The sequence below is a fragment of the Eutrema salsugineum genome, unplaced genomic scaffold (genome assembly GCF_000478725.1).
Source record: "Eutrema salsugineum unplaced genomic scaffold, Eutsalg1_0 scaffold_7, whole genome shotgun sequence".
Taxonomy (NCBI): domain Eukaryota; kingdom Viridiplantae; phylum Streptophyta; class Magnoliopsida; order Brassicales; family Brassicaceae; genus Eutrema; species Eutrema salsugineum.
Window position 1 is genome coordinate 4,274,928 of NW_006256486.1, and position 68,960 is coordinate 4,343,887.

Genomic DNA, 68,960 nt, shown 5'->3' on the forward strand with positions numbered 1-68,960 from the left:
CATTAAAAAAGTAATGACATTTTCGTAATTAGGTTTTTTTTAACAAAGGCAAAAAGGGTGTTTTGGGTATGCTAAATTAGTTTTGTAAAAAAAATAAAAGTGTGCCAAACAAATAATATAGATACTTTCTAAGGTTAGTGTAGTAATCCTCCATATTTTAATACAAAAGATACATTCATCTATTTCTACTCAAAAAATGGTCAACATCACGTTCTCAAACGGCCAATAAGAGACACACCGCACACGTGGTAAGTCAAATATTGGTGATCTCTGTACACCAAAGATTCAAGGTACAACGTGACAAGCTCTAACTCGTGAAGGCATCAACTATCATCAAAACACACACGAACACAAAAAAAAAGACACTGACAATGGTTGTTCAGACAAATTTGTACTTATTTGATTCGCTACATTCCTCTCTCTCACCAAACTGAGACACAATCTCTAATTCTCTACATTTGGCAAAAACAAATATTGACAAAATCTCTTTCTCTCTCTACATATATATACCATAACTCACATCACAATTCTGAACAAAGAACATTTCTTGGGAGACAGAAGTTAACTTAAAACTAATATTTGATCGAGAGAAATGAAGAAGTTTGGTGGGTCTTTGTTTGGCGTAAGCCTATTACTGACCGTTCTTGTCGTGGCACCCACCCAGTGGCGGATCTAGAATTTTTTTGTACTAGGGGCTTATATAACATGCACATACTGCACCCACCGCAGCCACGGGTATTATAATTATGGAAGTGCCCTTGGCAATACCTTTTTGTTCGTTGAGGATCGACGGTCAGGGAAGTTGCCGGCTGCTCAACGTGTAAAATGGCGTAGCCATTCTGGTCTCAAGGATGGTCTTGCACTCTTGCTCAAGGCGTAAGTTCATCTTGGATGCACATTGCATCTTTAACACCATCTTCGCATACAACGGCTGCTCATCCTCTTTCACTTCTTGCATCTGTATCACTTCTATCACTTCCCCAAATTTCCTCTCGAAGTAAAACCTAACTTGCTCTTCCAAAATTGGATATCCTTTAAGGAAAATCAGAAAAACCGGGATCGCCTTTTCCTTTTCTCCTCCAATCCGTGTCCTCCTTTTCTGTCTCTAAGGCGGTCTTTCCTGTTTCTTCTGTAACAGGAGGAGGAGGAGTAGTAGAAATCCTTTCTTGTTGAACACTCAATCTGTTAACGGTTTCTTGTTGCACACCTAATCTGATTTTCATCATTTCCTCAATGACTTTCTCTCTCTCTGAAGCCAAAAGTGTCTCCTTGTTGTAACTCTCTGCTCTCACAAATATATCTTCGAAAGCTCTGTTACCGATATCGTTCAAATTCTTTCTCAACACACTAAGAGAAAAGTCTCGCGGTTTTGGTAAAGGAATCTGAGAGTAAGCCTGCCTCCTGTCATGAGCACGATGATCAAAGGTATAATAGAATGATCATAATTTTTTGTTGTTGGAAACCAAGAACGCTAAGTAATCTTGGTTGTATCGATGAGTGCGTCTAGTAACGAGATCAGAAACGCGATTAAGTTGTGGGCGTAAGCGATTTGGTCGAGCAAGAAGAGAAAACCAATCACTTGAGACGATTTACAAGCACTGATAACCTACCAACACACACACACACACAAAAACAGCTAAAAATTTCATAGCAAGAACATATCAACCACCAGATCGAGCTGACTTGAATTCTACAGAAAATTAAAGAAAAATTGTGGATCAAAGATCAAAAGGAGCAGACCTGGGGCTTGGCAGACCATTTCATGGACTTGAAAGTGGCTAATCCCGTCCTTGGCTCAATCAGTGCTAGCGCAGATGAAGGATTAACCTCAACATTTCAAAATTTCAAATATACAAAAAGATCACCGATTACTCTTTTATTTTATACTTTATAAATTTTATTTTTGAATATTTAATTCAGATTCATACCCTCCCAAGAAAAACAGATATTTCTCTGACTGATTATTATTATTGATTATATTTATTTTAAAATACCAAATAATAAGTCAAAGCAAAATCTTTTGTGTATCCCTCAAGTTGTGGACAAGCCAAACTAACAGGGCTACACTCTCACACTGTTTAAATTCAAACCTTAAGCACCACAGACAAAAAAAAAAACAGAAGAATCTTCTTCTTTTTTTTTCCCCTTCACATCACTTCCAAATTGACGCCACAGTAAATGGGTGCACCAAATATTGTTCTCTTTTCGATCTTCGTATTGGGATTTGTATTTTCATATGTGTCATGTACTGAATTTGAAGCTGGAGGAGAAAATGGTTGGATCGTACCACAATCTAGTAACCATGGAGATATGTTTAACCAATGGGCTTCCAAGAACCGGTTTAAAGTTGGCGACACTATCCGTGAGAATTCTTTTTTTACTTTTTACTATGTTCTTTGTCAATCATTATGATCGTGGTAAATGCAGATTTTGAATTTACGTTTTTTGATTTGGTGTAAGGTTTCAAGTACAAGAAAGACTCTGTTTTGGTGGTATCAGAGGAAGAGTACAAGAAATGCCAGACGACCAAACCAGAATTCTACTCGAATCACCATGACACGGTTTTCAAATTAAACCGGTCCGGTTTGTTTTTACTTCATAAGCGGCGTCGCAGGCCATTGTGAAAAGGGTCAGAAAATGGTCGTTAAAGTCATGGAGGTCGAATCTCCGCCGCAATATCCTCCACCTTCGTCGTCTCTTCCGGCTTCCACTCACAAGGCCAAGAAAAACCACGCCGTGAGAAAAAAGACTCGGTTCATTGGTGCCGGTTTAGTTGCAGTTTCGATCCTGGTTTTGATGGTTTTTTAGTCTAGTGTTGTCTTGGTTAGAGAATGGATAACAATACGGTCCCTACAGACTCAGTAATGAAGGTTGAGCCGTGGATTTTTAGTTTATTTTCTTTTGATAGGTTGATTTGATTTGGTTTTATTTTTACTTAACAATTTCTAAATAATTGAACTCATGTCTTATTTAAAAATTTTCTACCAAAATCTAATATTCGTGGACAATACATTTCTTTACATTATTTGTAACACCCCGACCCGCCAGGTCGGTTGTTACTAAAAATCAATTTCCGATTTACTTAAATTAAACCATCTTTCTTAATTAAGTCCACTTTTAATATCTTTTTAATCTCTTTTAAACCTTTTGCGAGCCCATTAAGCCCAACCTAAACTAAGTTAACCTAAATATAAATACCTCTCTAATCTTTCATTCTCTATTTTCGAAAACCCTAGCCATATTCTCCTCTTCTCTTCTCTTTCTCTCAGCCACGCCATCCTCCTTCTCTCTTCCTCACCGTGGCTCTCTCCCTCTATCTCTCTCTCTTTCTCTTCCTCTCTCCCTTGGCCGCTGCTCTCTCCTCCTCCATCAGCTACGCTCCCTCTTTCTTCTCTCTTAAACCCTAGCCGCCGCCGCCTCCTTCCATGACGTTTTCCCGACGAACCGTGTGGATCCACGAGACGAGCTACATATCAATCTGTAGCCCCGAGTGTCAGCTTTCCAAGGAGGCCGAGTTCATCCAGATCGAAGTTCTATGCCAGGAGATATCGTCGTTTTGATATGATATGTCCAGATCTGCTTTGTTGCAAAGGTGAGGATTAGATCTAGGGTCTTCTTTTTATTCATTTGTCTTCTGCTGGTGTGTGAGGTCTAGATCTGATGAGCATAGGCTGTTTCCTTGTGCATCTAGCTAGATCCATGTGTAAATCTAATGAAATGATATAGGATCTCATTAGAGGAAGAACCAACATATTTGATTGTTCACCCTGATGTGTGGTTAGTGATTGGTAGTGTAGCTAGATCAGGTGTTCATCTCGGTGGTGATGTGCCGAGGTATGGACTTGTTTGCTGGGCTATTGCTGTCTGTGTGACCAAAGCGGTAGTTCAACGGTGGGGGAAGGTACGCCGATCCTTCCGGAGTCTATATGACTGGAAGCCTGTCTGTGTGATCTGGCAATGTTGAACCTGTCTGTGTGACCTGGCGATGTAGAGCCTGTCTGTGTGAGCTGGCAGTGCCTGTCTGTGTGACCTGGCAAGGTTGGAGACATCACAATTGCTTGCTAGTTGTTTGTGCATTGCTAGGATGCTTGTTGTTGCTTGTTAGATTTATTCTTGACATGCTGGTTGGAAATAAATGAGTGGAAAGGGAGCCTGGTCTGCTTCTCACTGAGTAATCCCCATTACTCACCCCTCCTCTTCCCTTGTCTTATCAGGTGTAGGTGAAAGATCAGCTTAAGTCTATGTTGTTGATTGCTACCTGGGCGTTTTCGATCCTGGCAGACCTGAGGCTCACCAACTGGACCAAACCAGGCGTCTGACCGAATGCGGTTAGATGGCCAACCTAACATGCCATATTTCTCCGGTTTTCTTAGGAAGCCTGGGATAGGGATGTTACAAATGGTATCAGAGCCCAGGGAGATCTCCTAGTTCTGTCCTAGGAGGTCGCGCCTGTGTTTACAAAAAGAAAAATATATTTTTGTGAAAACATTTTTACTAAAAAAAAAAAAATTTTAAAAATGTTTTCAAACCTAGAACAACCAACAACTTATAGACGGCTGGTTTTATAGTTTCCTCTATCCTCTTTCTTGTTTGTTGTTAGGGGCTCAGGTTCAGGACGCGAGAAACCGCATGAAAGAGGGCTATGTCTTTAACCATGTGGTAGTTTAAGTCTGCCTTTGGAGTTGCAACAAAATTGCCTTTAGGCAAGACTGGTTATTGGTGTGGTTCAGACTGTACCAGGGTGGTTGTTCTGGAATTACCACACCGTGCGATGCCAGTCCTGACTATGCAATCTTTGGTTCTATAGCAGCCTTCAACATGTATGATTAGGTTCAGATCTGGTCTACATAGTTAAGGTATTAAAAGGCAGGCGTCGCAAGAGTCCATAGAAATTGTAAGACTGTAAATAGTCCGGCGAGTTCGATCTCGGAATGACGAGGAACCTAGCTGTGTTATCCAAAGAGAACGGATGTGCTTGAATACCTTTGGAGAATTCACACTCTTATCCGGATTCAGAGGATTTCACGGTGGCCTTAGTGTGTATCGAATCCTGCTCAACAATATCAACCAATAGCCTTCTTTTTCCTTCTCTTCCTTCCTTTTACCTTAGACTTTTGTTCAAGACCCGAGAGCCTGTGCGCAAGAAGTTTACTCCTTTTCCTCAAGTGAAGTTTAGCAAAGAGGTGGTCGTCATTTCGTCTGGTAGTGAAGCAGAAGAAAGTCCTCCCTCTGATTGTTTCCTTTTTATATTTAAAAAAAAAAATTTTCAAAGGAATAGAACTCTATTTGTTTGGATTATTGATTACTTTAGGTTTCTTATGAATTAGTTAGATTATATGCAAAAGTTGTTTTCATTTTCCCTCTCAAAAAAAAAAAAAAAATGTTCTACTCCTCCTTGTCACATTAATCAAATGTTTTTTTTGGATTTTACTCAAAATGTTTTATTGCATCATACCTTAAACTCTTATTCTTTCACATTTCTGTCTATCACTCTGCGTTCTAAACCTTTAGCCTTCAACTCCTTCTTGGCGCCATGAGTTACATGATTTCCTTCTTGTTCTTTCCTCTTAGCCATCATTCCTCCTAGTGCCATGGTTCATTTCTAATTCCCCTTCTGATTTTATTTCTAGTCCCACTTCTGATTTTATTTTTTTTTGCTCTTCCTTCTAAACTCATTTCTATTTCCTTCTTATTTAATTTCTGATTTCCTTCTTGTCTTTTTCTTCTTAACCTCTTCCTTTCTAGTGCCATAGTTCCTTGTGGTTCCATTCCTAATCTCCTTCCGAATTTTATTCCTGCTTTTCCTTTTGATTCTATTTTCGATTTTCCTTCTGGATCCATTTCATTTCTTGCTTCCATTTCCTAATCTCATTCCTGACTTCTTTCTCCTTCTGCGACCAAGCTCCTCTCCTCCCTTGTGCTTTATTTCTCTTGGTCTTTAGCTTTCGAATTTCCTTTCAGGAACTTCTCCCTAGGATTCGGGGACGAATCCCCTTGAAGGGGGGAAGATTGTAACACTCCGACCCGCCGGGTCGGTTGTTACTAAAAATCAATTTCCGGTTTACTTAAATTAAACCATCTTTCTTAATTAAGCCCACTTTTAATATCTTTTTAATCTCTTTTAACCTTTTGCGAGCCCATTAAGCCCAACCTAAACTAAGTTAACCTAAATATAAATACCTCTCTAATCTTTCATTCTCTATTTTCGAAAACCCTTGCCACATTCTCCTCTTCTCTTCTCTTTCTCTCAGCCACGCCATCCTCCTTCTCTCTTCCTCACCGTGGCTCTCTCCCTCTATCTCTCTCTCTTTCTCTTCCTCTCTCCCTTGGCCGCTGCTCTCTCCTCCTCCATCAGCTACGCTCCCTCTTTCTTCTCTCTTAAACCCTAGCCGCCGCCGCCTCCTTCCATGACGTTTTCCCGACGAACCGTGTGGATCCACGAGACGAGCTACATATCAATCTGTAGCCCCGAGTGTCAGCTTTCCAAGGAGGCCGAGTTCATCCAGATCGAAGTTCTATGCCAGGAGATATCGTCGTTTTGATATGATATGTCCAGATCTGCTTTGTTGCTAAGGTGAGGATTAGATCTAGGGTCTTCTTTTTATTCATTTGTCTTCTGCTGGTGTGTGAGGTCTAGATCTGATGAGCATAGGCTGTTTCCTTGTGCATCTAGCTAGATCCATGTGTAAATCTAATGAAATGATATAGGATCTCATTAGAGGAAGAACCAACATATTTGATTGTTCACCCTGATGTGTGGTTAGTGATTGGTAGTGTAGCTAGATCAGGTGTTCATCTCGGTGGTGATGTGCCGAGGTATGGACTTGTTTGCTGGGCTATTGCTGTCTGTGTGACCAAAGCGGTAGTTCAACGGTGGGGGAAGGTACGCCGATCCTTCCGGAGTCTATATGACTGGAAGCCTGTCTGTGTGATCTGGCAATGTTGAACCTGTCTGTGTGACCTGGTGCCTGTCTTTGTGACCTGGCGATGTAGAGCCTGTCTGTGTGAGCTGGCAGTGCCTGTCTGTGTGACCTGGCAAGGTTGGAGACATCACAATTGCTTGCTAGTTGTTTGTGCATCGCTAGGATGCTTGTGTGTTGCTTGTTAGATTTATTCTTGACATGCTGGTTGGAAATAAATGAGTGGAAAAGGAGCCTGGTCTGCTTCTCACTGAGTAATCCCCATTACTCACCCCTCCTCTTCCCTTGTCTTATCAGGTGTAGGTGAAAGATCAGCTTAAGTCTATGTTGTTGATTGCTACCTGGGCGTTTTCGATCCTGGCAGACCTGAGGCTCACCAACTGGACCAAACCAGGCGTCTGACCGAATGCGGTTAGATGGCCAACCTAACATGCCCTATTTCTCCGGTTTTCTTAGGAAGCCTGGGATAGGGATGTTACATTATTAATCATAAAACGCATATAAAACGTAACTTTCATCTTTAGAATTTTAAGCCAAAGCACTAGATATAAACACAATAAACCATCATTCATCTTGCGTCGTTACTTCAAATGTTTATGTTCTATTGATAATGAGATTTTTTGTAGTTCAACAGGGATTTATTGTTGGACCAATTTTTAATGCAGCCCAATAACTCATTAATATGTGAGTACATTTTAAAGTTGCTAGTTTAAGAAAAATTGAAGTGATATAAATATAGATATAATTATTTTTTGTATTAAAAGTGTGAAAGAGAACCAAAATATCCTATGTGCGCGCATCGCCTAGTCGGGCCAGGCTCAGTCTTGGGTTTCGGGTAAATGTGGGCTTTCGCCCTATAAAAGATGTTTTTTTTGGGCCAAATTTTGTTAACATTTCTGATCTAAAACATAATGATTTTTAGTCCAGATTTGAATTGAATTCATGATTTAAATCAGTCAACATTCAATTCTTGAAATCTTGCCAATTGAATTGACAGACTTCAATGAGTCAATAGTCAATGGTCAATGGCTATAATTTTGCCAAGAATTTCACTAAGAATCTCACCCAATTAACGCGTCATTAATACACAAATTAATTTTGGATTCCTCTCCAAGCTCTCCTCACACAAGCTAGCTATATATACGAGCCTCTCCACACTCATTTCTATCATCCCATTTTCACATCTCTCTCAGACATCCTTCAATCTCTTTCTTGCTTTAATCTTTTTTATAAAGTAAGTCTGAGAGTTTCGTTCATTCTGTAATCGAGTACTGCAATCATTTTTGAGGACTGTGACTGTTATTACACATATTTTGATCAAATCCTCTTTAACAAAACCCTTTCCAATAAAAACCCATGTTTCCTAAGGGTTTTAGGGTTTTTATTGGGAAGGATGTTGTTATGGAGGATCTGATCACAATGCGTGTAACAACAGTCCTAAAAAATGACAGTCCTCAAAAATTATCGCAGTACTCGATTATAGAATGAACGAACTGATCGTTCCACAATATACTCTCGGACTTAGTTTGTAAAGAAGACTAAACCAAGAGAGAGATTAAGTGATGTGTGAGAGAGATGAGAGAAATGAGTGTGGAGAGGCTCGTATATATTGCATGTGAGAAGAGAGTTTGGAAAGGAATCCACAATTAATTTGCGTGTTAATGACACGTTAATTGGAAGAGATTCTTGCCGAGATTGTAGCCATTGACTGTTGACTTATTGAAGTCTGTCAATTCAATTAGTGAGATTTCAGGGATTAAATGTTAACTGATTTAAGTCATTAATTCAATTCGAATTTGAATTGAAAATCATTATGTTTTGAACCAGAAATATTAGTCAAAACGTGGCCAAAAAAAACACTTTTTGTGGACCAAAGACCTACATTCACCAAGACCCAAGCATGGCCCAGCTCAGCTCGGCGGCAACGTGTGTGGGATCATTTGGTTCTCCTTCACACTTTTAATACAAGACATAATTATGTTTATATTTATACCTCTCCAACTTTTTTCAAACTAGCAATACGAGATTTTTTTATATATTCTCATAATATTAATGAGCTATTGGACTTTATTTTTTTTGTACTTAGCAGTATTTAATAAGTCATTGGGCTACAAACCCATGGGCTAACTTTTGCGTCACTCTATCTATACTATTAAAATAGAAATGTGTTTTGTGTCTAAACAGAATTTTTATTTGGTTTCCTATTATTTTGTTTTGGATAACTATTATGTTGCCAAACAATTATGATTTTAATTTATATTTACTAAATAAGTTAATTTAATATAATATTAATAAAATAATAATTTTTTAATTTTAATTTTAATATAAATTCAAAAATTTAGTTTTAATTTAGATGTTATAGATTTTCTTAAATATAAGTTATATTATCAAAAATTATAAAATAAATTATTATTATATCTTTATAAAAATAATAACCCAAATATGAATTTAGATCTAATTTAAATATTTAAATTTAAATAATATTTTCAATAAAATAAATAAAAATAATATATTATTATATTTTTATTAAATAATTTTAAAATTTTAAATATATACAAATAATATGAACGGACATGTTAAATATTTTAATAATTTTGGTTTTTTCAGATTAGTATAAATGAGCATGTTATAATAATATTTTTAAATTATGATATTTTAAAAATCAATATGAATATACAGGTTAGAATAATATTTTTTTAATCTCGGACATATATAATACTAGAAAAGATAAATCAATAGAAACAAATTATATTTAAACAGAAATTTTTTATATCAATTATTCAAATATTTATATATGAACAAAAACAAAAATAAAAATTATATTACATAAATAAAAAATAGTTTCCGTACGGACGCAGGAGGTAAAATCTAGTTACAATATTAAAGATTTAAAATTGATCTTTCGCCCAATTTTATTATAATTTTCTTATAATCCAGCATCTTTTGTAGTCCCATAAATGATCAAAAACAAAAGAAAAAAATTGCTAGTTAGATGCTAAGGGCTAACCAAATCATTTTCGTGTGTAATATTCTTTGGAGCAGTAATAAATTTTGATGTTAATCTAAAACTTAAAACGTTTGAGAAAAAAAATTCAAAACTTAAAACGTTGAAAGTGTATTTTTGTTATTATTTGTTTGTATTATTTATTAACTTTTGTTAAATATATTTTTGTTATTTAATTTTTTGGATTAAGTCATGTTCATCTAGATGTTTCAAATTGAACCAGTTGAATGAATTTCAAATTTCTTCATAAATTATAAGTCATCCAGATGATTTATCTTGATGATCCATTAAGATGAGTTGATTAATGTAATTAAACGAACATCATTTGACTGCTTTATCTAGAAAATCCATCCAGATGAACAAACGAACAGGCTTTAACATTTAAATTCTTTATATTGTTTTTGTTGATAAAAAGAAAGTAATCGATGAAGGGACGACTAAATGGAAATAATGTAATCGATGTCGTTTCTTCTTGGGAATAATAAAACGAACAACAAAACGTATCGGTCGCTATTTTCATCCGTTACTAGCTATGAAATGAACCTGACAAACGGCTATACATATCAAACACATATGGTTCTCAACTCAGATCACTACAATGATAAGCTCTATTAATGTAAGTTTATTATTTTTCAAACTCAAAGATGCAAATTATAACACAGTTTGTTTGGTTGAAAAATATTTTACATTTTTTAAAAAAATACAACATTATCAAATAATGCATCAATATTGTTGGAGTATAATCGCCCATCCAAGTTCACACATTATTATTAAACAAAACGACAATATAAATACTATAGCATGAACAGCGGCAGAACATATAGATATAATCAATTGAAAGACAAACGAAAAAAGATTGCAAGATGTGAATAGCACGAACGGAAACTTGTCTGTTGACATCTTAACAAAAATCAACCAAAAAATTATTCTTGAACATTTTTTATGTTTATTTTGATACAAAAGATACAATCATCTATTTCTACTCAGATAGATGGTCAACATCACGTTCATCAAAGGGCCAATAAGAGATACACGTGGTAAGTCAATATCGGTTATTCGGTTCGGCTTCTGTACACAAAAGTCTAAAGGTACAACGTGAGAAGCTCTAACAAAACGTGAAGGCCACAACTATTATCAAAACACACACGAATGTCACGAACACAAATAGAGACAAAGACAAAGATTGTTCAGACAAGTTTGTACCTATTTGATCCTCTACATTCCTCTCTCTCACCAAACTCAACAGACACAATCTCTCTCTCTCTCCCTCTACATATATAGAGTATAACTCACATCACAATTCTGAACAAAGAATATTTCTTGGGAGAGAAACTAAAACTAATATCTGATCGAGAGTAATGAAGAAGTTTGGTGGGTCTTTGTTCGGCGTAAGCCTATTACTGACAGTTCTTCTCGCGACAGCCACCGCGGCAGCAGAGTACTATAATTACGGAAATGCCCTTGACAAGACCTTCTTGTTCTTTGAGGCTCAACGGTCAGGGAAGTTGCCGGCTACTCAACGTGTAAAATGGCGTAGCCATTCTGGTCTCAAGGATGGTCTTGCTCAAGGCGTAAGTCCATGCATATACACACTAACATATCAATTCTTATCTTAGACCGATTTATACAAGCTATATATGTCCAAAAATGATGATTCCCGTTAAATATCATCCAAATTATCAGTTGCAAAATCAAAATTAGCACATGTTCATGATGTATAGCCTACTTGTTTGTATTTGTGTAGTCATTGTGTCACTACCTAGATTCACACATTAAATACGGGTTATAGACCAAAAGAATAGCACTTAAGTTTATAACCTTAGATATATGTCACTGTATTACTTTTTTTTTTATTAAAGCAAGGATAATTTTCATATATATAAAGATTTGCTACATTTTGTAAGAAAAATCGAAGCGCTAATTACAATTACACTTTTTCAGTTTATCATTTTATATAATGATATTGAGGTTTGTATATATCTATGAACAGGTGAGCTTGGAAGGAGGGTATTATGATGCAGGAGACCATGTGAAATTCGGTTTACCAATGGCTTTTGCAGTGACAATGCTATCGTGGGCCGCGGTCGATAACCGAAAAGAGCTATCCGGTTCGAACCAGATGCAACAAACATTGTCGTCAATCAAATGGGGTACTGATTACTTCATCAAGGCTCATCCTCAGCCTAATGTTCTATGGGGTCAAGTTGGAGATGGAGAATCAGACCATTACTGTTGGATGCGAGCCGAAGACATGACCACTTCAAGAACAGCTTATAAGCTTGACCAGTACCATCCTGGTTCAGACTTAGCAGGTGAAACCGCTGCTGCATTAGCCGCTGCTTCTTTGGCTTTCAAGCCATTTAACTCCTCTTACTCTGCTATCCTCTTATCTCATGCCAAAGAGGTTTGTTTTTCTTCTTCCTCTTTTATTGTTTTTCAAATTTTAGGGTCTATGGTTTTGGCCTTTGGGAGTATTTGGTTCGATTTCGGTTTGGTTTGGTTCGGTTTTTTCCTTCCTCTTTTTTTTTTTTCTTTATTTAAGGCTCAATGCCTCAATGGTTTCCAAAATAAATTGGTTAATTTTGGTCAATAGTACCGAGTAGGTTTACATACAACTTTTAGTTCACTTTTGGTTAATGAATCCGGTTCAGTTTATATCTCCACGTCTAGTTTTGTGTGATGAATCCGGTTTGGTTTAGATTCTGAACATTTGAAACTTGGTTAATGATTGTGTTTTTCAGCTCTTCTCATTTGCTGACAAGTACAGAGGATTATACACTGATTCAATCCCAAATGCAAAAGCTTTCTACATGTCATCTGGTTACTCGGTATAAGATCTCTCCATTTTGGTTCTCTGAGAATCTCTAACTCTCTTCTTTCATTGAATCTTTTCTCAATACAAAATTGTCTCTAATGTATAATATTTTCTTGAAGGATGAGCTTCTTTGGGCTGCGGCTTGGCTACACCGCGCAACTGGTGATCAGTATTACTTGAAATACGCTGTAGACAATGCTGGTTACATGGGTGGAACTGGCTGGGGAATGAAAGAATTCTCTTGGGATAACAAATATGCCGGTGTTCAAATCCTTCTAAGCAAGGTATAATAAACTTATAACTTGGTTTGTTGAAGAATGTTTTTCTGCTGTTTCCTAAACTAATCTTGATTCTTGTTTGTGTATAGATCTTGTTAGAAGGGAAAGGTGGTGTGTATACTTCGACATTGAAGCAGTATCAGATGAAAGCTAATTACTTCACTTGTGCTTGTCTTAAAAAGAATGGTGGCTACAACATTCAAACAACTCCTGGTAATTGAGTTAATTAGTACACATCTAAACCAAAATCTAATTACTTGAAATTGGGTTAGTGTTAACATTGTGTTGATTTTGTTTAATGGTGGAAACTTCAGGTGGTTTGATGTATGTTCGAGAGTGGAACAATCTACAATATGCATCAGCTGCTGCGTTTCTTCTTGCAGTTTATTCTGATTATCTCTCTGCAGCAAACACTAAACTCAACTGTCCTGATGGTTGGGTTCCACCTCAAGCACTTCTTGACTTTGCTAGATCTCAGGTAACCAAATCTTTCAAGAAACCAAAAACCATTTTCTTGTTGATTCAAATGAAGTAACAGAGTCTTTTTTTTGTTCCCTTGCAGGCTGATTACATTCTTGGAAAGAATAGTCAAGGAATGAGTTACTTAGTTGGATATGGACCAAAATATCCAATCCGAGTTCACCATAGAGGCGCTTCGATCGCTTCAATCTTTGTTCAACGTTCTTCTGTGAATTGTGTTCAAGGATTTGATTCTTGGTATAGAAGATCTCAAGCTGATCCTAATGTTATCCATGGTGCTCTTGTTGGTGGACCAGATCACAATGATTACTATTCTGATGACCGGACAAACTACGAACAATCAGAACCAACTTTGTCTGGAACAGCTCCACTCGTTGGTCTATTTTCTAAACTCTCTGGGAAATTAGGTAACTGGAGGATAAACCTTGTGCTTGTGCTCAAACTACTCTTAGTTCATGAATCATCATCAAGTAATGTGATGAACTTTTGTAGGATCTTATGGAGGAGGATATTCTAAGCCTTACCAAACAACAAAACCACCAGGTACATTAAATGTCATTTACTTACAGCTGTTTCTCTGTCTGCAACTTCTCTGCAGTGTCTGATCCTCATTTTCTGAAATTTTCACAGCTTCATCTTACAAAGCAACACCAACAACATACAGTCCGAAACAATCAGGTGCACCGATCGAGTTTCTTCATTCGATAACTGCAAATTGGATGGCCTGGAACACGAGGTACTATAGACACAAAGTGATCATCAAGAACAACTCTCAGAAACCAATATCGGATCTCAAGCTTAAGATTGAAGATCTCTCAGGACCAATATGGGGTCTAAACCCAACAGGGCAAAAGAATACTTACCAGCTTCCTCAGTGGCAAAAGACTTTGAGAGCAGGACAAGCTTATGACTTTGTCTATGTACAAGGAGGTCCTCAAGCTAAAGTCTCCGTATTAAGTTACAATTAATCCTCCTTTTAACTTTCCGCTTTCTTTTTGTTTAAGCTTTTGAGGTTTTGAGTGAAAGCTTGTGAAAGTAGCCAAACCAAATTGAGACTAAATCCGGGAAATGTAAATTTGTGTCCATTGGGAGATGCGGCTATTACTTGGGTAACAACGAAGATGCAATATGATTTAACACCACCAAAAGCACTCAAAACTGAGCTTTACTTTAACATTCAGACAAAAATTTAAGGTTCAGAGACATAGCTTAACTAGAACAAAAAAAAAAAAAAACAGAAACAATAAGAAGATGCGAAGTAGTATCACAAGCTAAGAGCATAATAAGAAGAGCCTTTTCTTCTACAGAAGCTTCTACTCGTCGTTAAAGGTAGTCTTCTTGCCTGCCAAAATATATCAAGAATTAGTGAGTTGGTTACTTTTCCTTAACAAGATTCAAGAACCAAAATCAATGACAAAGTAACGTACCTGAGGGAGTGAAACTAGGTCGGTTTCCACCAAACCGACCACCACCGTCTCTTCCTCTACCACCACGACGGCCACCACCGTCTCTTCCTCTACCTCCTCTCCTTCCACCACTGAATCCACCACTCCTTCCACCACTGAATCCGCCACTCCTTCCACCACTTCTTCCACCACCGAATCCACCACTGTTTTCCCTCGGTTTAGCCTCATCAACAACAAGATTCCATCCTCCCATGTCAGTAAGTTCAAACGCCTTCTCCGCAGTTTCTTGAAATTGAATGTAAGCAATTCTACATAAAAAGAAGAAACATGTACATTCAGTTAGCATCTGAGAAGATTCAAAAAAAATGGTCACAAGGTGGAGGAAATCACAAACCCTTTGGAAGCACCGGTCTCACGGTCCATGGGAACAGAAACCCTTGTGATCTCTCCACATGATGCAAAATGTTCACTCAATGCGCTCTTGATATCTTCCTCAGGAAGAGAAGAGTCAAATCCCTTGACGAAAATAGTTTGACCGCCATCACCACCACCGCTTCTGAAGTTACCACCGGCGTTTCTGTAATAGTTTGCAGAAGAGAATACTATAAACACATGAACACAGTACACAAACAAGTCTACAAGTCGTTAAAAACAAAAAAAAAAAATCTACCCGCTTTGTGGAGTGTATGCAGGCCTCTCGCCCCTCTCTTGAGCGACATCAAGACGAATATCACGACCGAGCAAAGGTCTACCATGAAACTCCAGCGCCTAAAGAACAAAAGATTTAATCAGCAATCATACTTTCTAATGTAAACTTCAATGACATTCATCATAACGAAAAACTATTCTCACCTTCTGTGCTTCTTCAGCACTAGCAAATTCAACATGGCCAAAGCCCCTGAAACTACCATCCTCTTTTGACATAGCAAACCTAACATCAACAACTTCGCCAGCCTCTTTGAAGAAATTTTCACTGCAAATGGAGGATAAAATATAATCAGGTCATGAAAAACTTTCACAGAGAGAGAGAGAGAACGTTGCTACTTACACATCTGATCTTTCAACTTGGAATGAGAGATTGGCAACAAAGAGTGTCTTGGATCCTCCTGTAGCAGGAGTTGATGGTGTCTTTGGCTGAAAGACAAACAATATACACGAATTAAATTCATAGCATGATACACAAAGCAATTAGAGCAACTACAATGACCAGAAGTTGATCTTACCTGTTTTGCAGATTTCTGCTCAGCGTCCACCATTTCTACATCAGAGTTCTGTTTTTACAACAAAATTGTGTAACTTAATCAGCACACAGCAAGTAAAAAAACAATATTCAATATTTTGGAATCACACAGAAGTTTGAAGAAGCTATAATAGCAATTGCTCAAAATAAAAGAAAGAAAGCATCCACACCTTTTTCTTCGGGGTTTCTTTCTCATCTTCACTCTCTGATTCATCATCGCTAGACTCATCACTACTGCTCTCCTTTTTAGAGGATTTGGTATCTGCTTTAGCCTTTTTCGCTGCAGGTTTTTCATCCTCACTTTCCTGCAAAAATAACCCATTAAAACACATGGTCAATGACCGTTAATCAACCATAGGACATCATATGCTGCTTGACGGGGATATCATTAGAGTGCAGAATCTAAACCTCATCAGAATCTTCCTCAGATGAATCTGAACTGCTTGCAGCCTTGGTAGTAGCTGCCTTTTTAGCAGCAGGTTTCTATATTCATAAAAAAGAAAGTAATTAGAGACCCATTTGAAATATCTCCAACAAATACAACAGCTAGTAAATGACACACAGCAAACAGAAAACAGAAGTTAATACAAATGAGAACAAATTTTCACCTTCTCATCCTCAGATTCATCTTCTGATTCATCCTCTGAGGATGAATCTTCAGCAGCTGGCTTAGCTTTCGTTGCAGGTTCCTATTTGTAGGTTCCAAACACGCATAAGTCCACTAATTCGGAAACATAGACGAAACAGTAAAAAATACTTATAAGATTGTGCTTACCTCATCAGACGATTCTTCCTCAGATGAGGAGCTCTCTGCCTTGGCCTTCACAGAGCCATTTTTGGCAGCTGCAGCTGGCTTCTTGGTAGGAGCTACTTCCTGAAATAAATGGTGAGAACAATTTCTGTAAGCATAACTCCAAGAATAATAGGCTAAATTGCACATAACCATCAAAAACTAACCTCGTCTGAAGATTCTTCCTCAGAAGATGAGTCATCTTTTGGTTTCTTTGCAACAGTTCCGTTGGTAGCAGCAACAGCCTTCTTTGGTGCAGGTTCCTGCATAAAAAGAATTGAACTTTTCAGTACAATGCTTTACATGGAACATAATTGACAACACAGTAATAAAAAGCAACAAAGATCTTACATCATCTGAAGAAGAAGCTTCCTCAGATGAGTCATCACTGCTAGAAGCGGCCTTAGCAGGAGCCTTCTTAGCAGGAACTTTCTTAGCCTGAAATGATTCCAAGATGACAAACAAGAACAGGGTACATCGATTAAGACTCAGTGAACATAAACAATACATAAGTACGAAGGAATATGCAGCAGACACAGCAAATAGGTACCCTTACATCTAAGTTTATTCAAACAACAAATCAACAATAAGATTTCTAAAACATTCAAAGTTATACCTTCTCCTCTTCGTCAGAATCTGAGGAATCCGATGAATCGGAGCTCTCCACCTTCTTAGGCACCTTCTTCTCAGCTTTTTCCTTTTGAACGGCAGCAATCACGTCTTTCTTCTGCTTCTTTAGGTTCACTTTGGTATCCAAATCATCTTCAGGCTCTCTCTTACCTGAATAGAGAAGAAAAAGCATAAAAGGTTAAAGTCAAACGACAGTTAACGTTCTATAAATACAAAGTGTCTTCAAAAACCAAGATTCAGCAATCAATAAACCTCAAGTAGTATAACTAAGCACGATGACAGTGTTCTATAACTGATATATGCTAATAACAATGATAAAGATAACAATTAGTTGATGGGTTAACCAAATTAAATAACTTTATCCATCAGACAGACCAGTTCGAGCAATATCAATTTAAAAACTTTTAACGGAGCTCGTTGTGTAATAATCTTAGACAAAACACATAATAATCAGACTCAGAAGAAATTTAAAGTTCATACCTTTCTTCAAAGGTTTCGTGGCCTTGATCACAGCAGGTGCTGTTTCAACCTGAAAATACGAAACACAAAACAGATTCGTTAAGTTTGTGGGACAATCAGGAACAGAGGTTCGATACAGAGTAAGCAGAAGAACATAACAGAGAACAAAACTCAGGAAGGAGAAGAAGATTACTTTGGTGGCGGACTTCTTTCCGGACTTGCCCATGGAGAATTTGAGAAGAAGCGACTGCTAGGTTTAGATTGGAGAGAGGCAAAAACCCTAGACAGCTGCGTAAGATATTTTTCAGTTTAGGGTTTTAGGAAGATGTATTTATAATCTTTTTGATTCTCGTTTGGGGTCAAATGGTCTTTTGCTGTTTATCCATCTAATGGCTGTCTCTTCGCGCGTGTTATTTCATCTATACCGTCCACGTGGCAGAAGCCTTATTTCCTGTTTTTATGGAAAATATATTTTTTTATTAAGTGGCAACGGTTGGAAATAGTTAGGTCAAAGCGGAGTACCGCGCATCCTTCTCTAAAATGGGCTCAGTTTGGTGGGCTTTTAGTACGATGGACTTTTTGTGGGAACTTTTTTTGGGTCGACTTGTGGGAACATAATCTCTCTTATTTTCATGAGCCATTTTTATTAATTGAAACATTTCAGAAAGATATAACGCCTACTTCATTTTTATTTATTTATTTCCAACAAATACAAGAGCTACTAAAAGCTTAACTGTTTTGTTCATACGTAAAATATATTCTGTATATTTATAATAATTGGATGGTCCAGTAACAAGTTAAGTTAGTCATCATAATGTTAACTAGATTCTAACCTCGTGCATCCGCACAAGAATATTTTTTTATTGTTTAACGAATTTTGTAATATAATTTATGTTTTTCAGTTTAGATATAATTATTTTTATAAATATATTTTTTAATAAGTGAAAATATTGATTTTTGTGTTTAGATATATTTTTATAATATTAAAATTAATTATGATTATAAAAATATAATTTTAACCCATCCGCTAATATTAATTCAAAATGAACTATTATAAAAACATAATTCTAATTTTTCCGTTCATATTACGATATAATATAAATATTTGTTAAAAGTTTGAGATGTAAGTATTATTTAGCATTAAAGTTTTCTAAAAAATTTTCAACGAAGAGAGTGTACAACTGGTTTTTCAAACCACAATTATAATGTATGCAATAATTTTTAATTTTTTTATGTTTTGATTTTCTATGAAAAATATATTTTCGATATACATGTATAATTCAAAATTAGTGATATTAGTTACCAAAATATTTTTAACCCGGTTTTTTATATATATTTTTAGTTCTATGAATTTTAAAAAATATATTTTTAATATTTCAATTATACATTTGAATTTTACCTATTATTTTATTATTAATTTGTAAATAAATCATAATCGTAAATATATTATATAAACAACATAAATATCATATCATTTACATCATTATAAATATTTTATATTTCAAATATGACCATTATTTTTCATATGTGAATATTTTTTTTTCCAAAAATTTTAGATATTTTTGATAAAAATGTTTAATAGTATAGAAATTATTTAAATTAGAATCTTTAAATCAAATCTAAATTAATATCTGATTTATTATTTTTAATCAAATCAAATCAAATCTAAATTACCTATATTTAAGGAACTCTAAAAATATTTTAATTAATAACTAATTTTCGAAATTAAATATAAATAATTATTAAAATTATTTTTAAACACTTAAAAAAATTAGGAGTGTTTGGAAGCAAGTACTAAATGTGCTTCTGTTTTAATATAATAGATGGATTTAAAAATGATTTGTGTAATTTACTGGTTCAACTGTTGTTTTTGAGGACCGGGTCAACGTTTTTAAATATGTGATGCGGTACATATATCATGTTTTTTTTTTGTAAGTATTTACGTCAACTACCAAATGGTTTTACTCTGTTTAAGTGTATACTATAAAATTATATATTTGTAAATTTAAAGATTTCAAAATGCAAAATGAAACAGTTATTGTTTCTGGCTAGCCTAGGATTCCTTCGCTTTCATGTTTAGATCTTTTCTATGGAATGCGTAACGTAAAAATAATGATTTTGTAGTTTTTAATATTTTCTATATTTTCTATGTTCTTAAACCTTCACCTCGTTTTTTCTGTGTTCTGACTCTATAAAAGATGAATATATTAAGTTAGAGGTGGCCCCTATGCGTGATTGAAGACGACCGGTCTAAGGTCGGAGACGACGGTTACGTTGTTGTAGATGACGACATATCTGAGGTTGGAAGAAAGCTTCAGAAACCGAACTAGATATAAACTTTCTTGAAAAGTAACGACGTAGATGCAATTAAGGATATGTACTTTTAGAGGATCGTTAATTAGATAGTGTTACAGGAAAAAAAAAAGCAATAACATGTAATTTTTTTGTGATGAAACCAAACACTAATCTACATGTATGGACCAACATTTTTATATATTGTGAACGCCATTAAACATATATTTATAACATAAAAATGTAATAGATTCATTTATACACAAAAACCTCATCAAAGACATGGATACTGAGAGGTGAAACACTAGACTAAACATACCTTTGTTACAAAAAAAAAACACTAAACTAAAACCAAACCAACACAACATGCTTCTAGTCTTTTCTCATGATTATTCTGATGACCCATGTTAATAAAGATACGACTTCAATGTTTGGTAGTTGCCAGGATAGTTCTGATGTCGTCGGCGACGGACACAGCATCCTGAGCGGCTCCGGCGATTCCCTTCCTCGAAAATCCAGCACAGTAGAGATTCTTCTCTCCTTTCCAATGCTTTGGCGTTGGTTTTTTGGGGAAGCCATCTTCCTTCATCACGTACTCATAGTTCTGTACGTATCCATAATTTCACAAAACACAACATTAGTTGTCATATAGTTACTAAATCGGTTCATTAAAACCGGTTTTAATTTGTTTTGAGTAGTATCTTTATGTTATATAATAATATACCTTTAACCAATTGCAGACGGAGCTTTTGTAACCAGTCGCAAACACAATCGCATCGAAATCTTGTTTCATCCCATTTTCGAACGTCAAGGTTTTGCCTGAGATGCTTCCTATGCCACCATTGATAACCTAATATTGCAATATTTGTTTGTTAATAATGTTGATTTTATGTATAATTAAATTGAAAATTTCTTTTTGACTAATGTGGAAATTCAACTATTTTCCTAAGTAAAAGATTTTCACTCTTGTGATATGAAAATAAAGAAAATGTAAAAAAATGAAATCGTTATGTATTGAAAGCCAAGGTTCCTCGTTTGGAAAAATATATACAGAAATGACAATTTATATACTCATAATTCATTTTTCATACTTATAAATTAAGCTTTTTGTTTTACTTAATACATATTTTTAATATTAAATATATATTTTAAAATTAATTGAATAAGTAATTGAAGATGGAAAATTGACGGACTGTGAAAGGTACCTGAATCTCGCCGTCGCGAATCTTTTGGACAGTTCCGACATCAATGACAGGAGATTTTCCGGTAAAGAGTTTGGTGGCGAAAGGACCTTGTTTTGGTCGGAAGAGCCCGAGCTTGGAGACATCTCCGTACACTAACATTCTTGCCATAGCCGCCACCATCACCACTTTGTCAACCATCGTCACCGGAAAATACTTCAGCAATGACATCCCCAAGTATACCTCTTCTTTCGTTAACACGTGTCTCTGCACAAATTTACATCCCCAAGTATACCTCTTCTTTCGTTAACAACAACAAAAATGAATAGAACAGTGAACCTTAAAAAAAAAAAGAGGAAATGATATATGACCAACTGTAAATGAACAAGAACAACAACAAAACCATCATTTTGATTTTTGAAATTTTTTGAAGATATTAATAAAAGAATTCATTTACTAGCCAAAGGACAAAGCAATCTCATATGATACTATATAGAGCTCAAAACTTAATAATGTAAAGGAGTTTTTAACCATGAAGGGACAAAAAAGCTATGATCACATTGAGAGGTATTTTAAGAAGTAATTTTGGAAAAAAATCATGTATAGATATTATAATATCTACATGCAAGACAATTGTGCATCTTTAACGTTCATGCATACAGAAAAGTAATTAATAATTAAAATACAAGAGCAACATTAATCAACTACTTACCGGAGTTCTAATGAGAACGGCCGTATTAGCTTCGAAGTTGCAAAGATCAAAACTAATCTCCATACCAGAATTTCCACCTCCGACCACAAGAACATTTTTACCTCTAAAATCACGCCCGGACTTATACTGACTCGAATGCACAATCTCTCCGGGGAAAGTTTCAATCCCTCTGACCGCCGGAATATTCCCATCTCCGTTCTCTCCGGTCGCAACCACCAGAAACTCCGACCAATACACCTCGGTTTCTCTGGTCACCGTGTTTTCCGCCTCGACCCTCCACTTGTTTTTGGACACATCGAAGGTTGAAAACTTGACGGTGCGGTTGTATCTAGGGTTTATGTCGAAACGGGTAACGTAAGAGTCAAGGTAGTCGACGAAAAGGTTTTTGGGCATAAAGGTTGGAACATCGGGACCGTGTGGCATGAAAGGTAGCTGGCAAAAATCTTTGGCTAAGTGAAGTTTGAGACGATCGTAGGCTCGTTTCTTCCAAAGTGATGCATAGATGTCTTCTCTCTCGAGGATCACGTTTGGAATTGAGTGTTGGTTTAGACAAACCGATGTTGCTAAACCGGCTGGTCCAGCTCCCACTATCAGCACTACGGTCTCCATATAGGTATCTCGTGTTTAATTTTGATAGATTCTCTCTTGTGTGTTGAACGATGGTTACTGTGAGTTCTTCGTTTTATTGTTGTTGTTATATATAGAGGATGAGGAATTGGGGATCTATGAGTGAAAGATGTTGAAAATGAAGCCAAAGGTAAAAATGTGAAAATGATGAATTATGGAATCTTGAATACATATTCGCCATTTGTAAGCCAGTGAAAAATGGCATTTATGAGTGCTAGATTTTGTTGACTATTTTGGAACTATTTAAGCAAGTGAGGGATGTGCATGAGTTCGGTTAAAACACGTCTAGCATAATGTTAAAACAAAATATAAGGCAAAAAAACTTAACCATATAATTACGTTCCACGTGGCTTTTTGAATGGTAAACTGGCAGAGAGGATGTACGATCATCATGTATTTCTGTTTTGAGTCCAGATTCTTATACACCTCGATTCATATTGAATATTTGGCTACGATCTTACTATACTTGCTTAAAGATGATATATAATGTATATTTATTGTGATATCACGTGTCAAATACAGCTCAATACATGTTCTGATTTTATGAAAGGGAACCTTTTTTCCCAAATATACATATGAACTACCCTATCACGTATCAAAGTATAGAACTGAAACTAATAGGTACTAAGAAATAACAATTTTTTAGGTTCAAAAACAAAGAAAAAACAATTATAAAAATTTATAGACCCAAACACCCATTTTTAATTAATTTCAATGAACTTGGGTGTCAACTTAGTTATAAAATTACTGCAATCATCTTAATTAAATTTAAACATCCTGCAATTTCAATTGCACTTAGTGATTTTTTCAAATTTTTTATAAAAACTAATATTAGTATCTGGTCATATGTATGTATATATACATTCTTTTATTTAACGTTTACGGCCATTTCGTTAATTACTTTCATCCTAGCGTTAAGCTAAATGGACAATGGTCAGTAGTTCAGTGACACATGTTATGTAACCTTATCTTCGATTCTCGTATTAATTATTTCCGGAAGTTTATAAAATACTGTATCTAAATGAATTAAATAAGAAAATTCTGAAGTGATTAAATATAAATTTTTCATATTAATTAGGTGACACATATTTTGTTAAAAAATAATTAGGGGGGACATATTTTAGATAAAAAGAAAAGAAAGTAGTGACACATATTGATTTACTATACACGTTGTATATTTACGTGTACATTTCTTTTTTGGTTTAAGCTTACGTGTACATGTTATTATTGGATCTCCAAATTTTGCATGTATCCAAACAGATGGTTTCTTCGTATGTCAAAGCAAGACCGTTGAACACTTATCGGCTTTCACCAAAAAAACAAAAAACACTTATCGGTTTACTGTATTTGTATTTAAGAGATTAGTACTGACATTTTTTTTTACGATCTAGCTACTTTTGGATATACGAAATGCATTTTCCGTTAATTCTACGTTTGCAATTGCATGATTTGCATATTTTTACGGTCAAACCAAGATAAATTGCATGATTTGCATATTTTCGGATAAATGTCACTGTTTGAGTGCATCAGTGGCGCCCTAAATTATTTTGTTTTGGCTTTTATGAAAATGGAAACGGTAAATAAATTAATAATAACACTAAAATAAATAACGATATATTTTTAATGTAAATAACGATATTTATGAATCTCGCTTTTTTCCAGCAAATTTGATCATACTTAACTCAGACGTTTTGATTCGAAACGAATGAAAATTTGATTTGCCGTTTCTGGTTAGTTGCTCAATTATAAAACATTGAATTTTGGCATGAGATCTTTTGACAAAAAAAATTATTTCGATTATTGCGGAAGGTTAAATTTTGGATGATGGCGAGGTAAAGTTCCAGGTTGAGAGTTTAGTTTCTAATTTTGCTGATTTATTATTTATTGAGATTCATTTATTATTTATGTTTTTTTTGTTATTTTATCTATTTATAATAGTTAAAAAGTTAAAACAAACTTAATCGAAACAAAAAACTCGATTTGTCGTTCGTTCTTAAACGTTAAAAAGATTCAATTTGTCGTTTGTTCATAAACGTCAAAACAAGAATATTTGATTTGTCGTTTGTTCTTAAACGACTAATTGATGGAAAACAACTTTTGGTTCCATAGCTTGTGAAAAAATTATGTTAGCTACTACAAAAAGTTATACTTTGGATAATGGAGATTTAAAGTATCTGACCGAAGATTTATTGTTTATTTTTTTTATGATTTTTTTATTTTAGAATTGTTCATGATTTGTTTTGTAATTTTTTACCTTTCTTATATACATTAAATATTAAAAACACTAAAAATGAAAATTTGATAACTATTAAAAAATCAATTAATCGAAACAAAAAGATTCTATTTGTCATTTGTTCTTAAACGTCAAAAGAAAAAGATTCAATTTGTCGTTTGTTCTTAAACGTCAAAACTAAAAGATTTGATTTGTCATTAGTTCTTAAACCACTAAATTGTTGGAAAACAACTTTTGGTTCCATATCTTGTAACAAAATTATGTTAGCTATTACAAAAAGTTATACTTTGGATAATGGAGATTTAAAGTATATGACTGAAGATTTATCATTTATTTTATTTTTATGATTTCTTTATTTTAGAATTGCTCATGATTTGTTTTGTAATTTTTTTCTTTTCTTATATACATTAAATATTAAAAACACTAAAAATGAAAATTTGATAACTATTAAAAAAGCAATTAATCGAAACAAAAAGACTCGATTTGTCATTCGTTCGTAAATGTCAAAAGAAAAAGATTCAATTTGTCGTTTGTTCTTAAAAGTCAAAATTAAAAGATTTAATTTGTTGTTTGTTCTTAAACGACTAAATTGTTGGAAAACAACTTTTGGTTCTATATCTTAGCTATTAAAAAAAGTTATACTTTGGATAATGGAGATTTAAAGTATCTAACTGAAGAATTATCGTTTATTTTATTTTTATAATTTTTTATTTTAGAATTGTTCATGATCTGTTTTGTAATATTTTTGCTTTTCTTATATACATTAAATATTAAAAACACTAAAAATAAAAATTTGATAACTATTAAAAAATCAATTAATTGAAACAAAAAGACTCGATTTGTCATTGTCATTTTCGTTTGTTCTTAAACGTCAAAACAAAAAGATTTGATTTGTCGTTTGTTCTTAAACGACTAAATTGTTGGAAAATAACTTTTGGTTCCATATCTTGTGACAAAGTTATGTTAGCTATTATAAAAAGTTATACTTTAGATAATGGAGATTTAAAGTATCTGACTGAAAATTTATCGTTTATTTTATTTTTATGATTTTTTTTTATTTTAGAATTGTTCATGATTTGTTTTGTAATTTTTTGCTTTTCTTATATACATTAAATATTAAAATCACTAAAAATAAAAATTTGATAACTATTAAAAAATCAATTAATCAAAACAAAAAGACTGGATTTGTCATTCGTTCTTAAACGTCAAAAAAAAAGATTCAATTTGTCGTTTGTTCTTAAACGTCAAAACAAAAAGATTTGATTTGTCGTTTGTTCTTAAACGATTAAATTGTTTGAAAATAACTTTTGATTCCATATCTTGTGACAAAATTATGTTAGCTATTACAAAAATTTGTATTTTGGATAATGGAGATTTAAAGTATCTGACTGAAGATTAATAGTTTATTTTATTTTAATGATTTTTTATTCTAAAATTGTTCATGATTTGTTTTGTAATTTTTTTGCTTTTCTTATATACATTAAATATTAAAACACTAAAAATAAAAATTTGATAACTATTAAAAAATCAATTTCTCATTTGTAGGTAACAATCAAAATATTTAAAATTGACTTTTGGTTTGAAATCCAGTGACAATGTGTGTTGGGTTTTGGGATTGGTTAAATTTTGGATTACCGCAATTTAAAGTCTCATGAGGGTTAGTCTTCTAAAAAGATGAGAAATGCTGAAATGTTTTTGTTTAAAATTTTTTGAATGTTAAATTTTATACCAAATTTTCAATTTTTTTTACAGATGATACAGAGATACAACGAAGAAAGAAGAAAGCCAAAATCTACCGACGAACAAAAAACAATAAATAAACAACAAAAACACAAAAAGCTAAGAAACCGGCAAGCAAGACAAATAAATTAAAATTTGAAACCAAACAAGATGAGAAAGCAGCAATCACGTGCCAAGGCATGGACCATCCCATTTTTTGTTTAAGGTTTTTTTTTTACTTATTTTTTCTTTTGTAATTGTAATTTCTATCTGCTTTTATTAATTAAAAAGTAATAACTAGAATATTTTATTAGAACAAATATATATATTCGATTCGTCTTTTTGTAATTAACAATCAAATTTCTAAATAGAATTTTGTCTTATGAAAAAAGTTGTGTCAGCTATTACGAAATTATATTTCAGATGATAGCAATCTGAAATATAATGTGAAATATAATGAGTCTATTAATCATCCCGAGTTTGGTGTATGAAATATTAAACTAGAATTCTTTTAATCATAACATATGAAGATTTTGAGTCTTTTTAAGTGGATAATATCCAAATATAAAATGAGTGTGTTTTATGTATAACTATGGTTTTTTTGGAAAAATGGTGGTGAAAAAAAGAGAACAAATTAATTTTGCCAGCTAATTTTTAGTTAGGCTATTGACAATGGAGCGCCCAAAATCTGCACACATGTTTGTTGTTATGGTTAGTGTTGTTGTTATGGAGCTGTGTTAATTGCAATTTGGTCATAACTAAAAGTTTTTTTTTTTTGAAACATAACATATGATAATTTGATTTATCCTTTGTAGGTAACAAACCACTTTCACAATGATGTATGAAGATATGAATAAATATAGTGATTAAGTATCACTTTGTAATTAAAAGAGAGATTCAATGAAGTAACAGTTCAATTTGCGAGCTATTTTTTTTTATTCAGCTTTTTAGGTTGTTATAAAACACCACAAATTGGATGCCTAAATCTGAATACATGTTTGTTGTTGTGGTCAGAGTTGTTGAGTTGTAGTAACTACAGTTTGGTTACAATTAAAACAAGGATATATTTTGGAACAAAACATAGGAAAATTCGATTTATCATTTGTAAGTAACAATCAAATTTCATAATAATGTCTAAATATATGAATAAATACAGTGATTAAGTATCACTTTGTAATAATCCTAAATAAACCTTGTGGATTACAAAACTGCCTTTGCACTCCCTTAGAAATAGATCTAAGTTTTGACAAAAAAAAATAAAAGAAATAAACCTGAGTCTCCAAATCTTTTAAACAGTTAAAGTAAATATAAATTCTCACTTAATAGTGTCAAGCAAATGTTATTTAATACAGTTTTGCACACTTTTAAGCTTGCCAGAGAATAGTAAAATTTAGTTGCAGTTCAATATTAGAATATGTAGGTTTGTCAAAGGACAAAGATAATCATATCAGATTAGGAAAATCAAGAAATGAGTTAATATAAACTGGGTGAGGTGGCCCATTGAACTTGTTGAGCGTCTTTAAACCCATCAGTTTCGATATGCTTCGCCTCTGTTCCTAACCGGTTTACGAATTAGATATTACAGATCCTCGGATCAAAGCGTCGAATTCTCTTGTCTCAATCCAATCTCTGATCAAAACCCTAATTCCCCAACTCCGATTCTTTTTCCTTTTTGATTGATTGATTGATCGTCGTTGAATACTCAAAGCAGCGAAGATGGTTTTAGGAGAGCTTTGCGGGCAGATTACCCGCGCCTTGCAGCAGATGAGCAATGTGACAATTATCGATGAGAAGGCTCTGAATGATTGCTTGAACGAGATCACACGAGCTCTTCTCCAGTCCGATGTTTCTTTCGCTCTTGTGAGGGAGATGCAGAGCAATATCAAGAAGATCGTCAATCTCGAGGAGCTAGCAACCGGCCACAACAAGCGACGGATCATTGAGCAGGTTTAATTCGTTATCGATTTTCTTCGATTTTGATGAAATATGGCTAATTCTTCCATTGGATTGCTCCTGATTCTCTCGTATTGTTTATCTCAGGCTATTTTTACTGAACTCTGTAAGATGTTGGATCCAGGAAAGCCTGCCTTTGCCCCCAAAAAGGCAAAAGCAAGTGTAGTTATGTTCGTCGGATTAAAAGGTTAGGTTTTTGTAAGTTGTTCTTGGTGTTTGATTGAGTTTGTTTCTATTTTGTAGATAGATTGTATGCTGATACTTTTAGGGCCGGTGCTTTCGATCAGCTGAAACAGAATGCCACCAAGGCTAGGATCCCCTTTTATGGAAGGTACTCAAAGCAACCACCTTTGCCATGAAATGACGTCTTATTCTTTGTTTGAAGATTTATATCTTAGTGTCAGCTTTCTTCTTGCATGGTCGTAAGACCTTTGGTGCTTGTATTTCCAATAGAATAGTAGCTCATATGCAGAGTATGTGAATTTTCTTTGCGACGGTAGAGGCAAGGTACAAAATTTCTGAACTTTTTTGGCTTAGACTCTGAGTCTGAGGTTTGGTATAGGCCAGTGCAAAAATCTGCACTGAAAAGGATTACGGTTACTTAAAATGTTTCTTTTTCCATCATCCAGTAGGTTTCGTCATACTTCTCCAGTTCTCTACGAGCCACTTACCTTTAGGAGTTTCTTTGAGCCCTTTTGTCTGTTTTTTCTTGCTCCTTTTTTTACGAATAAGAAAAATTCCTTTTTAATATATGTTAAAACTCGTTTTTGATATCTTTTTATAATCCCAATTAGCATCCGCGACGCAAAACTAGAGCAAGGGTTTTTTTTCGTCATCACTGGAAAACACACGGCGGCGCGATGTCTAAGCTGCTCCCAGTTGAGAATTCTGAGGTACGGTGGATTTTTGATTGGCTTGTGAGATTCTCGTATCAAAAAATCAAATTGTTTACGACATCTGACTTTCTCGCCTGCAACAGGATGTCGGTAGAAGAAACAACGGAGAATCCTGCCGGAAAGAGCTGAAGAAGGAGACACGTCTCGCCATCTCCGCAAAGAAAGACGAGGATTTTGGGAAGTGGTATTCTGAGGTATCCCTCGCTCATCCCAGATTCTTGTTTTTATCCAAAACCCACATCTGATTTTTCACTCTCTCCCCAGGTTTGTAGACGAACTAACATAATGAGCCACTACAATATAAGCGGCTGCTACATTCTCAATCCATCTGCAATGAAGGTTTTAGAAGTTAATCCGAGTGAGTTCTCTGAACAAAGTCCTTTTCTTTTTGGTTTTGATATGATCCTCCCAAGGATCAGCACTCTAAAGTTGGTATAAATTTGTCTCAATGAAACCATGAAGTCTCAATGAACAAGGGTGTGGAGCGAATGGTGACACAAGAGGTGCGGAAAACTCTTGATTTACCGGTGGATTGGGTGAGACTTCTAAGAGATGCGGAATGGCTCTTAGACTCTCAAGGATAGCTTTTTGTAAGGAGTATAAATCCAAATACAATAAGCAAGTGGGTGGATTGAATGAAACTTCTAAAAGATGTGGAATGGCTCTTAGACTTTCAAGGAATGCTTCTCTAAGGAGTTTGAATCCAAAATATTCATCAAAGTCTTATTTTTTTATTCAGCAAAGTAGGCTCTATAAATAGAGGAAATACATGATAAAAACGTCCATAAATGTATCTCAATATGCAGAGAATCTAGGAAAATGAAATTCAAACTTTACAGTGCTTGTAAGAGAGAGAAATAGGCAGAATTAAATGCAGTCTTTAACATGGACGAAATTTGATCTTCTTTGCTTCTTTTTGGGCTGATCCACTTTGCTGGGCTTCTAAAATGGACCAAGATTATAGAACAACTTGGTTTGTAGCTTAATTCATATTGGTTTGGTCGGAATCCTTCATTGAATGCTCGTAGGTCCGAAATGCGTAAGCTGGAGAACACCTGTTTTGTAAATTGAATAACTCTTTCGTCTGAACTCCGTTTGATATGATTCTTCTTCCAGGAGCTTTGTAATTGAACTGATCATATTCTCCAGGTTGTTTCATGCGTTCAATCGTCGTGGTTAAGAAGATACGCTTCGAACACTGAACACATGTCGTGATGCTTCCCATGATCATATCATCCTCTCCCTCTTAAAAAAAGATTTGTCCTCAAATCTTGTTCTTCATAGAAAGAACAACTTGAAAACAAACTTTACAACACAAATAATCAAGAAGATGAATGAGAAGAAATCATTTTTTTGTTTTTCTTTTTTTTTTCGTTTTTTTGTGTTTTCTTTTTTTTTTCTCTCTTTTTCTTTTCCTTTTTTTTGACGAAAATAAATTAAAAGAAAACAGAAATAAAATAAAATAAAATAAAAGAAGATGAAAAGATAGAAGATGAAAGAAAGAAGATGAAAAGATGAGAAAATGAAAAGAAGAAAATGGAATAGAAATAGATGCCAAACTTTAGAGTGTGCTTTGATACCACTTGATATGATCCTCCCAAGGATCGGCACTCTAAAGTTGGTAAAGAGGATAACCTTGTCTCAATGAAACCATGAAGTCTCAATGAACAAGGGTGTGGAGCGAATGGTGACACAAGAGGTGCGGAAAACTCTTGATTTACCGGTGGATTGGGTTTCGACTTCTAAGAGATGCGAAATGGCTCTTAGACTCTAAGGATAGCTTTTGTAAGGAGTATAAATCCAAATACAATAAGCAAGTGGGTGGATTGAATGAAACTTCTAAAAGATGTGGAATGGCTCTTAGACTTTCAAGGAATGCTTCTCTAAGGAGTTTGAATCCAAAATATTCATCAAAGTCTTATTTTTTTATTCAGCAAAGTAGGCTCTATAAATAGAGTCTATAAATAGAGGAAATACATGATAAAAACGTCCATAAATGTATCTCAATATGCAGAGAATCTAGGAAAATGAAATTCAAACTTTACAGTGCTTGTAAGAGAGAGAAATAGGCAGAATTAAATGCAGTTTTTAACATGGACGAAATTTGATCTTCTTTGCTTCTTTTTGGGCTGATCCACTTTGCTGGGCTTCTAAAATGGACCAAGATTATAGAACAACTTGGTTTGTAGCTTAATTCATATTGGTTTGGTCGGAATCCTTCATTGAATGCCCGTAGGTCCGAAATGCGTAAGCTGGAGAACACCTGTTTTGTAAATTGAATAACTCTTTCGTCTGAACTCTGTTTGATATGATTCTTCTTCCAGGAGCTTTGTAATTGAACTGATCATATTCTCCAGGTTGTTTCATGCGTTCAATCGTCGTGGTTAAGAAGATACGCTTCGAACACTGAACACATGTCGTGATGCTTCCCATGATCATATCATCCTCTCCCTTTTAAAAAAAGATTTGTCCTCAAATCTTGTTCTTCATAGAAAGAACAACTTGAAAACAAACTTTACAACACAAATGATCAAGAAGATGAATGAGAAGAAATCATTTTTTTGTTTTTCTTTTTTTTTCGTTTTTTTGTGTGTTTCCTTTTTTTTTTCTCTCTTTTTCTTTTCCTTTTTTTTGACGAAAATAAATTAAAAGAAAACAGAAATAAAATAAAATAAAATAAAAGAAGATGAAAAGATAGAAGATGAAAGAAAGAAGATGAAAAGATGAGAAAATGAAAAGAAGAAAATGGAATAGAAATAGATGCCAAACTTTAGAGTGTGCTTTGATACCACTTGATATGATCCTCCCAAGGATCGGCACTCTAAAGTTGGTAAAGAGGATAACCTTGTCTCAATGAAACCATGAAGTCTCAATGAACAAGGGTGTGGAGCGAATGGTGACACAAGAGGTGCGGAAAACTCTTGATTTACCGGTGGATTGGGTGAGACTTCTAAGAGATGCGGAATGGCTCTTAGACTCTCAAGGATAGCTTTTGTAAGGAGTATAAATCCAAATACAATAAGCAAGTGGGTGGATTGAATGAAACTTCTAAGAGATGTGGAATGGCTCTTAGACTTTCAAGGAATGCTTCTATAAGGAGTTTGAATCCAAAAATATTCATCAAAGTCTTATTTTTTTATTCAGCAAAATAGGCTCTATAAATAGAGGAAATACATGATAAAAACGTCCATAAAAGTATCTCAACATGCAGAGAATCTAGGAAAATGAAATTCAAACTTTACAGTGCTTGTAAGAGAGAAAAATAGACAGAATTAAATGCAGTCTTTAACATGGACGAAATTTGATCTTCTTTGCTTCTTTTTGGGCTGATCCACTTTGCTGGGCTTCTATAATGGACCAAGATTATAGAACAACTTGGTTTGTATCTTGGTTTGGTCGGAATCCTTCATTGAATGCCCGTAGGTCCGAAACGCCTAAGCTGGAGAACACCTGTTTTGTAAATTGAATAACTCTTTCGTCTGAACTCCGTTTGATATGATTCTTCTTCCAGGAGCTTTGTAATTGAACTGATCATATTCTCCAGGTTGTTTCATGCGTTCAATCGTCGTGGTTAAGAAGATACGCTTCGAACACTGAACACATGTCGTGATGCTTCCCATGATCATATCATCTATGGGAAGCATCAGGACATATTCTGAGGCATCCTTCGCTCATCCCAGATTCTTGTTTTTATCCAAAACCCACATCTGATTTTTCACTCTCTCCCCAGGTTTGTAGACGAACTAACATAATGGGCCACTACGATATAAGCGGCTGCTACATTCTCAATCCATCCGCAATGAAGGTTTGGAAGTTAATCCGAGTGAGTTCTCTGAACAAAGTCCTTTTCTTTTTGGTTTATAGCTCGAATGGGTCATTTTTGTTAAATGCTGCCATTTTCGCTCTTTGTAGGCTTTCTTTGATGCCGAAATTGAGAAGATGGACGTGGAGGAATACTGTTTCCCTATGTTTGTATCACCTGCTTGTCTTGAGAAAGAGAAGGACCACATCGAAGGATTTTCTCCCGAGGTTGCTTAAGTTACGAGAGCTGGTGATTCTGAGCTGCCTACCCAAATTGCTATACGCCCAACCAGTGAAACCGCCATCTACCCTTACTTTAGCAAATGGATTAGAGGGCACAGGGATCTCCCATTGAAGCTTAACCAATGGGTTAACGTAGTGAGATGGGAGTTTAGCGACCCTGTTCCATTTATCAGGTATCTTATCTTTGTTGTATATGATTTCTTCTTCTTTATTTTTTTAACCTCTTACCCGCTCTTTTCTCTTCTGACCGCTAATTCAATCCAATCCAATCCGCAGGAGCCGTGAGTTCCTTTGGCAGGAAGGGCACACTGCTTTCGCCACCAAAAGCGAGGCAGATAAAGAGGTAACTTGCTCTTATATACAATATAGCATTGCTTTCTTTCCCCAAATAGATAAAGAGGCCTAATCCTTGCATTCCAATCGCATCTCTCTGCACGCAGGTGTTTGATATTTTGCAAATCTACTCGGACGTTTACGAGAAGCTCCTTGCGGTCCCTGTCATCAAAGGTATGAAGAGTGAGAACGAAAAGTTTGCCGGTGGGCTTTACACCTCCAGCGTCGAGGCTTTCATTCCAGCCGCTGGCCGTGGTGTACAAGCTGCAACCTCACATTGTTTGGGACAAAACTTTGCAAAGATGTTTGACATCTCTTTTGAAGACAAGGAGGGGCATAGATCATTGGTGTGGCAGAACTCGTGGGGTCTCAGTACCAGATCGGTAATTTACAGCCTCTTGAGTTGATGTTTTACTTCTTCTTTTTCTTTTTCTTTTTCTTCCCTCTCTAATCACCAACCTTGCTCTAGATTGGAGTGATGATTATGACACACGGGGATGACAAAGGTTTGGTTTTCCCTCCTCTGGTCGCACCTGTTCAAGTTGTCGTGATCCCAGTTCCTTTCAGTGGTGTTGATACTAAAATCATCTATGAGGCATGCGAAGCTGTTAAATCCACCTTGCTCGAGGCTGGAATCCGTGCTAAAGCAGATACACGCGACAACTATGCTTGCGGCTGGAAGTATTCAGACTGGGAGCAAAAGGGCGTTCCATTGAGAATCGAAATTGGTCCCAGGGACTTGGCTAAGAATCAGGTGAGAATAGTGAGGCGTGACAATGGCGCCAAGGCAGATCTCTCGAGAGAAGGCTTGATTGAACAAGTTAAGGACTTGCTCGGCAAAATCCAGGAAAACCTCTTTGATGCGGCTAAGAGAAAGGTGGATGCATGCACTCAAAAGGTTGAAACTTGGGACGATTTCATGGAAGCACTCAACCAGAAGAAACTGATCCTGGCTCCCTGGTGTGATGAAGTTGAAGTGGAGAGGCTTGTGAAGGAGCATACCAAAACAGAAACAGCAGCAGCAACAGCCAAGACTCTATGCACTCCCCTTGAGCAGCCTGAACTCAACGAAGGTTTATAGCGACACATTCCTTGCTTGTTTAAATTAGTCAGTAATATGACAAGTTTATTCTTTGATTAATCTCTTGAGATTCCCTTTCAGGCACCCTATGCTTTGCATCCGGAAAGCCCGCGAAGAAGTGGAGCTACTGGGGCAGGAGTTACTGAGCTTGGGTTACAACACATTGTGCTGTGCTATTGCAGCCACCTGCGTATTTTATGTGTTGTGCTTTATAAACTTCTTATGAAGCTCTGTTTGCTGTTTGCCCCAGACTGGGGTCAAAGAGTAGGCCTCGTTAAACTATTATGTTATTGCTACTTTTTCTTTTATGTAAGTTATATCTATGTGTTTGGTGGAACCTCCTTATTCAGTTAAACTATTATGTTATTGCTACTTTTTCTTTATGTAAGTTATATCTGTGTGTTTGGTGGAACCTCCTTATTCAGTCCGATAACTAGTGATTTACTGTATGATTCATATTGGTTATTGCACCACGATCATTAAGAATTTTTTTAAAAAAGCCCGCCGTGCTATAATAGTTTGATGACCCTATGCAACGTTTGGTGTCCATATTGCTCTTTTTTTTTTGCTAAAATTTCTGTAGTTATATTAATCTTAAGAGATGAGATTACATAGATGATTAAATAAAAAAGAAAAGAAGTGTCTTACATTGACGAGATGAACATATCCCGATACAAGATGAACATTAACGAGAAGAGTCTCGGAACCATAATGCAAGAGCATCAGCAAACCTTGGAATATGTCTTCTTGCAGACAGCCCCGATCCAACACTTATAAAAACTTTAGGGCAAAAAAAAAATTTAAGACCCTTTATAAAAATTTAACACCAAAAATCTGTATTTAAAAATCCTTTTAAAATAATATTTTTGTATGTGAACCTTTCTAAACAAAAATTTTCGATAAATATGGATTTTTTAAAGAGATTTTTGTCCAATACACAAATCTATTTTGTAAGGAAAAATTTTAAAAAAGATTCAGACCCATGGGCTGTCGCCCCTCTGCCCACCCTCTTTAGCCCGGGCCTGCTTACAGAGCAAGTGTTCCTTATTCCTCTATCAATCATCTTGAGCAGCCCAGCTACCGGAGTGTGAATTCCTCTATATATTTGCGCATTTCTCTGTTGCCACATAGAGTAAACAAGCCCATGCCTATGAACAAAGAAGAGAAACATTGGCCTATGGGCCCACTTTTTTTAAAAAAATTAAAAAGTCCAATTTATACTAATTGTTAACATTGTTAGTTATTAAAATTGAGATTTAGTTTGAAAGCAAAGACGTTTTTCTTTGATAGATTAGCAACTAAATTAGTAACACAATACAATATTAGAGCAACATATGTATTGATGCGATTGTAAACGGGGTATTGGTGCTTTTGTTTTACTAAGCTTTAGGTTTTAAATTTATAACCCATAAATGTCTGCAAGTGCACAGATGTGCTCTGTAGTACTTAGGGTATCGATCCACAGAGACTTAGCTGTTTCAGTACGAATTCACGACAATGCTTAAATCAGATTAGAACTAAACAGGTTTGGGTTTTGGTTGTCACTAAATTTAAACTAGAAAGCAAAGAAAACAAAAGCAATTGAAGGCAATTAAAACAAGTAAAAAGCGATTAAACCAAGGATAATGAAAGCAGGTAATAAGCGAATAAATCAAAGACAAATTGAAAGCAGGAAAAATCAAATAAGAAGCAAAGGTTGTAAGCAATGAAAGACAAACGTTGGGGCTCAAGGGGTTTCGTAGGGGTTCATGGACCAAGCTATGTCGATTTTAAGCATATGATAAAGGTAATCAACTACGTATGTTCTAGAACTCGAGGCACGGAAGTATGAATAGCCTACTTTCGCAGCACTAAACAACTATCTCTCGCAACCCTGATCAGTAGGTTTCCACTCTGATCCTGGAAGGGAGAAGATGGAATAGCAGAGCAAGACTCATCAACATTCACAACTCAACTACAGGTAGGTTTCCACTCCTATAGAAGAATTGCTCGTTTCACCCTAGTTCAGACAATCAATGAAAGCTTTCGCAATATATCATATCAGATCGGCTTCTAAGTGGCCAGCAAAGAATCACACAGTAAGATTAAAGGCAAACGAAGAACATCTAGAAGATTATAAATCCTAAATCTATCGATTCATAAGAAAAGACACATGAAATTCCCTTTGAACAATCCCTTTAAACCCAACTGGGTAACTACTCAAACATATTGTAACAAAGCATCATAAACGAAATTGAAAGTGCAGGAAATTAAAGAAAACAGGGAAGAAGAACGAAGAACGGAATCGCAGATGGAGGCGCGATGATGCTCTCCTAGGCGGCTCCTCCTTCAAAGGCGGCGGCTCCTAGGGTTTGTGAAGCACACGAACTCTCTCTCTCTCTCTCTCTCTAAGTGTTTCGTTTTATTCTTCTCTGCCTCTTTAGAATGACCTAAAGAGGGTATTTATAGCTTCTGGGGTGGTCCTGGACACTTAGGGCTTCAAAAATAACGAAAGGAATTGATCTGGACTTTAATTAAGTCGTCTGGAAAGTGAACGACCAAGTTCCGCGGTCGCGGTGGCTCTACCCGCGGGAAAACAGGTGTTGGCCGCGGTCCCGGCACATGACTCTCTTCTGGAACTGTATTTTCTGTCATTCTTGCATCGGGAGTATCTGAAGATCTAACCGTTGGATTGTCTCCAAACAAAGTGCATTAGAAAGCTGGTTGGATCCTCTATGTTGTCTCAAAGTTTGTGGGTGATCAGACGGTGAGAAGGTCTTCATCGCTTGTAATACTTCGGACGGTCTGCATTTATCCAAAATTGCTCATTTGTTCCAAATTGCATATCTTTTGCCCAAGTTTCCTGTAAAGTCTTTTGAAACTCTAAAACATTGAAAACACTTTAAAAACTATTGAAAACAGAGTTAAAACACCTGTATAAGATACAATTATGATCCATAAAAGTGGTCAAAATACGGTGTTATCAACTCCCCCAGACTTACCTTTTTGTTTGTCCTCAAACAAACTTAAGTCAGGAAAGAATTTTTTTGAAAATCGCAGGAACTAAACAATATCTCAGTGACCGTCCTTCTAAACCATAACTTATCGTGAAACATCTATTTGGATCTAGTCTAGAAAATTCTCACCAAAATACAAGCAAACTAGTCCGTTAATCCGTCATGCGAAAATCTACACACTTAGATCTAACTTCCAGTCAACTAGCTCTCTACATTCATTAAGTGTAATGGTGAGTTCTCATTAAAAACATTATTCAGGGTATACAGCGTTTGGTATTAAGGCTATATAAGTGGTGAAGCTTAAGTGTTTAGGGTTACCTGAAAAATATGGAGGATGCAAGATATTATGCAAAACCGCAAGAGAGAGAAGGACCTGTTGATGACCGCAGATTTTCAGTCACTTCTCCTTTGCCTAATTTTGTTGCATAATCTTCCTCCTTTGTTGTAAACAGATGTTCCCCCAGACTTAGATCTTTTCCGGGAATCATAAAGATAATCTCCAAAACTCTATATAATCGAACTCTAGCTTGCCTCAAGTATAAAATTCGATTCTCCTAGACTCTATAAGGTTTTTATTTCCTTATATATATATATATATTTTTTTTTTTCGTTTTTTTTTTTTCGTGAAGATAACCTTTTATAGAGAGAGAGTCTAAGGGACGAAATTGTACCAAGATTTTGAAGTTTTTACAAGGAAAGCTGAGTTTTCTCCTTTTGTTGAATCATTTCAATAAAATCGCAGGTCTCCGTCTTCAGTGACTGAAAATCGCGTTGATCCTTTTTCTCTCCGACGTTTTTGCACATATCTACATATAAGACAATGAAAAACAAGAGTGCATGTGGTTTGAAAGAGGTTAGGTTCGGTGGGGAACTAGCTAAAGATGAACTAGCCATTCAGGATCAACAAAGAGTGGTAAAAGGATAAATGAGTCATGAATGTATGATTCGTTTCCCTGATCTAATGGTTTAATGAGAAAATTAAGTCGAAATTAAGTCCAGATAAAATGAGCTAGTATATCCTGTCAGAAAGAATCTCCATGAATATAAGTTCTCTGGTGGAAAATTCGTAATGCAAGAACTTAGCTACCGCCTAATCTAGGCTTAAATCACAAAAGAGCAAAAAACGAGGAAATAGCGTAGAAGCACACTGGTCTAATTCATCATAGTATTGTTTATTGTGTTCCTGGTTTGAAAACTTTTTGAAAAACATTTTTGAAAACAGTTTTTGAAATTTTTTATGAAAAACGTTTTTGAAAAATTTTATGTGTCCAAAACAAACTCAAAACAAAACAAATTTCATTAGTAACGGATGAACATCCTCCCCCAGACTTATTTCACACTGTCCTCAGTGTGATAAATCTTGGAAAGAATGGTAAAGAAAATAGAAAATTTGAAATGTTTAAGAGTACTTATCGTGCTGGAGAGTGCTGCTCGTCTTTTTATTTGTTCTTCCTTATTGAAAGCCTGAAATTAAATGAAACAGAAACAAAGCAATGGAAATAAAAAATAAAGGTCAAAGGGAAATAGATAAAATACCAAGTGGGTTGCCTCCCACTAAGCGCTTGTTTCAAGTCATTAGCTTGACATTGTTGCTCGATTAGACTTAACCGGGGTCGTGACACTCCTTGATCTCATCATTGGCTGATGATGGATCAATCAAAAACATCACTTCTCTTTCGTCTTCTCTTTCTTTAGCCAGGTATGGCTTTACACGCTGTCCATTCACTGTAAACGAGTTTCCGGTTCTGTCCCACAGGACAATGGCTCCGTATGGCTTGACTTCCTTTATCGTGAAGGGTCCTGACCATCTTGAACGTAATTTTCCTGGAAAAAGCTTAAGACGAGAATTGAAAAGAAGAACTTTATCGTTAGGAGCAAAAGTTCTATGAATAATCTTCTTATCATGATATGCTTTAGTCTTCTCCTTGTAGATCTTTGAGTTTTCGTAGGCATTGTGTCGGATTTCTTCTAACTCGTGAAGTTGAAGTAGTCTTCTTTCTCCAGCTGTTTTCAGGTTCATGTTCATCTCCTTGATAGTCCATTGTGCCTTATACTCGAGCTCTATTGGAAGGTGACATGCTTTTCTATAAACTAAATTGAATGGTGTTGTTCCTAATGGCGTCTTGAATGCTGTTCGATATGCCCATAATGCGTCGTCAAGTTTGGTAGACCAATCCTTGCGATGAACTGCAGTTGTTTTCTGCAAAATCGACTTGATTTCTCTGTTTGAGATTTCCACTTGACCGCTGGTTTGGGGGTGGTATGGAGAAGCAACTTTATGTGTAACTCCATTCTTTCTAAGAAGATTCTCAAAAACTCTGTTGATGAAATGCGATCCTCCGTCGTTTATCACAATTCTAGGAACTCCAAAATGCGGGAATATAACAGATTTAAACATCTTCATGACGACTTTCGCATCATTGGTGGGACTGGCGACTGCTTCTACCCACTTAGAGACGTAGTCTACTGCTACTAAGATGTATTGGTTTCCAAAAGAAGTAGAAAATGTTTCCATAAAATCTATTCCCCAGACATCAAAAATTTCGACTTCGAGAATAAAATTTTGAGGCATCTCATTCATTTTGCTTATGTTGCCCATCCTTTGGCATTTATCGCATCGCGATATATAAGCTTGAGTATCTTTGAACAAAGTAGGCCACCAGAAACCAGCTTGTAAGATCTTTGAAGCGGTTTTGAAAGTTGCAAAGTGTCCTGCGTAAGACGAGCTATGGCATCCGAATAAAATTCCTTCCATCTCTTCTTCAGTCACGCATCTTCGGAATAACCCATCAGCACATCTCTTATAGAGATAGGGTTCATCCCAAACATAATGTCTTATGTCTTTCTGGAACTTTTTCTTCCTATACCCAAAGAATTGTGGTGGTTCTACATCAGCTGCTAAGTAATTTGCTATATGTCTAAACCATGGGATGTTGAAAGCATATGCTCTTCGCATTAGTGGACGTGGTGGTGCGGTATTGGCATTGGGGGTAGTATCTATTGCATAGATGTTTTCTTCAGGCAAACTATCATTTAAGGGTAATCTTTCTTCAACTCGAATTCGTGAAAGATGGTCTGCAACTCCAGTATCTGCTCCTTTCCGATCTCGAATTTTGATGTCGAATTCTTGCAGTAGAAGGATCCATCTTATCAACCGAGGTTTAGCGTCTTTCTTAGACATTAAATACTTGATTGCAGCATGATCAGTATGAACTATGACCTTAGATCCTACGAGATAAGAACGGAATTTCTCAAATGCAATTACGACAGCTAGAAGTTCTTTCTCTGTTGTAGCATAATTGCATTGAGCTTCGTCAATAGTTCTGCTTGCATAGTAGATTACGTGCAGTTTCTTATCTTTTCGTTGGCCAAGCACTGCTCCGACTGCATAGTCACTTGCATCGCACATGATTTCGAATGGGAGTTCCCAATCAGGTGCTTGCACGACTGGAGCGGAGACAAGGGCTTCTTTGATCTTATGAAACCCGGCTAAACACTCATCATCGAACTCGAAGTTCATTTCCTTGCAAAGCAAACGCGTAAGAGGTCTAGCTATTTGAGAAAAATCTTTTATGAATCGCCTATAGAATCCTGCGTGTCCTAAGAAACTACGGATGCCTTTTACGTTTGTGGGTGGTTGTAAGCTTGTCATGAATTCGATTTTAGCTTTGTCAACTTCAATTCCTTTTCCCGAAATTCTGTGCCCAAGCACGATTCCGTCTCGTACCATGAAGTGACATTTTTCCCAATTTAATACTAAGTGCTTATCTTCACATCTTTGCAGAACTTTACCAAGGTTGCCTAGGCACTTTTCAAAAGAAGATCCATAGACAGAGAAATCGTCCATGAACACTTCCATGAAATCCTCAATAAAATCTGTGAAGATCGACATCATGCACCGCTAGAAGGTAGCAGGTGCATTACACAATCCAAAAGGCATACGTCGGTAAGCGAACGTGCCATACAGACAAGTGAATGTCGTTTTTTCTTGATCCTCCGGGCGAATAGGAATTTGGAAAAATCCGGAGTATCCATCAAGGAAGCAATAGTAAGGGTGATTAGCTAACCTTTCTAGCATTTGATCTATGAAGGGAAGTGGGAAATGATCTTTCCTAGTTGGTGCGTTCAGTTTCCGGTATTCGATGCACATACGATGTCCAGTTACTGTTCTTGTAGCGATCATTTCATCTTTATCATTTTTAATGACAGTGACTCCTCCTTTCTTTGGAACAACATGAACTGGGCTAACCCAAGTGCTATCTGAGATGGGAAAGATTATTCCAGCTTCTAAAAGCTTCATAATCTCCTTCTTGACAACATCCATGAGATTAGGGTGCAGTTTCCTCTGACTTTCGATTGAGTTTTTAGCATTATCCTCTAGATTAATCTTGTGCATACAAAGATCTGGAGAGATTCCAGGTATGTCATCAAGTGAATATCCTAAGGCTTTTCTATGCTTTCTCAGCTCAGTCAACAGCATTGTGGTTTCTTCTTCCGTCAAACCAGAATTTATTTTGACAGGATAAGTAGAATTTGGTCCAAGGAAGGCGTACTTAAATCCGACGGGAAGAGGTTTAAGCTCGACTTTAGGGGCTTTAAGCTCGCTCCAAGGACCCTTAATTGCTGCAGCAGTGTCTTTAGGAGGTGTAGGAATGTTTGTTTGGTCCTTAAGATCTAGATAGTTTAGAGGTTTCCTATAAGTTTCAGATTTATCAAGCATACGTGCGCATTCACTTGAAATTCCTTCAAGGAAATTGCGTTCATCTTTTGAGGGTGAAAGCGTGACACTTAAAGGGTCGTCTAGAAGCAGATCTTCATAGACTTCCTCAATAATTCCGTCTAACTCATCAACCCAACAAATTTTGCCATCCAAAGTTGGTTTATCGAAACTTTTGTTCATGTCAAACTGCATAACTAGGCCGGCTAGATGAAGGTCGATTTTTCCTTCAGGAACATTGATTATGGCTCCGGCTGTAGATAGGAATGGTCTTCCAAGAATAAGTGGATCTTTAGGTTCTTTTTCTAGTTCTAGAACTACGAAATCGGTGGGTATGGAACATTTTTTGATTTCTACGAGAACATCAATTAAGATACCTACTGGTTGTCTAACGGAACGACCAGCTAATACTAAAGAAATTTTAGTAGGCTGGAAAGTGTGGTGTCCTAAACGTTTTGCTACTGAAAGAGGCATCATGTTTATGCTTGATCCTAAATCACAGAGAGCACGCTCAAAAGCTACATCATTGATGGTGCATGAAAGTACAAAGCTTCCAGGATCGTTTTTCTTTTCAGGGATTCGGCTTTGCAGGATAGAACTACATTCATGGGTTATCATCATAACGCCTTCTTCAGGAGTTAAAGAATTTGTTAGAATACCCTTCATGTATTTTCTTAAAAGCTGGAATCATAGCACAACCTTCTACGAAAGGTAATTTCACATTTAATTGATCGATCAACTCTTTCAGCTTAGCTTTTTCTTTCTCTTTCTTATGGGCTCTTAAGGCTCTAGGATATGGGGGTTTAGGTTTGTAGACATTAGTTGGTGGAGGTGGAATCGGGTCTTCTCCAAAGATTTCCCGGGATGAATCTTCTCTTACTTCTTCTCCATCCTTTTATCCTACCACTTCTTTTTCAACATCTTCAACCGTGATTCTGTCTCTTTCTTTTTCCTTTTCCTTACCCTTTTCCTCAACTTCGGGATCTTTAGGAAATTCAGGCTCTTTGTAAGCTAATCCACTCCTAAGTGTGATGGCTTTCACATGATCGGAGGGATCTGCTTCACTTGAGTTCTCGAAATAATTTTCACTTGGTTCCTCTTCAGAATTTTTTAAGTTTTTAGAATTAGTTTTGATCATCAGGCTAAGGAGGGTGGAAAATTTTTCATTGAAATCTTTCTGCATCTCTTTTAGTTCAGATCTAAGATCACTAATTTCTTCAGACCTAGATTTTTCAAGCTCTAGAATTCTTTTGTTTAGGTTTTCAGCTTCAAAAGAGGGAAAACTAGGATATGAAACAGGATTAGATTGAATAGCCAAGATTGGTTCGGAAGGTGGTTTCCAGGCAAGTTCAGAAGACAGTTTCCCGCGGTCAGGTGGCTCGCGACCGCGGTGAAACATGTCTTGGCCGCGGTCAGCAGCATCACGACCGCGGTGAAAGCTTGGTTTGCCGCGGTCCGGATGAATGGACCCACGGTGATCAGAAACGAAAGGAAAATCTTGAATTTGATAGACTTCTGCAGTGTTAACCATCCCTTGATCATAAGAATCCATTAGGTTGTCCCAGCAGTCAAATACACGTATTGTGTACCTTATTTGGTTGTTGCAATCCAAGTTGACTCATTATGTGATGGAGACACTTCATAACTTCCGAAATTTCTTCTTTCTTCTCAGGAATTGCAGAATTGTCAAAGGTTGCTTGATTTCGGATGCTGTTTGCGAAATTGTTAATGAAAACCTGAGCATCTTCTACAGATCTAGTTGAGAAATCTCCATTACTTGCTGTGTCGAAAGAGTGTCGTAACTCTGGAGTTATACCGCGATAGAAGATACCTAGCAGGTATTCCTCGGTATATCCATGGTGTGGACAATCTCTTTGGTATTCCCTAAATCTTTCCCAAGTATCTAAAAAATCTTCATCTTCTTTTTGTTTATAAGTTCTTATCTTGTTCCTTAAGATATTTGATCGATTTCTAGTGTAAAAACGATTTAGGAAAGCAGTTCTACACGCTGCCCACGTTTTTAGTGAAGCAGGTGGCAAAGATTTTAGCCATTTGCTGGCATTATCTCTAAGAGAGAATGGGAAAAGACTACACTTGTGGTAATTCCCATTTGCTGTAGTGGTTGCACATAATTCTTCGAACGTCTCGATATGGTCTATCGGGTTTTTGAATGAATAACCAGAGAATTGATTTTATTGAACTAAATGGATATGGGGTACCTTAATTTCGGTTTTTCCATCCTCTGGTAAGGCTGGTTGAATAGCTCTTCGATCTCCCATGAACTTCTCGAGTGAATCGAAACTTCCAATCAGTTCATCACCATCTTCACATTTTGTCGATTCGATCAGTTCATTGTCATCATAGATCGGTTCTTCAAACTCATCATTAGTCAGGTCATCATCGCTTGAATCACTATCCACACGATTTGGTGGATCACCAAGAGTCCCGGGAACATGTTCCCGGTCTATCATTGCAGAGAAACCTGAAAAATTCAAAAGAAAAAGTAAAAGTGAACAAGTGTTCTAATGGATTTAAGCTGGGATTCGCAACGAAACAAATCAAAGTCCCCGGCGACGGTGCCAAAAACTTAATGCGATTGTAAACAGGGTATTGGTGCTTTCGTTTTACTAAGTTTCAGGTTTTAAATTTATAACCCCTAAATGTCTGCAAGTGCACAGATGTGCACTGTAGTACTTAGGGTATCGATCCACAGAGACTTAGTTGTTTCAGTACAAATTCACGGCAATGCTTAAATCAGATTAGAACTAAACAGGTTTGGGTTTTGGTTTTGGGTTTTGGTTGTGGGTTTTGGTTGTCACTAAATTTAAACTAGAAAGCAAAGAAAAAAAAAGCAATTGAAGGCAATTAAAACAAGTAAAAAGCGATTAAACCAAGGCTAATGAAAGCAGGTAATAAGCGAATAAATCAAAGACAAATTGAAAGCAGGAAAAATCGAATAAGAAGCAAAGGTTGTAAGCAATGAAAGACAAACGTTGGGGCTCAAGGGGTTTCGCATGGGTTCATGGACCAAGCTATGTCGATTTTAAGCATATGATAAAGGTAATCAACTACGTATGTTCTAGAACTCGAGGCATGGAAGTATGAATAGCCTACTTTCGCAGCACTAAACAACTATCTCTCGCAACCCTGATCAGTAGGTTTCCACTCTGATCCTGGAAGGGAGAAGATGCAACAGCAGAACAAGACTCATCAACATTCACAACTCAACTACAGGTAGGTTTCCACTCCTATAGAAGAATTGCTCGTTTCACCCTAGTTCAGACAATCAATGAAAGCTTTCGCAACATATCATATCAGATCGGCTTCTAAGTGGCCAGCAAAGAATCACACAGTAAGATAAAAGGCAAACAAAGAACATCTAGAAGATTATAAATCCTAAATCTATCGATTCATAAGCAAAGACACATGAAATTCCCTTTGAACAATCCCTTTAAACCCAACTGGGTAACTACTTAAACATATTGTAACAAAGCATCATAAACGAAATTGAAAGTGCAGGAAATTAAAGAAAACAGGGAAGAAGAACGAAGAACGGAATCGCAGATGGAGGCGCGATGATGCTCTCCTCGGCGGCTCCTAGGGTTTGTGAAGCACACGAACTCTCTCTCTCTCTCTCTAAGTGTTTCGTTTTATTCTTCTCTGCCTCTTTAGAATGACCTAAGAGGGTATTTATAGCTTCTGGGGTGGTCCTGGACACTTAGGGCTTCAAAAATAACGAAAGGAATTGATTTGGGCTTTAATTAAGTCGTCTGGAAAGTGAACGACCAAGTTCCGCGGTCGCGGTGGCTCTACCCGCGGGAAAACAGGTGTTGGCCGCGGTCCCGACACATGGCTCTCTTCTGGAACTGTATTTTCTGTCATTCTTGCATCGGGAGTATCTGAAGATCTAACCGTTGGATTGTCTCCAAACAAAGTGCATTAGAAAGCTGGTTCCTCTATGTTGTCTCAAAGTTTGGGGGTGATCAGACGGTGAGAAGGTCTTCATCGCTTGTCATACTTCTGACGGTCTGCATTTATCCAAAATTGCTCATTTGTTCCAAATTGCATATCTTTTGCCCAAGTTTCCTGTAAAGTCTTTTGAAACTCTAAAACATTGAAAACACTTTAAAAACTATTGAAAACAGAGTTAAAACACATGTATAAGATACAATTATGATCCATAAAAGTGGTCAAAATACGGTGTTATCATGTATATAGCCACCTACACAATTAGAAAAATTTAACTTTTTATATAAAATTACCATTTCAACTCCCTATTTTTTTTTGTTAAATTTTTGGAAATTTCTTACTCTCTTTTTCTTCTTTAACAACCACATAATCAAAAGCTATTTATCAATTGTTAAGTTTTTTTTAATTATAATTTTGTTTTATCTAATATCAGATTTATAGTTTGATTTGTGATTTGTTACTCTGATTTTTATTTATTTTGTTTAGGATGATGATTGTTATTACTAGTTTATATGAATTTGAAACGAAAATATCATTATTTTATTTTATATAAATGAGATTGGTTTTATATGAATATGAGACGAAGATGATTAATTGGAACTTTTAACACAAAACAGGTTAGTTAGGGGTCTTTTTTTAACTCCGCTTACGGGCTTTATATCTCTGGGCACGGCTCTGGGAGTAAACTAGACTGAGCCGAGATGAGCCTTAGAAAGGCCAAAGAAGTGTTCTGAGTTGGGAAGAGCAGCCACTCTAGGAAATGAGGCCATGTACTGAAACCTATGAAAGGACAAAGGAGCTTTCTCGCCAACCAGCCTCATAGTTCATGACTGTAATGACATCTTAGAAAAAGATGATTCTTGTTTTCACCGTAAAATTGGCAGAGAAAACATATATCATCTTTAACAATTCCCCAGGAGAAAAGCCGAGAGAGAGTGGGAAGCCTGTTCCAACAACAAAGCCACATAGTGAAATAGTGACGAGGGACAGAACCTTTGAACCAAACTTGTCGATGGCATTGAACCTCCTCCTTCTCGGGTCTGATCATAAGCCAAGTATCACCAAAACTGAAGAATTCTTTTTGCTCTCCTTGACTTGTATCCCAAAGAAAAAGATCAGGTTTATTTTGAGTGATGTGGACTGTAGTGAGGAAAGATAAAAACTGCTCTGCATTATTACTTCTTGCACCACTGAAAATCCAACCATCGCTTGTAGTTGCTTGAGCTACTTTAGAGTCCAGAGGGAGACCAAGCAGCCGATGAGCACCTGCTCCAAGGAAAGAGTACAACTGCCTAAAGGGAGTCCAGCAATCATACCAAAAAGACAGGTCTTACCATCACCAATTTCACAAGTTAGAAGAGAATTTTCTGTAGGTCGTAGCTTCAATAGTTGTTTCCACATTGATGAACCACTGCTCCTTGAAGATAATTCCCAAAAACCTTTCCTCCTTGAAGATACCAAAAAGAGCAGGTTCATATTGTTCTTTGTTCTTATACCATGATTAAAGGAGCAAAATAACATGAACATGAAATCATTCTCATACTAATTAAGTAGAGTCTATAGTCATGGAAGATTAGGTGTCCAACGTGGGCAGTAAAGGGAGAGGCACCTCCAGGCTTTTCTGTGTTGATTGGTTTGAGAAAACCTGCAAAGGAAAATAAATGTCAATTTATTGGTATTCTAACATGTCCAATTTACTAAAAATAAACTTTTGAGTTACGCTTATGTGTCTAATTTACTTAATTAAAACAAACCAACACTTAATTAAAACAAACCAACAAACCGTTAAATTATACACTATGCATGTAAAACACTCCATTTACCGAATCAAATGTAAACACTTTCCCAACATTCACAAAGATATGATTCAATTAGAAAAAACAATACGTATATTAGAGAAAAACTAACATAAAATGCACAAAAGAGTATATGATAATTGAATATATGAGGTAGAGTTTCTAAACTCCCATCTAACAACATTACACCATTGGTTAAATTTCAAAGGCAAGACAAGATGCACCCTTATCCACTTACTATAGTAAATAAGGGTACATCACTATCGCACTAGTTGAATGAATTGCAATCGAAAACTGCCAAGTCAGATTTAATATAATTTAGTTAATGATGTTTTAAAGTATATAATAGTAAAAACAACGTAAAAATTTTATTTTATCAGTTATTTTTTAATTCAAATATTGACAAATTAGGCGTTCAAAATCTGTACACATATTTGTATTTGTTGTTATGGTTAATATTGTTGTTATGTGGTAATATTAATTCGATCATGATTAAAAGAATTTCGTTTGAAACTTAACATATGAAAAATCAGTTTATCTTTAAGTATATGTCAAGAGTTACTAAACTCTCTATGCTCTTTGCCTATCAGGAGTTACAACACATATAATTTTGACAAAAACAAACATTTTAAGTATATATTGGCCTATATTCCTTTGTCAGAATGCATGACACAAATTTACTTCTTTAGCTTTGTAAAATTTTTGTTTGCCCTTGGCTCAAAATTGCATTTGTAAACATTGACTGCATACCTATTTATCTCTGGAAATCAAAGGCTTTATTTTCAGATACCATCATGCGATGTATTTCTCATTTTCCTGACTAGTTTCACACAATTATATTGCTAAAATTTGTTTAGTTTTTTTGGCATACGTCTTAACATAGATCATTGCATTTTGTCTCTAATCTGATTTGAATAAAGATAATCATATCCTTTCACTGTATAGAAGATTAGGAAAATTAAGAAATAAGTTAATATAAATTGGTTGAGGTGGCCCATTGGGCTTGTTGAGCGTCTTTAAGCCCATCAATTTCGATATGCTTCGCCTCTGCTCGAATTAGAATATTACAGATCCTCGGATCAAAGCATCGACTTCTCTTTTCTCAATCCAATCTCCGACGAAAGATCTCTGATCAAAACCCTAGCCCTAATTCCCCAAATCCGATTCTTTTCCTTTTGATTGATTGATTCCTCAAAGCAGCGAAGATGGTTTTAGGGGAGCTTGGCGGGCGGATTACCCGCGCCTTGCAGCAGATGAGCAATGTGACAATTATCGATGAGAAGGCTCTGAATGAATGCCTGAACGAGATCACACGAGCTCTTCTCCAGTCCGATGTTTCTTTCGCTCTTGTGAGGGAGATGCAGAGCAATATCAAGAAGATCGTTAATCTCGAGGAGCTAGCTGCCGGCCACAACAAGCGACGGATCATTGAGCAGGTTTGATTCGTGATCGAATTTCTTGGAATTTGATGAAATATGGCTAATTCGTCCATTGAATTGCTCCTGATTCTCTCGTATTGTTTATCTCAGGCTATCTTTACTGAACTCTGTAAGATGTTGGATCCAGGAAAGCCTGCCTTTGCCCCCAAAAAGGCAAAAGCAAGTGTAGTTATGTTCGTCGGATTACAAGGTTAGGTTTTTGTAAGTTGTTCTTGGTGGTTGATGTTTCTAATGTGTAGATTTAGATTGTATGCGTGATTCAACATCCAACGTTTGTTGACTATGTTTAGGTGCTGGAAAAACCACAACGTGTACCAAGTATGCTTATTATCATCAGAAGAAAGGATACAAACCAGCTCTAGTGTGCGCTGATACTTTCAGGGCCGGTGCTTTCGATCAGCTGAAACAGAATGCCACCAAGGCTAGGATCCCCTTTTATGGAAGGTACTCAAAGCAAACCCCTTTGCCATGAAATGACGTCTTATTCTTTGTTTGAAGATTTATCTCTTAGTGTCAGCTTTCTTCTTGCATGGTCGTAAGACCTTTGGTGCTTATATATCCAATAGAATAGTAGCTTATATACAGAGTGTGTGAATTTTCTTTGTGACGGTAGAGGCAAGGTACAAACTTTATAAACTTTTTTGGTTTAGACTCTGAGTCTGAGGTTTGGTTAACGCCAGTGCAAAAATCTGCACTGAAGAGGATTACGGTTACTTAATATGTTTCTTTCTCCATCATCCAGTAGGTTTCGTCATACTTCTCCAGTTCTCTACGAGCCCTTTTGTCTGTTTTCTTGCTCTCTGTTTTTTAAGTTCATTACATAGTGCCACTCCGTCAAAGGATCGCACATCTTTGTCAAAGAGTTCAACAGTGTGCATAAATGGACCTTTTGAGGTTTTGGATTATATTTAGTTTTTTTTTGGATTTACTTCAATGACAGTAACAGAGGATAGTGAAAGAGAAATAGAAGATATTCCTGATTAACCTATTCTCGAGGTCGTATTGTGATAGCAAACTGGCTTGGTTGTGATTGTTTGCAGCTACACGGAATCCGATCCTGTGAAAATTGCTGTTGAGGGAGTTGATAGGTTCAAGAAAGAAAACTGTGATCTTATTATTGTTGACACCAGTGGTCGCCATAAACAAGAAGCTACACTCTTTGAAGAAATGCGTCAAGTTGCTGAAGCAACGGTATGATCTGTTGTCTTGAAGTCTTATGTTTGTTCCTGGTTGATGTTGCAGGTTCTGATCATTATCTGTTCATTTTGCAGAAACCAGATCTCGTTATATTTGTTATGGACAGCAGTATTGGTCAAGCTGCATTTGATCAAGCTCAAGCATTTAAGCAGAGTGTTGCTGTGGGAGCTGTCATTATCACTAAGATGGACGGTCATGCCAAGGGTGGTGGTGCTCTTAGCGCGTAATTATCTTTTACCGATTCTCGTTTTATGTAGTCGAAATAGTCAATATGAAAATCTTTCGGGCTTTCCGAGAAATTGAATGTGATCCATTTTTCATCTTATCAGTGTTGCAGCTACAAAAAGTCCTGTGATATTCATCGGAACAGGAGAGCATATGGATGAGTTCGAACTGTTTGATGTCAAACCATTTGTCAGCCGTCTCTTAGGTAACTTTCATGGCATTGATTGAAGACTAGTAGAATTATGAGGAGTAATCGAAGTCTCCCAATGGGCTGTTTGTTGACTAAATAGTCTGTTTATATATACGACAGGAATGGGTGATTGGTCTGGATTCGTGGATAAACTACAAGAGGTGGTGCCTAAAGATCAACAGCCTGAACTTCTAGAAAAGCTCTCTCAGGGTAACTTTACATTGAGAATTATGTACGACCAGTTCCAGAACATACTGAACATGGGACCACTTCAGGAGGTCAGTATCTCTCTTGTCAAATATCATCTAGGCTTAAGAGCGCGAGTCGCTTGATGATATAACAACATGACGTGTTGGTGTGTGTGTGTGTGTAGGTTTTTTCAAGGCTGCCTGGAATGCGTGATGAAATGATGCCGAAAGGACATGAGAAAGAAAGCCAGGCGAAGATAAAGCGGTACATGACAATGATGGATTCTATGACTAACGAAGGTGAGAAGAATAGAATCTCTTATTTGGAGAAACAGTGTAGAGTTAAAGGTCATAAATAATAGCTTTGAGCAACAATGGTGATAATATGAGTGTTTTAAACTGGTGCAGAACTGGATAGCTCGAACGTAAAGCTGTTTAATGAGTCAAGGGTGATGCGGATAGCGAGAGGGTCAGGGAGGCTTGTAAGAGAAGTGATGGACATGCTGGAAGAGTACAAGAAGCTAGCAAAGATGTGGGGTAACATGAAGGGGCTAAAGATCCCAAAGAATGGAGACATGAGCGCACTGACGAGAAACATGAACGCGCAGCACATGAGCAAGGTCCTTCCTCCTCATATGCTCAAGCAGATGGGCGGCATGGGCGGTCTGCAGAGCCTCATGAAGCAGATGGGTTCGGGCAAGGACCTCATGGGAATGTTCGGTGGCAGAGACAAGTAGTTTCTTTCGCCTCTTTCTTTCTTTCTCGCACAAGCTTAAACTACACCTTTTGCTCTTTGTCGTTATTAGTTTTTTCTCTTCTTTTTTTTTGGTGTAAAAATATACTTTTGATTTCTCATTTCACCCAAAAAATCTTACCAATGTTCTCCATTCGTGCTTCCCATTTAACTCTTTTTTGGCATATTATTCTTGGAAGAGAGTGAGTGATTAGATCGGTAATTACATGTTGAATAGTAAGAAAAATCATTTTATACGAAAAGAATTTGGGGGAACAAAACTGTTTCAGCTTTGAACAGATCCTCTCAATCTCATTGAATCGATAATTAATAATACAATAAAGAAGAAAAGAACGTAGAAGAAACAATAAAAGAATGAATTAAGGAATCACTTTCTGACTTTGACCAAAATTTTTTTTTGGTCGAATGACCAAAATCTGTGACCCCTTTCTCTCTCTTTAACTCCCACGAAGCAATCAGCTCCAAGAGATTCAGTCTTCAAGGGTCGTTAATCTTTATATTTTTCTATTGTTATGCTGCAAAAAACCTGCAATAATCCATTTCACTCAACCTGCAAATTAAGTAAACAAAATTCAGACATAAGAGGATGATATTGTGTTAAAGAGAGAAAACAGAAATGAAGTGAGTTTACTTGCTGTCTAAAGAGGAAGAAGAGCAAGATTTCATTCCATATATCAGGAACTCCAGGTAGACACCAATGACTACAATCAGGTACCAACGGGTTATCGCTCCATAAACCGACATGACCATCGCTTCTAAACGCTGACATCGAAGTTACATCCAATATTGATACCGGAACTGTCATGTTTTTAACTACTTCTTTGATCATTTCAGTGAATATGCTTCTGTCTCTCCCTTTAGTGTCCGGGGCTGGATACTTTGTCACATTGCATGATCTATGATCACTAAACAGCAACAACAAATACAAGGAACTCAGATTTAACGACGAACTAAAGAAAAAGAGGAGAACAATAAAAGGTTAAAGCTATAAGGAATCTCGGTTTGTACCTCCAATGCGATGGCTCAAATGTACGAAACAAAACACGGGTTTTGTCTGGATCAATTGTACTCTCTATCCATGATGACCATGTCTCTAATGCTAATCTATACGCTGCAGGAATCGACATTCCAAGCCTCAACGAGTTTCCAACCTGAAAGTAACAACCACTGATGTTCCCAAACACAATAAGAAACAGTAGAATATACAAGAGTTTGCTAAAAAAACATTCTAAAAATAGTTTTCAAGAACAGCTTACGTTTCGAAAAGCTTCCCAGGCACCCACCATTGACCAGTGTTGAATATGAGAAAATCAGCCGAGCTCCATTCGTGGTTAATCACATCTAAAACGTCTAGTTTCAATGTCGACTTCACACGTTTCGGCGCGTGCCAACGCAACCTCCCAGGCTGAACCAAGAAAACCGACCTGTAGAACTCGACTGTGAAATTAAAGGAACTAAACCTCACACCCAAAAAACGTATCCTTTTCGTTATATTGTTCCCATTGACTTCATAAACACTCCTCTTATCTTCCAAACCCGTCATTAACATACATATCAAAGACTCCCATTGCGTTCTGCTCATCGAATCTCCCACGAAAACTATCCTTTTATCTCTTAACCTCTCCAACACATCACGCACTTGGAATCTCGGGACATTACAGTGCTTAGGCTTCCACCTCCACTTCAAATACTCCTCGTGTCCACGCCCATTCCCTAAGCAGTTGAATCCTTTCTCAACAAAAGGACATTCCGAAGCGTTGTACAATGGATAGTTATCATCAACGACCCAGTTCCCATCGAATATGTCACATTCTTTATCATCCGTAACAGAGCTGTTAAACTGCAATGCTCCATTATAACCCAGGAAAGCCTGACCGAGGCTAGGAACAACATATAAATAACCACCAGCGATGATAATAAGAAACGAGACGATTGTTCCGGCGAGGATAAGCACCTGAAACAGATACGAGATCTCTTTTAACCGGTTTGTTGTAGAGGGGCGTGGACTTCCTCCAAAGTTGTGTGTTGTTCTCGGGCTTGTGAAAGCTGAGCCAATGGGACTATTGAAGGCGCTTGAAGAGGAGCTCCTAGGGCTTTCTATAGCTAATGAAGTCAATGCTCTTCTATTGAATGATGAGCTCTTTGTGAAACTAGCCATTGTTGTTTCTTAATGATTCAACCGCATCTCCAGCGTTTTGAAATCACAAGATGGGTTCAGGGCAAATCTAGTTAGTTACCATATAAGATCTATTTTCATTAGCTCCTTATGTTTCCACTTCCATTAAAACCCATCATGCAAAAGAAGAAGCTTTTAATAACAATACACAGAGATGATCCAATCTCTAGCTGTAACCTAGCAGTTGCTGTGATTTTCGAGGCAAATACAACATTTTGCCGCGAACCCAGAGATGAACAGATTGAATCACCAAAAGGGTATCGTTCAAATCCGAGGAAAAGCCAACCGAATCGGAAGAGAAGAGGAAGAAGGGATAAAATCCAGAATCAATACCGTGAAAAAGTAGGCGAAAGATTTACAATTTGAGCACGATGAGCAGAGACTTGGATGTTCTTGTAATGCGTAGAAATCGAGACGCGTTTGATTGAGATCGGAGATCAGGAAGAAAGAGAGAAAGAGAGAGATCGGCGAGGAAAGAGGATACTGTCCGGTGCCGATGTCTGCTCAGTTATTTTTAATTTATAAATCAGTTGGATGCGTCCAGAATTTGGAAATAGCGTAAAGGCCAATTTGGTCAATTCAGATGCAAGAAATAAAAAAAAATGGAAATTTGTCTTTTAAGAGTGTTCTGGTCCTTGATCGTTGTCTATGTTGTTGCATACTTGCATCCATTAAGCATCGTTTATATGTTTAAGTGCTATAAAATTAAATCCAAATAAATTAACCATCGAACAAATCATTTCATTATGGTTAATCGGATAATGTACTATTTTCTGTTAGTGAACAGACACATAAAATTTGGTGAGATAGTTAAATGCTATTAATTAATTTGATCATCTAATGATGGGATGGGACACATATTCATAAATTTTGTAATCTGTCTTTTTTTTTTTTTTCCTGTTTTGGGTATGAATGTTAAATTAATATACTTGTCCTATATTCACGTATAAGTAGAACTGAAATTCTGGTACTTGTAACCGTATATCGACAAATGAAAAGTGTTGACAACTGCAATTAGTATTTTAATCCGTGCCTGATAAAACATGTATAGTATCACTGCAAAAATAAACCGTAACAGGTCCTCCTCCAAGCTGACAAAAGACTATTAGTTGGAGCTCCCGCTTTCTCTCTGGAGTAGGGAAACAGGTCCTTCTCCAAGCCGTTCTCACAGCAATGCTGGCGTATACTATGTGCTGTTTCAAGCTCTCTGCTTTCCTTTGTAAGCAAATCCATTCTGCCCTTACCAGATTTTGGTGGGACACTAAAGCTGACCAAAGGAAGATGTGTTGGGTTGCTTGGGAGAAGTGCCACAGAGTGCAGAAGATGATGAAAGATTTCTATGTATTGCCATTGATTGGAGACATACAATATATACACATGAGTTATGATCTTAGTTTCCTATTACAAACAGATATGATTGCGCTATTAACGTAATTGACAGATATGTAAACGGCATCTGTGTGATTGACTAACTCACGACATTAATATCGCTAACATCCCTCCTCAAGTTGGAACATGGAGGTCTGTAGTGCCCAACTTGGGAACAAAGAAGTTTAATTCCTTAATGCCAAGTGGTTTGGTGAAGATGTCGGCGAGCTGCTGCTTGGTGGAGACATAGGTAATAGCTATGGTGCCGTTGAGAATTTCATCACGGATGAAGTGACAGTCGTTGTTAACATGTTTTGTACGCTAATGCTGAACTGGGTTTGTAGCCAAAGCAATCGCTGATGTGCTGTCAGAATAGACCATCATCGGTTCGGAATGTTGAATGCCCAGGTCCCTCAGTATTCGTTTAATCCATAAGAGTTCCTGAGTAAAGTCAGCCATTGCCCTATATTCAGCCTCGGCGGAAGAACAACTGACTGTTTTCTGCTTTGTCGTCTTCCATGATATGGGTGATTTGCCCATTTGAACGAAATATTCAGTAACTGAGTGACTCGTAAGAGGACATGTTGCCCAATCGGAATCGCACCACCCATATATCTTGAAATCAGTTTCAGCTTTAAGAAGAATACCTTGACCCGGATTGTTCTTCAAGTATCAGACGACTCGGAGAGCTGCTGACCAATGTTCGTGGCGCGGTTGCTGCATAAACTGAGCTAAAGTATGAACAAAGAATGCCAAATCAGGTCTGGTCACCTTGAGATAGACCAATCTACCAACCAAGCGACGATAAGGTTCAGGATCCATAAGTAATGAAAATGTGGATAACACCAGTTTGTGATTCTGATACAACGGAAATGGTGAAGGTTTCGCCCCAAGCAGACCAGTATCAGCGATGATATCTAACGCGTATTTTTGTTGGCATAAGTAGAATCCTTTCGAGCTTCGTGCAACTTCAATGCCAAGAAAATATTTCAAACACCCCAGATCTTTCATATGAAAACATAGAGACAGATATGTTTTGAATTCCGAGATTACCTCCTCTGTATTTCCTGTGATAATAAGATCATCGACGTATACCAGAATTGTCAAATATCTCCCATCCTTGTTGATTGTGAACAAAGCATAATCAGCTCTAGACTGCGTAAACCCATATTTAATCAAAGCCTTTGACAATTTTCCGAACCAGCATCTCGGAGCTTGTTTTAAACCATAATTTTCGGAGATGGCAAACCTGACCCGGAGACGTGGCTTTAAAACCTTGTGGAAGCTTCATATAAACTTCCTCATCAAGTTCACCGTGTAAGAACGCGTTGTGGACGTCCATTTGATGGACTTGCCATCCACGGCCAAAAGCAAGCTGAAGAAACAAACGAATAGTACCCATCTTTGCAACCGGTGCAAATGTATCGCCATAATCTTCGCCTTCGATTTGTCGATTACCCAGAGCAACCAATCTCACCTTATAACGTTCTACTGTGCCGTCAGACCGAAATTTCACCTTGTATACCCATTTATTCCCAATTGCTTTCTTCCCTGGAGGTAAGATGGTAATATCCCAAATGTGATTGAGCTCGTGTGCTCCAACCCCAGAGTCCATGGCTTTCGTCCAGACATCCCTTTTAATCGCCTGTTTGTAGGATGTGGGTTCAACTTCAAGCGTAATAGCCGCTTGAAATGCTTTGTGGGTAGCTGAAAATCGATCAAGGCTCAATATTCAGACAAACAAAAAAATTGTTAAATTTTCATATGTATGTTTAGGATTTTTTATTTCGGGAAACGAGACAGGATAACACGAAAAATAAATTCAAACCAGGAACTCTTAAAATTTGACAACTCTAATGATCGTTTTGAACACAGCAATGAGTTACACCATAGCGGCTCACTTTGTTACGGTTTTTATTTTTTTGATCAAACAATCATTATATTAAGAAAGAAAGCTTACACTCCTAATAAGGAAACATCCATGGCTAATTCAGGGGAGCAATGCGATGGGGGAGAAGAGCTGACGAGGTGTTGGATTTGAGCCGACGCCCATTCTTTGACCTCCTGAACTGACTTGCTGATTATCTCTCTAGGCAAGATCATGCGATCTTCAAACAACAGACCATTCCGAGCCTTCCACAAATTTCATAAAATCCAAGGGCAGAGAAGAGCATCAGAAATACCTGTGGGTGGCAACGTTGTGGCTGTACAACAGTTCTTAAGCAGGTATTTCACAGAGGTAGAAGAGGTAATCGACGATACATTGGCTACAGGGGCCAAATCCCACACCTGAGCAGCAAAAGGACATGACAGAAGGAGATGTAGTTCATCCTCCTTATCCCCACAGCGCTTACAGGTAGCAGAGGTCAAACCACGCTTGGAGAGGTTCTCTCCCACCGAGAACGCTCCACTTGTGGACTTCCAAAGAAAAGTCTGAAGCTTTGGCGACGTGCAAAGGTGGCTTAGGGCCTGAACCGAGTTTAGGGTCTGAACCGAGATTTCCAAGAGAAGTCGTCTTCAGGGGGCTTAGGGCCTGAACCGAGTTTCCCAAAAGCATACCCGGATCTCGACGAGTATTAACCTGAGGACTTTGGCAGCCAGATCCAACTATCTTTTGTTGGGGTCGAGCAAATATAAATCTTCTGAATCAGGTCTTCAGACAGAGGCAGATATCGTCGGATAAGTTGTAGGTCCCAAGTTTTGGTGGCCAAGCAGATGAGGTCGCATACTCTGAGGGAGCCATTTTCCAAAGAAGGAGGACTCATGGGGGTTTTAGGCTGCTCTAAAGATAACCATGGATCCTGCCAGACCCAAGCATCACACCCATCACCAATGGAGAGAGATAAACCCATCCTGAGAATCTCCAAACCTAGGAGAATACCCTTCCAACCATGAGAGGAGGAGGCAGGTGCTTTCCGACAATCCAGCAAGGAGGAGCTGTGAAAATATTTTCCTTTCAATACCCGACATAAAAGGGAGTCGGGGTTTTGAATCATCCTCAACTCAATATTGGCAAGCAAGGCATCATTAAAAGCTTGTATGCCACGAAACCCAAGTCCACCAACCGATTTAGGGAGGGTAAGATTCTTGTTAGCGATATTAATGTCGTGAGTTAGTCAATCACACAGATGCCGTTTACATATCTGTCAATTACGTTAATAGCGTAATCATATCTGTTTGTAATTAATAGGAACTAAGATCACAACTCATGTGTATATATTGTATGTCTCCAATCAATGACAATACACAGAAATCTTTCATCATCTTCTGCACTCTGTGGCATAGTATCAGAGCCAGAATTTTTTTAAAAGCACAACACAAACAAAACACCAAAACGACTCGATCGATTTACGATGGCAACCTCGACCGCAACGACAACCGAACGAACCCAATACCGGAGAACCATCTCTCCATTCGACTTGACGGCAGCTGACAATCACGGTGCAGTGATCTCCAGACCGCTACTCAACGGACGAAACTACGACGACTGGGCGTGCGCACTCAAAACAGCGCTATGCTCGCGAAAAAAATTTGGTTTTCTCACCGGAACCATAACAAAACCGGCGGTGGATTCTCCTGACTTTGAAGATTGGGAACCTGTTAATGCTCTTCTTGTGTCATGGATTAAGATGACGATGGAACCGTCTCTTCTTCCTAATATTTCACATAGAGAGCTTGCTAAAGACTTGTGGGATCATCTAAAGAAGAGATTTTCTGTCACAAGTGGCCCGAAGAATTAACAGATCAAAGCAGATCTTGCAAACTGTAAACAGCAAGGCACATCGGTGGAGGACTATTTCGGTAAACTCACGAAAATCTGGGATAGTGTCGCTAATTACCGTCCGATACGCCGTTGTACCTGTGGAAAATGCGTGTGTGATCTCCCCAATCTGTTGGAGAAGGATCGTGAAGAAGATCAAGTCCAGCAATTCCTTTACGGGCTTGATGACCGGGTGTTTAATACCATTCGATCCACTTTAACAGCAAGAGTTCCATTGCCGACTCTGGAGGAAGCCTATAATCTCGTCAAACAGGAGGAGGATCTCAACCACAACAAAAACATTCGTGAAGAGAAAGCTGAAGTCATGGCGTTTGCTGCTAACACCAAACCTCGCTTCTCAAATTCACGCGATAACACCAACAATTCTATGGTATGCAAACATTGTAATCGCTCTGGTCACTTGTCTGAGATCTGTTTTGCAGTTGTGGGATATCCTGAGTGGTGGGGTGATCGTCCTCGGTCTCGCAACACACAGCCCCAAGGATCTGGTAAAGCTGCTCCTCCTCGCTCTGCAGTTTCGGCAAATGCAGTAACTGTCGCCTCTGCTTCAACGGCAACAGCAAATCGCGTTCATACCGATCGCGATGCGGTCTCTGGCCTTACCAACGCTCAGTGGTGATCTGTTATGAACCTCATAAATCCTGGCAAGACCATAGCAACACAGACTCTTTCTGGTAAATACTCAAACCCTGCTTGGATTTTGGATTCCGGTGCTTCACACCATATGACGGGCAAACTTGATTTGTTGACTGATTTACGTGATATACCTCCGGTTCTTGTGATCTTGGCTGACGGTAGTGAAAGAATAACGGTTAAAGAAGGGACAGTTTTACTTGGGCATATTTAACGCTACGCTCAGTGTTCTATGTTCCTGAAATGAAATCAGATTTGATCTCCATGGGTCAGTTAATGGATGAAAACAAGTGTGTTGTTCAACTCGCTGATCACTTTCTTGTGATTCAGGATCGTATTACGAGGACGGTGACTGGAGTGGGTAAGCGAGAGGAGGGGACTTTCTACTTTTGCGGAATTAAATCTCTCGCTGCTGTTTCAACTCGTAGTGGTCAATCACATGAGCTATGGAACAAACGCTTGGGACATCCTTCCGCTCAAGTTGTTTCTTTGCTTCCTAATGTTGTTTCTTCTTCTTCTTCGAATAAAGCGTGTGATACTTGTCTCCGCGCAAAACAAAGTCGTGATTGTTTTCCCATAAACACTAATAAAACTTCAAGATTTTTCGAGCTGATACATACCGATGTGTGGGATCCTTATGGCACTCCATCTCTTTCGGGTGCAAGGTTTTTTTTTAACCATTGTGGATGATTACTCTCGCAGTGTGTGGATCTACTTGATGGCTGAAAAGAGTGAAACTAAGACCCATCTCACCAACTATATTGTGATGGTTGAACGGCAATTTGACGTTTCGGTTAAGACGGTATGGAGTGATAATGGTTCAGAATTTATGTGTCTCGGTTCCTTCTTTCGTGAGAAAGAGATTCGTCACGAGACGTCATGCGTCGGCACACCAAATCAAAATGGGCGAGCAGAACGGAAGCATCGCCATATCCTAAATGTAGCCCGAACTCTCCGATTTCAAGCTTCGCTGCCAATAATGTTTTGGGGAGAATGCGTTTTAACAGCCAGATATTTGATCAATCGCACACCATCAGCGGTACTAGACGGAAAAATATTGGCCGGAGGAGTATATCACGGCATATCTTGGAGAATATATTTAGGATATATACGAATATGTTAACATATATCTCTTGTATATATTTTAGGCATCTTTCCTATATTCTCTGGTGCTTACACCGACTCTCTAAGATGTATATATACCTTGTAATTACGTTCAATGGAACACACACAGTTCTTCCTAATTCTACATGGTATCAGAGCGTAGATCCCTCTAAAAGATCTAGACTCTGTTTTCGTGGTGTTTTTCATAAACTCTTGTTCTCAAAATAAATTTCTACGACTCCTTTCTTACGTGATAAGAAACAATGTCTGACGACAAAACCTCTGCCGGCGTGATCGGTGAGAAGATGGTGGTGGCCAGTGATAAGGCGAGCCCTAGCACGACGTTGTCAGCTTACTCACTTTTCTCCTCTGATAATCCTGGTGCGATGATTACGTCGGTGCAGTTAAAGGGTGACAATTACAACGAGTGGGCGACGGAGATGTTGAATGCACTTCAGGCAAAGAGAAAGACGGGTTTCATCGACGGCACGTTGAAGAAACCAGCGGAAGGTCATCCAGACCTAGAATCATGGCTCAGCGTGAACTCCATGATTGTGGGATGGATACGTACCTCAATTGAACCAAGGGTGCGGTCGACAGTGACGTTTATCACCGATGCTCACAAGTTGTGGGAAAATCTCAAGGAACGGTTCTCAGTTGGAAACAAGGTGCGTGTGCACCAGTTGATGGCTAAATTGGCATCTTGTCGACAAGATGGTCAAGCGGTGATTGATTACTATGGGCGGCTCGCTAAGATGTGGGAAGAGTTGCAGACGTACAAACCTCCACCTGTGTGTACTTGTGCAGCAGCCGCAGCGTATGAAAAAGAACGAGAAGATGAACGAGTTCATCAGTTCGTGATGGGACTCGATGAATCCAGATTCGGACATGTCGTGACAACGATTATTGAAGCGGATGTGTTGCCTGATCTGGGTAAGGTGTACTCAAAGGTGATTCGCGAAGAGGATCGCCTTAACTCGGCCAGAGCTCGTGAACAACAGCAAGAGGCTGTGGGGTTTCTGACACGGCGTGAGCAGACAAAAGATGAGGCAGGAAACAAAGATGGTGCTCAGTTCCTGCAACAAGGAGGTGGAGGTCGAAATCGAGATCGGTTGTGCTCACACTGTGGAAGGAGCGGACATGAAAAGAGTGCTTGCTGGCAACTAGTTGGTTATCCTGAATGGTTTTCTGAGCGTGGAGGTCGAGGCGGACGTGGTGTGAACAGAGGAGGTGGTCGCAGTGGTGGCAGAGGAAGAGGACAAGCAAACGTGGCTTATGCTTCAAGTCCTCAAGCTTCGGTGACGCCGGAGTTGACTCCGGAACAGTGGAAGGCGATTTCTCAGATCATCAATGAGAAATCTGGAGGTAGTTCTGATAAACTTGCTGGTAAGAAAAACGGTGATGTGATCCTCGATACAGGGGCATCACACCACATGACAGGAGATTTATCTATGCTTGTTAATCTTGAAGATGCTTCGACTTGTTACATTGGGTTTGCAGATGGAAGCACTACCGTGTCTTCTAAAGTGGGCGTATTACCACTTACTAGTCAAATATCGTTGATGAATGTGTTATATGTGCCGGATCTCAATTGCACTTTAATCTCCGTTTCAAAGATTTTGAAACATTCCAATTGTTTCGCGTTGTTTACTGATACCTTATGCGTATTGCAGGACCGTTTTTCGAGGACCCTGATTGGAGCCGGTGAAGAACGTGATGGTGTCTACTATTTTACGGATGTCAACATAGCTTGTGTCAACAAGACAGTTGCTTCTAGTGATCAAGACTTGTGGCATCAGCGATTGGGTCATCCTGCGTTTTCTGTGTTATCGTCTTTACCTTTTTTTGCTGGTATTTCTGTTTCTGCTAGTCCCAGTCCTTGCGACACGTGTTTTCGGGCTAAGCAAACTAGAGAAATGTTTTTTGATAGTTCAAATAAAACTACAGAATGTTTTTCCCTAATCCACGTTGATGTTTGGGGTCCATACCGTGTTCCTGCAACCAATGGTGCAATGTATTTTTTGACTATCGTAGATGACTTTTCTCGGGCCGTATGGACGTATTTGCTACTTGAGAAATCGGAAGTGCAAAATTTGCTTCAAAATTTTTGTGCTTATGCGGATAAACAGTTTGGAAAAACAGTTAAAACAGTTCGTAGCGACAACGGCACGGAGTTCATGTGTCTTTCTTCTTTCTTTCGTGAAAAAGGAATTGTGCATCAAACGTCATGCGTTGGAACGCCGCAGCAGAACGGCAGAGTGGAAAGAAAGCATCGCCACATCTTGAATGTTGCACGCTCTTTGTTGTTTCAAGCACATTTACCAACAAAATTCTGGGGTGAAGCTATTTTGACCGCTGCACATGTTATCAACGTCACTCCTTCAAAAGTACTTCATGGACTGTGTCCTCATGAAGTCTTGTTCGCCCAACGACCTTCGTATGATCGTCTAAGAGTATTTGGGTCTCTCTGTTACGCTCACAAGCATGATCGCGATAAATTTGTATCACGAAGCCGGAGATGTATTTTCGTGGGTTATCCCTTTGGGAAAAAGGGATGGAAGCTATACGACTTGGATACTGAGGAATTCTTTATTTCAAGAGACGTGATATTTAAGGAAACAGAGTTTCCCTTTGCGAGTACTGCTTCATCGGTGTCGTCCCCTTCTATCACGGTAGAAGCGGCTGATGAAGACTGGGTTTTGTGCCCTTCCAGGAATTTCGAAAGCAGGGGGAGTGAGCTTGGTACATCGGATACATCTCCCGATTCACCTGAAGCTGTGTCTTCATCCTCTGTCGATCCGTCGTCTCCTGCTGCACTTGATCAAGCCATTTTGGAAGTTGGTCCTGTTGTGGAGTTACCAGCAGACGACACTCCTGCGACATCTGATGGAGACAATTTGGGTCGTGGTTGTCGAGAAAAGATCAAATCTGTTAAGCTAAGGGACTTCGTTACATATAATGCCATCCGTAATGACACTAATCACGTTCCACCGGCTCTGCTCAGCTCCAGTCCCGAAACGGTTCAAGGTATGTCTCTGTACCCCCTCACTGATTTTATCTCTGATGAGCGGTTTTCTGTCAGCCATAAGGCTTTTCTCGCAGCCATTACTGCAGATGTTGAGCCACGTAGCTTCAGTGAAGCAGTTCGTGATAAAAGATGGCGAAATGCAATGGGGACCGAGGTACATTGGCTTGAGGATCTCAAGACTTGGAGTGTTGTTGATTTGCCTCCGGGTAAAGTGGCTCTAGGAACGATGTGGGTGTATAAAATTAAGTATCGTTCAGATGGTAGTGTTGAGCGATACAAAGCACGTTTGGTGGTACTTGGTAATCGTCAGGTCGAAGGTATTGATTACGACGAGACGTTTGCACCCGTCGTCAAGATGACCACCGTAAGGAGCTTACTTCGTATTATTGCAGCACAAAACTGGGAGGTTCACCAAATGGACGTTCACAACGCGTTCCTTCACGGCGATTTGCAGGAAGAAGTTTACATCAAACTTCCACAAGGGTTTTCTCATTCGGATCCGAGCAAAGTTTGTAGATTGCACAAGTCTCTATATGGTCTACGTCAGGCTCCACGTTGCTGGTATGAAAAGCTTACTACAGCTCTTACAAAAGCAGGTTTTGTTCAATCATACGCTGATTACTCGTTGTTCTCCTACTCTCGCGGTGAAGTTGAGATTCGAGTGCTTATTTATGTTGACGATTTGGTTATTTGCGGAAATGATAATACTGCAATTGTAAAGTTTAAGGAGTACCTAGGTCGTTTGTTTCATATGAAGGATTTGGGCAAACTCAAGTATTTTCTGGGTATTGAAATTGCTCGCAGTGAGGAAGGGATAATGTTAACACAACGGAAGTATGCTTTAGACATCATCACAGAGACAGGTTTGCTTGGTTCAAAGCCAGCTATTACTCCTTTGGAACAAAATCATCGTTTGGCGTCTGATACAAGTGCGTTCATGGCTAACCCTACGCGCTACAGACGATTAGTTGGGCGTCTCATTTATCTGGGTAACACAAGGCCGGATCTTTGTTATTCAGTCCACATTCTTTCACAGTTTATGCAGAAGCCTCGAGAGAGACAATGGGACGCCGCTTTACGAGTAGTGCGCTATTTAAAAGGGACACACGGCCAAGGCATTTTGCTGCGTTCTGAGTCAGATCTTCAGCTCTCGGTTTATTGTGATGCCGACTGGGCGGCTTGCCCTTTGACGAGACGTTCTTTAACGGCCTATGTTGCATTACTTGGAGGTTCTCCAATCTCATGGAAGACCAAGAAACAAGATGTCGTCTCTCATTCTTCTACAGAGGCGGAATACCGCGCCATGTCTACGGCTACGCGTGAGATTAAATGGCTTCGTCAGTTATTTACAGACTTGGGTTTTCCACCTACACAGCCAGCTCGGTTATTCTGTGACAGTAAGTCTGCAATTCACATTGCTGCGAACCCGGTTTTCCATGAACGAACTAAGCACGTCGAGGTTGATTGCCATCGAGTTCGAGATGCCATTAAGGAAGGAGTACTTCAAACGGTTCATGTTCGTACTACAGAGCAGCTGGCAGATGTTTTAACTAAAGCATTGGGTAAAGTTCAGTTCAACAACTTAGTGTCCAAGTTGGGCGTCTGTAATCTGCACGCTCCAACTTGAGGGGGAGTATTGGTCGGAGGAGTATATCACGGCATATCTTGGAGAATATCTTTAGGATATATACGAATATGTTAACATATATCTCTTGTATATATTTTAGACATCTTTCCTATATTCTCTGGTGCTTACACCGACTCTCTAAGATGTATATATACCTTGTAATTACGTTCAATGGAACACACACAGTTCTTCCTAATTCTACAAAAAACGACATATACGAAACTCTACAATGAGCCTCCCCCTTTCTCTCATATGCACGTTTTCGGGTCCTTGTGTTATGCACATGATCAAAACAGAACTCGTGATAAATTTGCGATTCGGGCTCGAAGGTGTATATTCATTGGTTATCCTAACGGACAAAAAGGCTGGCGATTATTCGACCTTGAAAAATATGAATTTTTCGTGTCCAATTCCTCATCCCATACAGCAAACAGACCCACCAACGTCTACAGAGTTGGTCACTTTGTCATCGTCTTCTTCTCCCGACACAGACTATTCCTCAACCGAACCAACTCCACCGTCATCGCCATTGCTGACATCACCATCACCCCCGTCAACACCGATATCTCCTTCACCGACGCCGTCGGTATCTCCACCGACCATCACCGACCAATCTCCACCCCAGCCTGCTCCAGATTCACCAGAAATTCTGGGTCGTGGTCACCGTCGCAAGATACTGTCGGTTATTCATACCGTAGAGAAATACTTTTGCAACCTTTTGCCACAGCATCCATAGGTAGTAAAATTTATTTTCTTGGTGGGTATTGTAATGGATAGGAGTCCAGGGCAGTGGCCACTTTTTATTGCGTCGTTAACAATTGGTCTACCGTTGATGCTATGAGAATGCCACGGTCATGCTCTTTGGTTTGTGTTTCACACGAGAAGATATATGTTATCAGCAACACCTCTAAAGAAGTTTTCAACAACAGATACTTGGGAGTTATTGGATCATCTTCCTCCATTTGATGAACGAGTTCACATGCAGCTCTTTGAGGGTACTATTCATCTATGGTCTTCTGATATTCATGGCGTATTCTCATACTACACCTACAACAAAGATTTACAGATATGGAACCTAGGAAAATGGGAAAACTTATGTGCAGACTTTCCTTGCCCGTAAGCTCATGTGTGGTGAACGATACATTGCTCTTCTTTGGAGTGGAGTGTGGAAACGTGTGGGTCTGGTTTGGTCTTGGTATGATACAATGTAGGGTTACAGGCAAAAATTTTAGTTAAGAGTTACTGGTTTGAATTTTTTTTTTCTTTCTCTCAAAAAGAATTTCTCTCATGATAAGTAAGAGTTTTCAAGGCTCTTTGGGTTATCAATCCCTCTATAGTTGCAGCATAGAAGGTATCAATCCATAATGGGTGAGTTTAGGCACTAGTCTATAAAAGTTTCCACTTAATTCAAGCAAAGTAGACAGTTTTTGATTTCAACCAAGTAACAAAGGTAAACAAGAAAGTTTAAACAAGACTAAACAAGATTATAAAGCAAACTAAGCAAGGAAAGACACTAAACGGTGATGATGAATATGAAATGATGAAGTATAGAGCTCTAGATATGATAGATGGTTAGGGTGCTTTCATGATCTAACTAAGTAGCTAATGACAATGATGATTAATGATCTAAGCAGCCCAGGATTCAACACAAGTTTCAATCTTTCTCAAGCATCAAAACACAATCTCAAACATTGTTCATACCCATTCATCATTAGAGAAGCAAATGAAAGAGATGCATTAGAAACCAGTCCTGATATACCATCTAAGCTCAAAACAACATTCCCATGTGAATCAAACATTAGACTCTTGAACTAGCTTGATTCAAACATTTCATCAAACACATTTGGTGCATGAAATGTCTAGAATCTGGGTTTAAGTGATTCTCAGAAACCCAGCATTAAGATTAGCTAGACAAGAACAAAGATGCATGAATCTAGCACTAAGTTAACTTAATCAAACCCTTAAAGCATCCTAACCTACATATCTAGAACTCTAATGAAGGGACTACTCACTAATCATGATTAACACATTTAGTCCTTGCAAGATGTGTTGTTAAGCATGATTTGTTGATGAGAATAGATAGATGATGGATAGATGATGGGGAAAAGATGATTAAAGCTCTTAAACTCTCCTGCATTAGACATAAAATGGGAGATCTCTCTTTCAAAAGGTGTTCTTTCACAAAAGAGGCAAAAAGCATAAGGGAAAATGAGATATCCTTTGGGAAAAAACCCTAAAACATATATATAGTGTCTACTTTGGACCGGGTCAGCCCAAGATAAACTGGTACTGACCCGGCTCAAATGGGTAATGTGTAAAGTGTGCGAGTTGGTCAAGTCCTTCCCATCCCGCACAGCCAAGTCTCACAGCCCTTGAACTTGTCTTTGCGCCTAAACTTCTTCAGCTTCAGCCGCACGCCTAAGTCAGTTTGTTTTGCGAATATGTGTGCAGTTCAGGTCTTCTGCTCTTCAACCCGCACAGCCAACACATCCTGGAGAAAACATTTGTGCGTGATGGTCTTTCTCAGCTCCAAGTCGCACGTCCAAGTCGCACGCCCAACTCGCACAAGTCTAAAAATAAGTTCTTGCGAGTTTGAACATTGTTGCCTAAACCACATTCTCATCTCAGTTTGTTTTGCGAGTTCTTGTGCGGTTCAGGCCACTCTTCTTTCTCACTCGC

The 68,960-nt window shown here is 37.7% G+C and overlaps 7 protein-coding genes, 1 non-coding gene and 1 pseudogene across 10 annotated transcripts; 6 read left to right on the top strand and 3 right to left on the bottom strand.

Annotated features, from left to right (window-relative positions):
• The first annotated feature begins 2,178 nt into the window (after window positions 1-2,178).
• Window positions 2,179-2,808, top strand: LOC18011478 (annotated as a pseudogene).
• Window positions 2,809-11,179: 8,371 nt separating this feature from the next.
• LOC18011479 (endoglucanase 5) lies at window positions 11,180-14,732 on the top strand. Of its 2 annotated transcripts, XM_006393269.2 has the most exons (9): window positions 11,180-11,495; window positions 11,915-12,328; window positions 12,666-12,752; window positions 12,859-13,023; window positions 13,107-13,230; window positions 13,332-13,495; window positions 13,580-13,904; window positions 13,990-14,040; window positions 14,128-14,732. In XM_006393269.2, exons 1-9 carry the CDS (start codon window positions 11,283-11,285, stop codon window positions 14,463-14,465), a joined length of 1,881 nt encoding a protein of 626 aa, XP_006393331.1. In that variant the 5' UTR covers window positions 11,180-11,282; the 3' UTR covers window positions 14,466-14,732. The 2 variants fall into 2 exon arrangements, with proteins under 2 accessions (XP_006393331.1, XP_024006226.1); XM_024150458.1 differs by lacking the exon at window positions 12,666-12,752.
• Window positions 14,612-18,328, bottom strand: LOC18011366 (nucleolin 1). Its single transcript, XM_006393268.2, has 16 exons — window positions 18,216-18,328; window positions 18,044-18,092; window positions 17,550-17,713; window positions 17,285-17,371; window positions 17,101-17,196; window positions 16,919-17,017; window positions 16,752-16,832; window positions 16,552-16,626; window positions 16,314-16,448; window positions 16,127-16,174; window positions 15,952-16,037; window positions 15,756-15,876; window positions 15,574-15,671; window positions 15,298-15,480; window positions 14,925-15,211; window positions 14,612-14,839 (listed from the first exon to the last, which is right to left on the bottom strand). The coding sequence occupies exons 1-16, from the start codon at window positions 18,246-18,248 to the stop codon at window positions 14,811-14,813; spliced, it is 1,671 nt and encodes a 556-aa protein (XP_006393330.1). The 5' UTR covers window positions 18,249-18,328; the 3' UTR covers window positions 14,612-14,810.
• Window positions 18,329-20,527: 2,199 nt separating this feature from the next.
• LOC18011371 (probable indole-3-pyruvate monooxygenase YUCCA10) lies at window positions 20,528-22,884 on the bottom strand. The gene is made up of 4 exons (XM_006393270.2): window positions 22,208-22,884; window positions 21,520-21,762; window positions 21,039-21,164; window positions 20,528-20,918 (listed from the first exon to the last, which is right to left on the bottom strand). Exons 1-4 carry the CDS (start codon window positions 22,814-22,816, stop codon window positions 20,739-20,741), a joined length of 1,158 nt encoding a protein of 385 aa, XP_006393332.1. The 5' UTR covers window positions 22,817-22,884; the 3' UTR covers window positions 20,528-20,738.
• A 5,453-nt stretch (window positions 22,885-28,337) lies between these two features.
• LOC18011473 (proline--tRNA ligase, cytoplasmic) lies at window positions 28,338-35,536 on the top strand. Of its 2 annotated transcripts, XM_024150460.1 has the most exons (12): window positions 28,338-28,733; window positions 28,827-28,926; window positions 29,027-29,070; window positions 29,534-29,632; window positions 29,719-29,829; window positions 29,900-29,993; window positions 33,366-33,458; window positions 33,548-33,852; window positions 33,956-34,022; window positions 34,120-34,395; window positions 34,482-35,085; window positions 35,175-35,536. In XM_024150460.1, the coding sequence occupies exons 10-12, from the start codon at window positions 34,189-34,191 to the stop codon at window positions 35,237-35,239; spliced, it is 876 nt and encodes a 291-aa protein (XP_024006228.1). In that variant the 5' UTR covers window positions 28,338-28,733; window positions 28,827-28,926; window positions 29,027-29,070; window positions 29,534-29,632; window positions 29,719-29,829; window positions 29,900-29,993; window positions 33,366-33,458; window positions 33,548-33,852; window positions 33,956-34,022; window positions 34,120-34,188; the 3' UTR covers window positions 35,240-35,536. The 2 variants fall into 2 exon arrangements, with proteins under 2 accessions (XP_024006228.1, XP_024006227.1); XM_024150459.1 differs by having other exon boundaries at window positions 28,827-29,070.
• LOC18011476 (signal recognition particle 54 kDa protein 3) lies at window positions 28,503-29,098 on the top strand. Its single transcript, XM_024150658.1, has 3 exons — window positions 28,503-28,733; window positions 28,827-28,926; window positions 28,983-29,098. The coding sequence occupies exons 1-3, from the start codon at window positions 28,503-28,505 to the stop codon at window positions 29,096-29,098; spliced, it is 447 nt and encodes a 148-aa protein (XP_024006426.1).
• Window positions 35,537-44,657: 9,121 nt separating the features above from the next.
• On the top strand, window positions 44,658-44,765 carry LOC112083249. Its single transcript, XR_002897540.1, has one exon. It is a non-coding gene; the product is annotated as a small nucleolar RNA R71 (small nucleolar RNA).
• Window positions 44,766-49,649: 4,884 nt separating this feature from the next.
• LOC18011472 (signal recognition particle 54 kDa protein 3) lies at window positions 49,650-52,697 on the top strand. The gene is made up of 9 exons (XM_006393273.2): window positions 49,650-50,007; window positions 50,101-50,200; window positions 50,301-50,454; window positions 51,051-51,201; window positions 51,282-51,430; window positions 51,537-51,637; window positions 51,743-51,900; window positions 51,996-52,110; window positions 52,219-52,697. Exons 1-9 carry the CDS (start codon window positions 49,777-49,779, stop codon window positions 52,545-52,547), a joined length of 1,488 nt encoding a protein of 495 aa, XP_006393335.1. The 5' UTR covers window positions 49,650-49,776; the 3' UTR covers window positions 52,548-52,697.
• Window positions 52,698-52,974: 277 nt separating this feature from the next.
• LOC18011471 (protein trichome berefringence-like 7) lies at window positions 52,975-55,213 on the bottom strand. The gene is made up of 4 exons (XM_006393274.2): window positions 53,821-55,213; window positions 53,573-53,731; window positions 53,196-53,469; window positions 52,975-53,114 (listed from the first exon to the last, which is right to left on the bottom strand). Exons 1-4 carry the CDS (start codon window positions 54,720-54,722, stop codon window positions 53,106-53,108), a joined length of 1,344 nt encoding a protein of 447 aa, XP_006393336.1. The 5' UTR covers window positions 54,723-55,213; the 3' UTR covers window positions 52,975-53,105.
• Window positions 55,214-68,960: the final 13,747 nt, after the last annotated feature.

What these genes read in the sequence shown, in the direction of transcription:
- LOC18011472 (XM_006393273.2), top strand. Translation starts at nt 49,777, where the DNA reads ATGGTTTTAGGGGAGCTTGGCGGGCGGATTACCCGCGCCTTGCAGCAG. An exon ending in TATGTTCGTCGGATTACAAG is followed by an intron (nt 50,201 to 50,300) that starts GTTAGGTTTTTG and finishes GACTATGTTTAG; the next exon opens with GTGCTGGAAAAACCACAACG. An exon ending in GTCAAGTTGCTGAAGCAACG is followed by an intron (nt 51,202 to 51,281) that starts GTATGATCTGTT and finishes TTCATTTTGCAG; the next exon opens with AAACCAGATCTCGTTATATT.
- LOC18011473 (XM_024150459.1), top strand. Translation starts at nt 34,189, where the DNA reads ATGAAGAGTGAGAACGAAAAGTTTGCCGGTGGGCTTTACACCTCCAGC. An exon ending in GGGGTCTCAGTACCAGATCG is followed by an intron (nt 34,396 to 34,481) that starts GTAATTTACAGC and finishes ACCTTGCTCTAG; the next exon opens with ATTGGAGTGATGATTATGAC. An exon ending in GCAGCCTGAACTCAACGAAG is followed by an intron (nt 35,086 to 35,174) that starts GTTTATAGCGAC and finishes ATTCCCTTTCAG; the next exon opens with GCACCCTATGCTTTGCATCC.
- LOC18011371 (XM_006393270.2), bottom strand. Translation starts at nt 22,816, where the DNA reads ATGGAGACCGTAGTGCTGATAGTGGGAGCTGGACCAGCCGGTTTAGCA. An exon ending in CCGTTCTCATTAGAACTCCG is followed by an intron (nt 21,763 to 22,207) that starts GTAAGTAGTTGA and finishes AAATTTGTGCAG; the next exon opens with AGACACGTGTTAACGAAAGA. An exon ending in CCGTCTGCAATTGGTTAAAG is followed by an intron (nt 20,919 to 21,038) that starts GTATATTATTAT and finishes GGATACGTACAG; the next exon opens with AACTATGAGTACGTGATGAA.
- LOC18011476 (XM_024150658.1), top strand. Translation starts at nt 28,503, where the DNA reads ATGGTTTTAGGAGAGCTTTGCGGGCAGATTACCCGCGCCTTGCAGCAG. An exon ending in AGCGACGGATCATTGAGCAG is followed by an intron (nt 28,734 to 28,826) that starts GTTTAATTCGTT and finishes TGTTTATCTCAG; the next exon opens with GCTATTTTTACTGAACTCTG. An exon ending in TATGTTCGTCGGATTAAAAG is followed by an intron (nt 28,927 to 28,982) that starts GTTAGGTTTTTG and finishes TCTATTTTGTAG; the next exon opens with ATAGATTGTATGCTGATACT.
- LOC18011471 (XM_006393274.2), bottom strand. Translation starts at nt 54,722, where the DNA reads ATGGCTAGTTTCACAAAGAGCTCATCATTCAATAGAAGAGCATTGACT. An exon ending in CCTGGGAAGCTTTTCGAAAC is followed by an intron (nt 53,732 to 53,820) that starts GTAAGCTGTTCT and finishes TGGGAACATCAG; the next exon opens with TGGTTGTTACTTTCAGGTTG. An exon ending in TTTGAGCCATCGCATTGGAG is followed by an intron (nt 53,470 to 53,572) that starts GTACAAACCGAG and finishes GTTGCTGTTTAG; the next exon opens with TGATCATAGATCATGCAATG.
- LOC18011479 (XM_006393269.2), top strand. Translation starts at nt 11,283, where the DNA reads ATGAAGAAGTTTGGTGGGTCTTTGTTCGGCGTAAGCCTATTACTGACA. An exon ending in AGGATGGTCTTGCTCAAGGC is followed by an intron (nt 11,496 to 11,914) that starts GTAAGTCCATGC and finishes ATCTATGAACAG; the next exon opens with GTGAGCTTGGAAGGAGGGTA. An exon ending in ACATGTCATCTGGTTACTCG is followed by an intron (nt 12,753 to 12,858) that starts GTATAAGATCTC and finishes ATTTTCTTGAAG; the next exon opens with GATGAGCTTCTTTGGGCTGC.
- LOC18011366 (XM_006393268.2), bottom strand. Translation starts at nt 18,248, where the DNA reads ATGGGCAAGTCCGGAAAGAAGTCCGCCACCAAA. An exon ending in CTGAGGAAGATTCTGATGAG is followed by an intron (nt 16,449 to 16,551) that starts GTTTAGATTCTG and finishes TTATTTTTGCAG; the next exon opens with GAAAGTGAGGATGAAAAACC. An exon ending in GTGCTGAAGAAGCACAGAAG is followed by an intron (nt 15,672 to 15,755) that starts GTGAGAATAGTT and finishes TTTGTTCTTTAG; the next exon opens with GCGCTGGAGTTTCATGGTAG.